The 70047-nt window shown below is 46.9% G+C and overlaps 2 protein-coding genes and 1 pseudogene across 5 annotated transcripts; 1 reads left to right on the top strand and 2 right to left on the bottom strand.

The window, feature by feature from the left end:
- Positions 1-10804: 10804 nt before the first annotated feature.
- On the top strand, positions 10805-19579 carry SHROOM1 (shroom family member 1). 4 transcript variants are annotated; one of them, XM_068979838.1, is made up of 9 exons: positions 10805-10837; positions 11291-11448; positions 15045-16037; positions 16129-16184; positions 16412-16621; positions 16832-17401; positions 17490-17631; positions 17739-18011; positions 18107-19579. In XM_068979838.1, the coding sequence occupies exons 3-9, from the start codon at positions 15087-15089 to the stop codon at positions 18434-18436; spliced, it is 2532 nt and encodes an 843-aa protein (XP_068835939.1). In that variant the 5' UTR covers positions 10805-10837; positions 11291-11448; positions 15045-15086; the 3' UTR covers positions 18437-19579. The 4 variants fall into 4 exon arrangements, with proteins under 4 accessions (XP_068835939.1, XP_068835938.1, XP_068835937.1 ...); XM_068979837.1 differs by lacking the exons at positions 10805-10837; positions 11291-11448 and having other exon boundaries at positions 14898-16037; positions 18122-19579; XM_068979836.1 differs by lacking the exons at positions 10805-10837; positions 11291-11448 and having other exon boundaries at positions 14898-16037.
- A 7183-nt stretch (positions 19580-26762) lies between these two features.
- Positions 26763-28454, bottom strand: SOWAHA (sosondowah ankyrin repeat domain family member A). Its single transcript, XM_068981528.1, has one exon. The coding sequence runs from the start codon at positions 28452-28454 to the stop codon at positions 26763-26765; it is 1692 nt and encodes a 563-aa protein (XP_068837629.1).
- A 3460-nt stretch (positions 28455-31914) lies between these two features.
- On the bottom strand, positions 31915-32994 carry LOC138086134 (pyruvate dehydrogenase E1 component subunit beta, mitochondrial pseudogene; annotated as a pseudogene).
- Positions 32995-70047: the final 37053 nt, after the last annotated feature.

Raw genomic sequence — 70047 nt, 5'->3', positions numbered from 1 at the left:
TGACTCATTGGAAAAGACTCTGATGCTGGGAGAGATTGGGGGCAGGAGGAGAAGGGGACGACCGAGGATGAGATGGCTGGATCGCATCACGGACTCGATGGACGTGAGTCTGAGTGAACTCCGGGAGTTGGTGATGGACAGGGAGGCCTGGCGTGCTGCGATTCATGGGGTCGCAGAGTCAGACACGACTGAGTGACTGAACTGAACTGAACTGAATGGACTGGGTTCTGCACCTGGATTCAACCAACCTCAGGGTGTGTAAACTGCAGGTAGGGAGGGCTGATTATACTACTCTGCTTGAATAAGGGACTTGAGCAATGTGGATTTTTATATCCACAGGGGATCCTGAAATCAGTCCCCTCAATACTGAAGGGCAATAATATATTTATCACTTAATCTGATACAGCTCCCTCCTGCCAGCTCTTCTGAATAATGACACTCGAATGTGCTTCTTTCCCACTATGGAACTGCCCAAGCCTTGTAGAATCACTCTTGGTAAAAATGAAGTCACAGCTCTCACTGGTGAGAACAGTGACGACAGTTTGAGGAAAGAGGCACACATTGCCTCTCTCTTCACATACGTGAAGCTTGCATTAATTTTCTGTAGCTGCCTTTGGAGTATAGTTCTCAGGGGCAGTCTAATTATCTGCCCCATCCAAATGAGAGGAACTGATAGAACTCTGTCCACCATAAAGACCTTGGACCTAATTCTGCCAAAGTTCTCTTTCTTTGATAAAACTGCACGTGTGAGACTGACAACTACCATACAGATACACATACAGTGTCAGGAATGGAGTATGCCTTCACTTAATAAGTCCTGACAATAAGTATTCTGATTATAATTCAAGTCAGACCACATTTGTTAACAGGTAGCACTAGGCTATATACTCTTGATCAGACTCCTTTTGTATTACTGCTAAAGACTTATTTTAATAATTAGTAGACACTTTCATGCATTGGAGAAGGAAATGGCAACCCACTCCAGTGTTCTTGCCCGGAGAATCCCAGAGACGGGGAAGCCTGGTGGGCTTCCGTCTATGGGGTCACACAGAGTCGGACACGACTGAAGTGACTTAGCAGCAACAGCAGCGGCAGACTTTAATTCATCCTCAACAGTTTAATTTTTAAAATATTTTATTATTGTTTACTCATTTACTTAACTGCATCAGTTCTTAGTTGCAGTATGAGGGATCTTTCATTGTGGCACAGAGTCTCAAGTTGTGGCACATAGACTCAGTTGCTCTGTGGCATGTGGAATCTTAGTTTCCTACCCAGGCATCAAACTGGCATCCCCTGCATTGCAAGGCAGATTCTTAACCACTGGACCACCAGGGAAGTCCCCTCAATAGTAACTTAAAAGTCATGTGACCTCCATGCATGTGAATATTGAGATTTGTGGCCCACAGATAAACCTGAGATCTCCTGGTATGCAGGCTTTTAGGTCTGAGGGCAGATGGTGCTCTGAGACAGTGGGTAAATTAGTGCAAGAATACATGAGTTTTCTTCTTGGGTTTAGACACACACTTAAAATATCAGAGTGATTATAGCCCTTAGAGACCATTTGTTGCTTACGTATGAACATATTGGGCAAGAATGGACCAATATCAGCAACTATTGTTAACTCTATGAATATATGTGTGCATCTGTAATACATACACATACAGAGAGAAAAGTTCACATACCATAAAATTCACTTCACATCATACACTTTAGTGATTTTTAGTATACTCACAAGGTGGCGCAACTATCACAGATCTCTAATTCCAGAACATGTCCATATAAACAGAAGTTCATAGCAAATAATACTCCCCATGCCCACACCTTCCAGCCTCTAGCAGTCACCAATCTATTTTCTGTCTCTATGGATTTGCCTCTTCTAGACATTTCATTTAAGTAGAATCATACAACGTGTGGTCTTTTGTATGGTTTCTTCTTCTTAGCAGAATTTTTCAAGGTTAATGATTGTTGTAACAAGCATCAGCACTTAATTTCTTTTTATGGCTAAATACTATGCCATGTTATAGATATACAGCATTTTGTTTATCCATTCCTCTATTGATGACCATTTGGATTGTTTCTAGCTACTGGCTATTGTGAATAATGCTGCTATAAACAGCTACATGTTCAGATATGTGTTTTTGCATGCAACATGTTTTAAATTCTCTTGGCAAAAGTCCGTCTAGTCAAGGCTATGGTTTTTCCAGTAGTCATGTATGGATGTGAGAGTTGGACTATAAAGAAAGCTGAGCACCGAAGAATTGATGCTTTTGAATTGTAGTGTTGGAGAAGACTCTTGAGAGTCCCTTGGACTGCAAGGAGATCCAACCAGTCAATCCTAAAGGAGATCAGTCCTGGGTGTTCATTGGAGGGACTGATTTTGAAGCTGAAACTGCAATACTTTGGCCACCTGATGCGGAGAGCTGACTCATTTGAAAAGACTCTGATGCTTGGAAAGATTGAGGGCTGTAGGAGAAGGGGACAACAGAGGATGAGATGGTTGGATGGCATCACCGACACAATGGACATGGTTTTGGGTGGACTCCGGGAGTTGGTGATGTACAGGGAGGCCTGGCGTGCTGCGGTTCATGGGGTCGCAGAGTCGGACAGGACTGAGCAACTGTCGGACAGGACTGAGCAACTGAACTGAACTGATATACTAAGAGTGGAATTTCTGGCTCATATGGTAACTATGTCTAATTGTTTGATGAACTAACAAATTGTTTCCAAAGCAGCTGTACCATTTTACATTCCCAACAGCAGTGTAGGAAGATTCTGACTTATCTACATCCTTGCCAATACTTAATGTCTGTGTTTTTTATTATAGCCATTCCTGTGGATGTAAAGTGGTACCTTGTGGTTTTGATTTGCATTTGATGTTGAGCATCTGTTCATGTGCTTATTGGCTATTTGCATATCTTCATGGGAGATATGTCTTTTTGAATCCTCTGCCCACTAAAATAATTGGATTCTTTGTCTTTTTATTGTTGAATTGTAAGCTGTTAAGCATGCTGCTGCTGCTAAGTCACTTCAGTCATGTCCAACTCTGTGTGACCCCATAGACGGCGGCCCACCAGGCTCCCCTGTCCCTGGGATTCTCCAGGCAAGAACACTGGAGTGGGTTGCCATTTCCTTCTCCAATGCATGAAAATGAAAAGTGAAAGGGAAGTCACTCAGTCATGTCCGACTCTTTGCGACCCCATGGACCGCAGCCTACCAGGCTCCTCTGTCCATGGGATTTTCCAGGCAAGAGTACTGGAGTGGGGTGCCATCACCTTCTCCGGTTAAGCATGCTAAGGTAAATCTAATTTAGATAAAGCACTCACTGTTCCAAGAAGACCAGCAGGTTGCAGTTTGGCTTTATTTTTAAAGCAAAGTGCCTTTTCAGGTACTTGCTGCATTTTTCAAAAAGAACCATTGTTTACAGACTGTATGTGAACTAGGACCTATTGCCATCACTAAAAAAGATATTAATCTACTTCTAAGAACCTTTGCAGAGGATTGGAAAACCCCAGTGAACTCAGAAATCCTTGGTTCCATCCATAGCAGCAGCTTCCAGACCTCTATCTGCTGGGCCCAAGTGAGTGACAGAAGCAGTATACTCTGAAAAGAACATAGCTCCTTATAGTATATTAAATGACATCTTTTTGTTGAAACCACCAACAGGAGAAAGTGAAACAAGAATTGTAGGTAAATTTTAAAGTGTGTACACACAGGCTAATTGCTGAGTCCCAGGGACCAAGTTCATTCTGAGGATGCTGCTACCAGCCGTGAATTCAGAAAATGGAGGAATGACCCAGCTGTTCACCTGGGTCTCTCACTTGCATTCATTCAATGATCACTGATGATAGTTCTGAGCCTAGTACATCCAGGCTCAGCCTGGTACTCCCTTCCTTCAAGAATTCACAATCTGTCTTATGGGACAGACATACAAGTAAATGAGAATGTGTGTATATTCTACAATGTAATGTTAGGTGCAGCAGGGAACAATGAACTCTCCCTAGAGATAGCAAGGATGTTTCCCCAAGGAGGCGGTTCTTGGCTCAGGGGCTGTATAACTCAACATCACGATGGGTCCTTCCTAAGGACATTTACTAGTAGGAGAGGGAAGAAAAAAAGAAACTTCAGCATGTGCCCAACCCTCTGTAGGGACGGGGGCAGCTATGGGATGGAAACCTATGCTTCTAGGTCTCCAGGCAAGCCCACCTTGGCCTGACATTTGCTTAGTCTTTTGGTCCATGCTAAAAATTAAAAAACAAACAAACAAAATACAGGTAGAATCTGGCCACCCTCTTTAGTGCAAGAATAGGAAAAAGGAACCAATCTCCAAACTTTCTTGTCTTTGATTTTATGTTTATCAAGGGAAATCTTGTTTTCATTTTCATAGCAAATGTTTATGACTTTGAACCAGGAACTTGCCTGCCTTGTATTTCTCCTGTGCTGCTTTATCCTGTTTCCTGAGTTGCTAGTTTTGAGCTTGTTTAAGCCTTGTTAGAGGATCTCCAGCCACATCAAAGGGCAGGGACCACATCCCCTTAGCCCCAGGGCAGCTGTGGGAGAGCTTTCTCGCTTCTTGCCTAGTGGTTGCTTCTTCCAGGGGTAGAATAACTCTGAACACCCAAATCTGGCCAGATTTTCCTCCAGCCTAACATTGGCATCCCAGTATTAAAAGGTGTCTTGGCTCTGTTTCTGAAAGTCATTAGATTCAGGCAGCAGCAGCCAGCTCCTACAACTCCAAAAAGGAATGCATCGGAAGGAGGACTTTGTGGCCCACAGAACTGACTAAAAGGCAGGAGGACCAGGCAATGAAAATAGACAGGAGCCAAAGGAGGCTGGGCAGCAAGAGCAGGAGACAGGTTAGGACCACCACCACATCACACCGTCCAACTCCTAGTGCTTTCTCACCTGTCCCTACATCTCCATGTCACCCACATGAGAGTCCCAGTCCCCGGCAGGAGCATCACACTGGTCAAGCCCAGGTCTCAAGGTTTGCACTGTGGCAAGCTGTCTTTCAAAATGGGAGAAGGGGCTCTCTCTCCCTAAGACCTACACAATATGAGTTCCCCTAGGAAGGAAGTGTGGCACCCCACTCCAGTACTCTTGCCTAGAAAATCCCATGGATGGAGGAGCCTGGTGGGCTGCAGTCCATGGGGTCGCTAAAAGTCGGACACAACTGAGTGACTTTACTTTCACTTTTCACTTTCATGCATTGGAGAAGGAAATGGCAACCCACTCCAGTGTTCTTGCCTGGAGAATCCCAGGGACGGGGGAGCCTGGTGGGCTGCTGTCTATGGGGTCGCACAGGGTCGGACACGACTGAAGCGACTTAGCAGCAGCAGTAGCAGCAGCAGGAAGGAAGTGTTCAGATGTCCACCACAGCCCTGTTTGAGGGAGTAGTAAGCAAAGCTTAGGAGGGGAGCAACACTCATGGGAGACCTCTGGTGTATAAACCAGTCCTCAGAGATCAAATTGAGGCTGGGATTTAGTCAGGATTGTCTTCCCTACAGGAGAAACTGAAGTGAGGAATAATAATGATAACTAACGCCACTTGCTGATGGCCTCCTGTGAGCCCGTGCTGAGTAGATTTGATGAAATCTCATTTAATCTTTACCTGGCAAACATGCAGTTGTATCCATTTTATAGATGAGCAAATGAATTGTTCAGGAAGGTTGGGATATCTCCAGGGTCAGACTGGCATTCACTTAGGTCTGCCAGGCTGTGGACTCACGCTCACTCTCTCACTGCTGGTTTTTGTATACACAGGATACAGTGAATTGGAGGATAGCTCTCTGTCCTCCTTATTTTTTTTTTTAAATTGTGGTATTTTATTTTTGTTTGTTGTAGCACAGCAGCAGACTAGAAGGCAGCGTGATCTTGTGGGAAGACCTTGTGGCTGGGGTGTCTGCAGAACTGATTTCTAGGCTGTCACCCACCCTGAAATATTTAAATATAAGTGTAGACACTTGCATCTCTACACAAACCAGGCAGGGCTTCAGAGAATGTTTCCCTTATTGGAGCTATGTTAGAGGATTTTGTTGTCCTCTTTTTTTAAACTTCTCTTGATCCTTCCCTTGGAGTACAAAAATCTGCCAACTAAACTGTGTGTGTGTATGTGTGTATGTGTGTGTGTGCGTGCTGTCACATTCACTCCTGGAAGGGTCCCCAAAACTCATGCACCATGATGGATGCCAGATATACACACCCTCAGGTTTTAGAACAAAGTCTCCTCCATGTGAGTACCTGACCAGACACATCAGTTAAGATCAGCAAGAGTTTCCTGATAAATGTTAAGGACATGCATTATCTACTTCCAGAGCTAATGACTAGAATCCATTCTACGTGCATATGGCATGCTATGACCCAATCCTGTACCCAGGCTTCCATGTAAAGCCTGAGGCCCAAAGCTCTAGGGTTGGAACATCCTCTCATTGAAAACGCTTGTCAGATGACTCCTGATGACGCCAGAGACTTGGCGGATTTAGCTCAATTAGAAGGTACTTTTAGGAGAGGGGCCTTTGTAGACCATTTCACCCCTTCATTTGGACCTGAACACAGGGCCACTTCTGGACCTGAGCCTACTTTTGCCCTCCCTAGGGATGCTATTGAGAGTCTGGTTCAGAGTCTTGAGTTAATTTCTATTCTTGGGGACCAAAATGACATGTAAGAGATATTTTTTCATCTAGATCCTGGGAGGCCAGCAAAACAAAGTGGAAAAGCTCATGTGACTACCACTTACCTGTCTTGGGTCCATTGGAGTTGGTAGAAGAGGAGAGAGGCCTGTATCCAGCTACCTCCTTTTCTCTCTTGGCCAGGGATGTGTGGGTAATGATGAGTGCAGATGAGGAGGATGGAATGGGCCCAGGTCTGGGGTTTGTAAACCAGGCTAGAGGAGTTAACAAAAGCTGAGTTATTATGGCCAAAGCAAACAGAGGCTGAGGAGTCACACAGCATCTGTAGGGAAAAGGTGATATACGTGTACTCAATAGGAATGTGACAGACCAGCATTCTTTCCCAGGAACTGCTGATCTGAAAGGAAACTTTGATTCAATCGCTGGGACAACCAGTCCGTACCCAGCCTCGCCCAAAGGCCTTCCTGCCAGACACCCTCATATGGGGGCCGGTGGGGGGGGACTCCATTCTCCCTGAATTTTTCTTGTGGCTGACTTCCTATAAAGCCCTATCTTTGGACAAGTGTGGTGAATTCAGTGCATAATTAAAAAGCAAACAAACTTCCTCTAAGGGAACACTTACAATTTAAGTAGACACTTGTGTAAAATCAGTGATTCATGCTTTGTTGGACTTCCAGAAATAGACAACATAATTCATTGAAGGATTTCTGGCCTTTAGTGAATTTGAACCAATATATGATGGTCTCTGAATTATTAAAATAGCTCTGTAGTTGCTATCTACAAGAATGAAACTTTTTTTTTTTACCTTAACCATGGGTTATAAATTCATTCCCACCACAAACAAAGTCAGAAGACACAAACTTGGGAAAATATTTGCCACACATAAAAAAAAAAAGTAAATTACCTTGATATATAAAGAGATCTTATAAGTCAGTAAGAAAAAGACCAATAATCCAATAGAAACATGGGCAAGGAAAATTGACAGATCACAGAAGTGAATACGAGTGGCCTTAAAATGTACAAAATGATATGCAATTTTATATATAAAAAAGCATTTTCACCTTTCAGATTTCAGAGATCAAAAGTCTGATAATGTACTATGTTAATGAGGATGTGGGAAAATGGGCACTCATTAACGGGGATACAAATTGGTACAAACCTCTTTGTAAGAAATTTGAGAAGATTAACCAAATTTGAAATTTTACATATCCTGTTATAGTTATCTATTACCGTTTAACAGAGTATCCCTAAACTTAGTGGCTTACCCATTTACAATTATTTTGCTTGGGTAACTGAGGAAGGGCTAGGTTGGGTGGTTCTTGGGTAACTCACACGGTGTCAGATGTACTCTCCCAGGCCTGGAAAAGTACTGAGATACCGAGGGGCACAAGCATGTCTTTCTATGTAGTAGAAAAACATGATAAATATGTGTCCATCTTCTCCATGGCCCTTGCTCCCTAACCACTGCCACTAAGAGAGACTCCAAGTTGGTTGCAGTTTCTTCCCCTTCTTCCCCTCTAAGACTTTTTGGGTTTTTGCATTAAAGAGATGCCCTCCAGTCAAAGATCATGAGGGACACACCTCTAGTTTAAAAAATGGAGTGCATTAATTGTTACAGTGAGGGGAACCATGAAGCATCTTGGTAAGAGGGCATTAGAAAGGACTTAAAGGATTTAGTGATTTTGGAGAGAGTTAAAGAAGTAGGACGTTTCTCAGTGTTTGATGCTTCAGGAAGCAAGAGTAATTCTATGATTGTGTACCTTAAAATCTTATTAGAAAGAGGAATGACTAAAGCAAAGCCAAAGCCACAGTTGGCAAGGAAGCAGCAGTCACACATATTATCCAGGACAGAAAGACGTTTGATCATTTTTTTGACTTGGACTATATTCATGGTTTGTCTGTGTTCAGATATGATTACAGAATGGTCTTGTTTTTATCTTGACCCATCATGGTTACAGAGGGTCTTGTCTGATGTTGATGTCCTATGAAATTGTTTATGTGCAACAGGAGAACTCCATGCCCTTGTCTGTGACTGTCAGATCAACTCCTATAACACCCAGGTCTAGCTGATAGTCCCAGGCCAACTTCCAGATGTCAGGGGCTGCTTTCTCTTTCGCAGAAGAGAAGAAGAGGCAAGCAAAGAAGTGAGTGGATGGGATTTCTTTTGGGGAATTTAGGCAGAGAGTTTCTATAGTCTATGCAAGAGAAATAAGGGGGAGGAGAAGAGGATTATCAAGAATGACTGTGGATGCTGTGTCCACTTCATAGTTGTCAAGAAATATACTTTCTTAAAAAAATATATAAATTAACAACTTCCCTGATGGCCCAGTGGTTAAGCCTCCATGCTCTCAATCCAGAGGGCCTGGGTTCAATCCCTGCTTAGGGAACTAGAGCTCACATGCTGCAGCTATTAATAAAAAGATCCTGCATGTCACAATGAAGATCAAAGGTCACAACTAAGACTTGGTGCAGCCAAATAAATAAAAATAAATTAAATATATATATATATATATATATATATATATATATATATATATATGCACATATACATGTATTTTAAAATATATAGACTGTAGCCCTCCAGGCTCCTCTGTCCATGGAATTTCTCAGGCAAGAATACTGGAGTGGGTTGCCATTTCCTCCTCCAGAGGATCTTCCTGACCCAGGGATCAAACCCATGTCACCTGCATCTCCTGCATTACAGGCAGATTCTTTACTGTCATATAGAAATTAAAATCTTGAACATTTTTGAACTGACTTTTGGTTGCTGGGTTTTGTTTCCTCTATTGTGATACTGCTCTGAGACCAACCATGTGGATCAGAGTTGGTGTTAAAAGGGCAGGTGTTCAAAACCAAGAAGTTCTGAGCCATTGTCTGAGTCCAGAGCTCCAGGTCCTGCTGATGCCTGGACCAGGATAGCATTTGAAGAAAAATCAGTGCCAGGAATGTCCCAATCAGAAGCCAGGCTCAGGTGCCTGCTGCCTCCATCCCCTAGAAGACCCAAGCAGACCAAGTCCCCCAGGCTCTTATTCCCCCTAGAAAGTGGTAGCCTTGACCCCTGGTCTGAGTTCTGGCTTCTGGTTATTGTCACCAACAAACCTTGTCAGTCAAGAACGCCAAGATAAGGGGATATGGTCTTTGTCCCCCAGGCATGCTGATTCTGTGGTATAGTGAGGGAAGCCACAACAATAACTGAAAGACCAAGCACTGACTGGGTTCAGCAAAAAGGCCCCAGCCCCTTCCAGGGATGGAGCATTTCTTCAGAGCCAGTATTCATAGGATACAGGATTGAAAAGTGGGGGTTAGGGAAGGCTGAGGACAGAGCAGTGACCAGTGTACAATGGCTGATGAATTCAGATCATTCTTTGGAGCCTTGAGATCCCCAAAGGTGAAAAGAGCCAGATTCTATGGCTGGAGTAAACCCTATCCAGGCCACAAGGGACATGCATAGTCTAGCACCTTAAAATGCTGAGCACCACCTAGAAGACCCAGAGTGAATACACAAGTCAGCAGCACCCCAGCTTCCCTTCCCCCTTTTCAGGTGGCCGGCGGAGGGCCCAGACTATGCGAGATATGACAGAAATGAAAAGAGGCAAAGAGGGGAGAAAAAGAGCCCATAGTGGGAATCAGAGAGCTGCAAGAGTTCTGGAAATGAAGTTCTGGAGGGAGAGTTGGTCAAGGGAGGATGCATTAGCATCCGCACTGTACTCAGAGCTGGACAGGGACAGTGGCGGGTCTGTTTACTTAGCCAAACTGGAATGAGGTTGCCTTCTGGAGCTCTTTGGACCTGGCCTGTGCTTCCCCACTGATGGGGTGGTTTGAATCCGTGGGACTCCGGCCGAGCGTTCTCGGCCTGTAGTGTAGTGAGAACACTACAGGCCGTGAGAACACACCAGGTGGAGGCGGGCGGGCGAGCGCCCTGGGAGCCCTACCCCTACTTTCTCGCTTGTCCAGCCGGAGCAAGAGGCCTGTGCCCGGCGGGGTAACGAGCGTCCAACCCCGACCCGGGTCTAAGCCTACAAGCGGACACTAGGAAAGGGCGGTCGGCTGCCTGGGCAGCGCGGCCGCTCCGCGCTCCCGCCCCCGGGAGTCGGATTTGGCGCCTCCCCCGCGGCGGCGGGAGCCTGGAGGTGGGGTCGGGAGCCAGAGCCCGGGGCTCTGATGTCACCGCGCGGCCGCAGTCCAGGAGCGCGTCTCGGGTTGGAGCTCAGGTACGCGGCGAGGCCGGGGGCTAGGCGGTGGAATCGCTGTTTCCCGGGGCGGTAGGGCGAGCCCCGCGGCTAGGTGCGGATGGGAGTGGCTGAGCCGCTGCGGAGCAGCCCGCGCGTCGTTGGTCTGGAGGTGTTGGGCTCCACACCACGTCTGGTCTGCGCGAGTCGGATCGGGCTCCTGCGCCCCTGTCCCCGCCTCCGGCAGAGGGGTGGTGGGCGCAGAATCGGTAGCGGCGGGAGCTGCTGGGGGAGCACGCTGGGGGCTGGCGAACACGCAGTGGGGTCTCACCGCACCCCCTAGCCACTCCTCGACCCCCGGCTCATGCCCTTCGGCAACGGAGCCGCTAGGGACCCAGCACCCCCCCGCCCCACCGTCCCCCTCTCCCGCGTCCAGGACCGCGTGGTCCCCTGCGCGCGTTTTGAGCCCTCCTTCCCCTACGGTGAATCCAACAGGAAAGGCCGAGAAATGCGCCGGCCGGGGGCCATCCACTCTGCCAGTGTCCGGGAGGCGTCGCTCTCCTGCTGCACCGCGTGACTTTGTCGCCCCCTGTGGCCACCAGGCCTGTGCTTCTTGCCTCCCTGACGAACCTCAACTCAGCGTGAAGCCTCAGGTATGTGGTCCGACCTCGACCGCCGCCTCCTTTCCCCATGTGCCTCAGCATCCCTCGTTTCCTGCCCTTGGCTCGGAGCTAGAGCCTATGGAGACTCTACGGGTGGGCGGCAGCAGTGGAGAGCAGATGCTTCGCAGGGTGCGTTGTGGGGCGGACAGGCTTGGAGCATGAGGAGCCATAGGGGGCTGGGAGAGCCGTGGAACTTCCCCCTAATGCCTGCTCTTCCAGACTGTGTCTGGAGAGCTGGGATTCAAGACAGGCCCAGGACCCAGAAACTCAGTCTGGGTGACATGGAGGCAACACCCTACAGTGAGCCTACCACTGAGGAAGACCATCCCAGATATGATTTAATTCCTGATCCTTATTGATCATTTGAGGTTGTCTGTCTTTCTGGTCACTTTACCTGGATCTGTTTCTGTTGCCTTTGTGTGACTTTAGTCACTGGAAGCAGTCTTCATCGGTTCCCAAAGAACCTCTAACTAAAAGCCTGGGTCTGTCTGCTTGCCTGGTCCAGCCTCTCTGCTGAGGTCCAGACCCACATCTCAACCTACCCAACTGTTCACCAGACTTGCCACAAACACCGCAAAGTCCACAGGCCCCAGACCCGGCCTGGAACCCTTGGCCAGCCCGCATCTCAGCTTCCTCATTCCTGACACGGGTACCTCCACCTCCTCAGCTCCTGGTTCTGAACACTGAAGTCATCCTTGTCTCCTTTTCCTCTCTTGCTCTTTGATTCAGGTGATGTTTATTGCAAACGATGCCAATACCATATGACCCTAATTAATATAGCAGTTTTCCAGCAGGGATTCCATGCTGCTCCCCCTAGGCTGACGGGGCTTGAGAAAGCTTTAGTTCTGACTTATATTCAGTGCAGGCATTGGCTCTGCAGCCCAGCCCACAGCTGACCATTAGTGCTGATGCTAGGGCTTCTGGGGTGTGGCCACTCCCAGCCACAGAGGCTGGTTGGACTGCAAGAGGCTCCCTGCAGCCAGACAAAAACTCTCTGCTCTTTGGGCTGAGGCCCCAAAACACACTAAAGGAGCTGGACTTTCCTACCCTATCTTGCATGGGTATTGGGTGCTCAGGTTACCACTGAAAAAGCATTCTCAATACAAGTTAAGGTCAATAAGAAAATATACAGACATTTTTATTATCCATTTGAGCTGTTTTTATTGGGTGAACTCAGAACCCTTTGTCATTCAGTAACTCACAAATAAAAATTTTCAAGACCTTTTTTAAGGAGACATCTTTGTATTTGAACAGTTACCCATGCCTATAGATGCAGTGAAAGTCAACATGGGTAGGCCTGAGTGGCATGAGCCAGGATAAAGAGTGCTCCCAAGTTGGGCTCAGAAGGATAGCAGAAGAGGGGGCCACTGTCTGGGTGGCTGGAGGGGTTCCCTAGAGGAGGTCAGTCTTCCCAGGGGCTGCTACTCAGAGTAGCTTCTTTTCTTTCTGAAATACAGAGTATAAACTACTTTGCAAAAGTGGTCCCCAAGGCTGAGTGTGAGGACCAGCCTTCAGGGCTGGCTTTAGTAGGCACAGTGATGCCTCCAGGTGGGTGATGTCAAGATGTTCTGGTACCAGATCAGCTGAGAGCCCCTCCTGGGAATGCTGGAAGTACTGCTTCTCCCTTTAAGGAAACACCATGTCCTCCCACTACTAACCTCTCTACTTGCCCTAGCCAGCAATCTGTAGAATCTGGGCTCTCAGGGAATGGGGTAGAGGATGATCCTGAGCTCCAAAATGTGTCTAGGAGGCTCACCAAAGTCTCTTTTTTCAGTTTCCACCCAGCTATGGGCCACCCTCCTCTGCAGTCCCAACCAAGCAGCTCAGGGAAGGCACACCTGCTTTCTCCCCACTATCCACACACACACACAAAATTCCCTATAGCCCACACTGAACCCTTAGTTCCCAAGACTCAAAGCTACTTTCACCCCTGATCCAGGTACACTCCCCCAGCTCCTCCCCTTGACCCCCCTCCTGGCACTGGGAAGGTATTGATTTCTGGCCATTCCTGTTCCAAGCTATGCTTGCCTGCTCTTTTGGTTCTTAGTAACCTGAAGGCAATGGCACCCCACTCCAGTATTCTTGCCTGGAAAATCCCATGGATGGAGGATCCTGGTAGGCTGTAGTCCATGGGGTTGCTAAGAGTCGGAGACGGCTGAGCGACTTCACTTTCACTTTTCACTTTCCTGCATTGGAGAAGGAAATGGCACCCCGCTCCAGTGTTCTTGCCTGGAGAATCCCAGGGACGGGGGAGCCTGGTGGGCTGCCGTCTATGGGGTCGCACAGTCAGACATGATTGAAGTGACTTAGCAGCAGCAGTAACCTGGGTAACCTGGTCAGTGTCCATGAGTGGCAACTGTTTCATCCATTCTGTCTCCTTCTTCAAAGAGACTAATAGGGAGAGAAGAGTAGGTGGAAGCAAAGAAGCCCTCAACCTTCTCCACCAAAGCCACCCACCCCCCATCTAGTTCCTGCAGTTCTGCTCCTTTCCTTGTCGTTCAACAAATACTTCACATCAACTGCATGCCAGACATTGAGAGTACAGAGATGAGTCAGTGCAGGGCCTGTCCTCAGGAAGTTCATGGGTGGGAATGGGGAGAAGGAATCACAGGCAAACCAACAATCACCATCCAGGGTGTTGAATGCTGTGATGGGGAAGCTAGGACACTAGAGGGATCCCAAAGGGCCAGGAAGCCTCTAAGCTGAGCCCTATAGGAGGAGCAAGAGTGGCACAAAGACTGGGTGAGCCTGTCACTCCTTGACAAAAGGCAGAGTCTCCCAAGCAGGGAACATATTATCCTGGGATCTGACAGTAATTTGAAGGGGGTAGGGGGCGGATTGTTTCCCACAGAGGAGTCTGAGCTTTGTTGGGGGGGACTGGGGTAAACTGGCTTTCAGCAGAGTTTGCTTCTAGGAAATTGATTCTGGCTTCAGTAAGCTTGGAGGCAAGCCCAGATTCCAGGCAGGGCTCTGCCTCTTACTAGCTGTGTGCCTTTGGGCAAATCATTCCCTGGTTCAGAACCTCACTGTCCTCATCTGTAAAACGCAGGCAACAGTTGTGAGGTTCAAGATAAATATTTATTCAGAGCACCTGGAACATAACTGGCCCAGAGGAAGGTTGTGAAGCTGCCCCTGCCACCTGACCTGGGTCTTTCCTCCCCTCCTTTCTTGGCTCCCCTCTGATCTCAGATCGTTGTTGACATTGTTTCTGAGGAAAAGATTACCAGGAGAAGTTAACAAAGCAGCCAGGAAGCGGCCAGGGTGGGACAGGGTTGGGGAGGGAAGGAGCATGGGTACGTTCTCAACGCTCCAGGAGGTGCCAGGCTAGAGGCTGGGCCAGAAGAGCCCCAGTAGGGAATGGACTAGGCGCCACTTCCTTCCACTGAGCTAAGGCCCTCAACCTCCAGAGGTGCTCCCCTGGTCTTCCTGCCTTTGCCATCCCAGACGAGGGAGGTGCCGGATGTTAGGGCCATGGGTCCCGTGGCCAGGGAGGCGATGTGTAAGCATGTCGGTGTTGGAGGGGCCAGCAGGCTGCCCTAACCCATACCCGGAGCGCCTCACCTCCCATGCCGCCTATGCTTTTCCAGGCCTCACAGAGCTGGCCAGCCTCCGCCCTCGTCCGAGCAGCCATGGAGGCCCTGGGTCCCGGAGGTGGCCGCACCTCCCCGGCCTCGTCCACTCGTAGCCTGGACTCGCGGCGATTGTCCGCGCCCACCGACTCGGCCTACAGCTCTCTCTCCGCCGCCTCAGGAGGTCCTGAGCCTCCTGAAACTCCTGAGCCGTCGCCTTCGCCGGGGACCCAGCAACTTCCCTACCTGGACTGGGACTACGTGCGCGTGGTGTGGGGCGGCCCGGCCCCCGCCGCCAGGCTTCGCACTTCCCCGCAGCCCCGGCCCGCGGCCGCCGCACGCAGTGGGCCTCCTGCCCCCGAAAAGGGGACCCCGGGACCGCTCAGCCGCCAGACCACCCCGCTGCTGTACGCGCTGGCGGCCGAGGCTGAGGCCGCGGCGCGGGCAGCCGAGCCGCCCAGCCCGCCCGCTTCGCGGGCCGCCTACCGCCAGCGGCTGCAGGGCGCTCAGCGGCGAGTGCTCCGGGAGACGTCCTTCCAGCGCAAGGAGCTCCGCATGAGCCTGCCCTCCCGCCTGCGGCCCGCGGCCCCCGCGCGGCCCTCTGCCGAGCACCCGCGCTCCGCCTCGCTCAGCCACCCGGGCGGGGAACTAGAGCCGGCGCGCTCAGGGGCTCCCACCCAGCAGCGGAAGTGGTGCTTCTCAGAGCCAGGGAAACTGGATCGCCTGGGTAGGGGCGCTGGGTTGGCGAGGCAATGCTCCGGAGAGGCCTGCTCCAGCTCTGGCTTCATTGGGCCGGAGCCTCGGGAATGGCAGCAGAGGACACTGGCTGAGTCTGAAGGTCACCAGATCAGATGGCTGCCTGCGACCCAGCCCCCAAGCATAGAGGACCCAAAACCCCGGTCCTTGAAGCTTGGCAATGCCTACGGGCCCACCACCAGTCGGAGTCGGAGTGCTTCCAGGGAAGTCTTGGCCCCCTGGGGAAGTCCAGAAGGTGTCATGCCCATTGCCCAGGTATGGAAGATAGGGGCTGCCATCCTGGGGTGGAGGAACCTAGAGGACTGAAAACTTGAGCAACATTTCACCCAACTGCTTGCCTTTCCAGGCTGTTCCCCAAGGAGCAGAAACCCCTAGACCACCGTTGCAGAACAAACTTAACAGGTGAGAGACATGGACCACTATGGGAACTGAAAGTTGGGGGAGGCAGTTTTCATGGCTCTTGCTCAAGAAAGAAGGCCTCCAACCACCCTCTGTTTGAGCTTTATGTCTCAAGGCAGAGTGCAAACCACACCCCCTAATCCCACTCCCAACACCCCACTGTGTCTCTGGTGCAGAACCAGAATCTTCCTTCCTGGTCACTGTGGTCAGTGTGGGGTCCTTGCCTCCAGGTTCCTGAATCAGAAGGAAGCTGCAGAAGTGTGTCTTGCAGAGGGACCCCACAGCAGTCCCTCTGACTATGAGCAGAGGGGCTCAGAGAACTGTGTTGTGTCTGTTCGGCTCCCATCCCTTCCTGATGATGAAGTTTTCCTGGAAGAAGCCCCACTGGTCAGAGCAAGATCACCTGCAGACTCCCAGACTCCCCTGGGGCTCCCAACCTGGTGAGTTCCCTCAGACTTTCAAGCAGAGTGAGATATACCTTTCCTACACCCATCTATAAAATGCTGGAGAGGCAGGGAACTCTCTCTTGACCGAAGGCTGGGGGGGTGCGGGGCGGGGTGGGTTGGGAGGGGGGAGTCGTTGCAGGGGGAGAGGAGAGGGGGGCCCCTTGGCCAGAGCTTTTTCTGATTTAGTGTCTCTTCCACTTTCAGTGTCCATGTCTCTGACCAGGAGTACGGAGCTGGCTTGAGTCAAAGGGCTGACCAAGCGATAATCCCCCCAGAGCAGCCCCTCCATGAGAACCCAGAAACTGCAGGGGTGGATGAGTGTTGGCAGGGGTTAAACAGCTCTGTGAATGTTCCCAGGCCTACATGCTGTAGCCCCGCTGAGGCTGCAAATGGTGACATCCTTACATTTGACCCCACTGGACTGCTGACCACTGTTCCCCCCACAGCTGCAGAGACTGACCTGAAACCTTTCCCAGGTGATACCCTGGGACCTCCAGACAATGATACCCCAGGGCCCCCTGACCACAGTGCTCTGGCTTGGGGCCCTGGGGAGCCTGGTCCTCACTCAACATGGGCCAGTCCACGCCTTGAGGAGCTGGTTCAGGAGCTGGCCAGATTGGATCCCTCTCAGAGTGACACTTTCACTTCCTATCCCAGCCCAGAGCCATCCCTGGGCCTGCTAGATGGACTGATTCCTTTAGCTGAGGTCTGGGCTGCAATGAGACCAGCCTGTAGGGAGGCTGGAGAGGAGGCTGCGGGTAATTCTGAGCCAGGGTGAGTGAGGGGCACCAGGGACTCAGAGGACTTTAAGCCCCTGATCTCTGGGGCAGGACAACCCAAGGAGCTCTGGTTTTGTCCCCAGGTCCTATCTACTTAACTCCACCCGGCACCTGCCAACTTCTCAGGAGGAGACAAGGCCTGAAAACCTTACCACCCACGTTGTGCCTGACCAACCATGTGACCAGGGTGCACTAAAGCCAAATAACAGCATCCAAGCCAAGAAAGTGAGTGTGGAAGGGGCCATTGGTGGCTGATGGGGCTAGAACCCAGAGTCTGGTCTGAGGAGTCAGGGGCCTGGCTCCAGACTTAAGTGCCTATGCACTCCTGGCAGGCAGAGCTGGCAGACCTCCTCCAAAAGATGCTAAGGGACCTTCAGGCCGAGCAGAAGCAGCTGCAGGGAGCGGCCCAGGCTTGGGCCAGGCGCGGAGCTGCTCTGGAGGCCGCTGTCGGCCAGGCCTGTGCACCCCACGAGCTGGAGAGGTTCAGCCGGTTCATGGCCGACCTAGAGCGCGTGCTTGGCCTCCTGCTGTTGCTGGGCAGTCGCCTGGCCCGCGTGCACCGCGCCCTGGCCCGGGCGGGTGCAGACAGCGACCCTGAAGAGCAGGTACTGGTTCGGGCTGAGGAGGGCGGGGAGACGGGAAGGGCGGTGAGGGGCCTGCATCGGGCCTGGCTCACAGCGCCCTCGCCCTACATCTCCAGGCCTCTCTGCTGCAGCGACTGGGGCTCCTGCAGCGGCAGGAGAAAGATGCTAAGGAGCTGAAGCAGCACGTGGCGCGGCGGGAGCGAGCCCTACGCGAGCTGCTGGCGCGCGCACTGCCCGCAGAGGAGCTGAGCGCCTACCGCACCCTGTTGGCCGGCAAGGCCGCCGTCCTGGCCCAGCAGCGCAGCTTGGACGAGCGGGTCCGCCTTATTCAGGACCAACTGGACGCAGTCAGGAACGACCTTGGCCGTCCCTCGCCTCCCAGGCCGGCCTTCCCCTCAGGGACCCATCCTCCGGATAAACCGCCCTTCCCCCCTCCCCTCATCTAGTTACAGGCGGTGAGGGTGGGGAGCATTGCCCTTGCCTCTCACCCACATGATTCCGGATGACGCTGGTTTATTCGGTGCTTTTCCCTTGGGGTGGGGAAGACCCAGGCCCGGCTTTGCCGGGGTACTTCTTCCAAGTGTTCTCATGTGGCCTTTCCCAAGTCTTGTGGATTATCTGGTGGTTAACTGAGAAATTTAAAATCTGCAGTATTCCCTCCTGTGATTGAGAAAGAGTTCCGGTAAGGCTTGGTTAGAAGGAGATCAGACAAGTCAGAGAAGCACTTCAATTTAAGATTCAAAATGGCCATTTCTTTTTCCTCTCAATAAAAAAATTGATGAGAAGTAATACCCGGAATCTGGCTTGGAGGCAGGGTCTTGTTTGCAAATTTCAGACACCTCCCTGACTAGAGCAGATTAGCCATTTGTCAGAGGACATCAGTCAGGTCTGGGGATTCCTAGGAAGACTGAAGAAACAGGCTTGAAAACAAGAGGGGCCAGGCAGATGCTGTCACCAGTAGTCCCTAACTCTTCTGGTGACTGCATTTTTACCACAAAACCTGATTGGCTGAGGTTAGGTCCCTTTTGCTGGTTTTTACCCAAGCCCCTAACCTCAGTGGTATAGTGGAAGTGGGTAGGGCTGCCTCCCTTCAAGATTCAAGGCACAGGGAGCTTCCCCAAATGGAAAATGGATTCAGATGCTTTGCCTAAAAACCCTGATGAGTGTCAAATACACTTGGACATTTGGAGAAATTCATTCTGAGGCCCACAGAGAACTGTCTTCCTCGTCTAGTTGTGTTATCAAAACTGAATTTGTCTACCTCTCCTTTGTAAGAACTTATGGGGTCAACCAGGCTTCAAGAGGGCAGTTGGGAGGATGGGAGCTGAATGGGGATGAGTCATGGGGCATCTGGAGACCTATTATGCTGGGTGGCTTATGTCCTGGAGATGCCCATTTGGGGTTGGGCTGGAGCTGAGAGTTGGGGGTTAAGGGCTAGAGTGAAATGAAACAAATGACACACACACTCTCTGTGTATCATCCCTGTGTACAGAGAATCAATGTTCTCCAATATACATATGAAAATCTGCCTTAGTATTTGGAGCTGCAAAGGCTGGGGACCAGAGCATTGTTCATGCAAATACTGAGTGTATTTTTGTAAGCGGGGCACCTTAATAATAATGGTATCTAAAGCCAACTGACCTCTAAGTGAGAAATCTCTGCTTCTGAGCTCATTTTCGGATGCATATTGTCACTAAGTGCAACTGGTTGGGAATTTTAAATGGTCGTATTCATACTAAAAGCATTAGTTATAACAGTCGCGCTGTTGAGCACAGAACAATGCTCACATTGTGCCTTTTTATAAAAAACATATGGGGCTCCTGCTGAGGCGTTTGCGGGTTCTAACATTCTGCTCTACTCCCCTTTGAACGCTGTGGGCGGGCCCTCCGCTCCAAGGTCCTCTGCCCCGTGGGGCACCTTGCTGCCAGATGCCTTCTGGAGGGATCTACTTATTTCTCCCTTTTGCCCTGTACAGTGCTCATTGCTTTCTCCTATTGTGATATTCTTCCCACTCCAGAAATCTTACCTGAAAAATCCTATGGACAGAGGAGCTTGGCGGCTACAGTCCATGGGGTCGCAGAGTGGACGCGACTCAGCGCACATTGTGATATTCTTAGAAATACATTCAACCTCGTCCATTTAGGCCAGTGGAAATTGTGTATTTCAGACAAAACACTTCCAGCCCTGAATGGGCATGGGAAGCAGCGTCTGCCCTTGTCCGGTTAAACTGCACTTTGGTTCTTGGCTGGTTTTGGCCATGGGGAAATATGAGGCTGCTGTACTTGTCTCTACCAGATCGAAAGCGCCACCAAAGTGGGGCGCCAACTGAGTAGGTCCTTCCATTTGTCTCCTTCTCCTTCCTGCCCCAGTTTATCTTTCTTCCACACCCCGTTGTTCTTTCAGAGGACAAGAACGATCTCAGCATAGGTGTTGGATATTGGCACCACAGGCTAAGACTTGGGAGTGGAGGGAGGCAGTGAATACGAGAAGCCGGGTGAATTCCACGCTCCTGGACGCTGCCAGCAGATGGCGCTGTTCTTTCTATAACCCTTCACCACCTCTCCAGCTACCAGGCCTTCCGGGCTCCCCCAGGGACGGCTGCCTTGTCGTGAGCAGTGTACTTGTTGGGCCTCGAAGGAGGGGGCTAGAGGGGGCTAAGCCTTTGCTTCTGTTGGAAAGAAATTCTAGCCAGCTGGCTGTGGGAAGGTTGGCTCGCTTTCCTTTGCCACCTCCTTCGACATTTGTTGGTTAATGAGGAGCGGGGAGGGGAAAGCTGGGGGTGGGGGTCGGGGGGTTGATCTTGAGGATCAATATCCAAAAGAGCCTTACTTAGCTTCCCACGGTGGAAAAGAGGGTTCCTTGGGTCTCTTCTGGGGTTTCTATCCGCACCTCCCCAAGCTTCTGCGCCCCAGCCTGCTGGTCCCACCACCCCCAGCCTGGCGGCCTGAGGCGCCGCGCCCCACACAGCTTAGCGGAGTGCCCTTGTTGCTGGGCAACAGGCAGCAGGAGGCCTCCTCTCCCACTTGCCTCATCCCGCCCCCGCGGTTCCTCCTAATATGGATTTAATTAGTGTACTTTTTACCTTCTGCCTGTAAATTGGAAACTGAGTAGGGAAGCAATGTTCCGCGGTGCCCTAAGCCGGCGCTCAATCTGGCTGGAACAGTCTGCTCCGCACACCGCCTACCTCGGCAAGCGGCTGGAGTGAACCTCAGAAATCCTCAGGGAACAAACTACCTCGCTGTTCAGTCACGAGTAATTCAGAAACTTTCAGACGACATTTAGGTCAAATGCGGTTGAGGACCACCGCAGAGAGAAGAGATAAAGGGGGAATGTGGGGGGCGGGACGCAGGCAAATGCTGTAAATCAATCCTCCCAACGAACCCATAACGTTACTTTCACTGCCTAGCTGCCGTTTAGAAAATCACCATGGGTGTTTACCTGCTGTCTTTGAAATTGAAGTCAGCGCTAAGTTCTCACTAGGAGAACTTTTTTCCCCCTTCTGGAGGAGAGGTCCAGAGATCTCTCTCTCGATCACTCCCTCCCCACCTCTCTTCCTCCCACTTCCTCTCTCACTCTCCGGTCCTTCTTTCCACTTCCCTGCAGTAATATCTGAGGCCACCTCTGCTCCACTGGTTCAAGTCCAGAGGTGGGACAGTTCTGTGAAGCCAGCCATAGAGGTTCAAGGCAACAAGCTACCTGGAGAGTGACAGTCTACTTATTAAACCATTTTAAAAGGTCAGATAATTTCTTCCAGGATAAAGCAAAGAAAAGGGGAAGAATATAGGTCCTGAGTAGGCCCAGCCTTAAAGCCGTGTGTGCAGAGGGGTGCTTTCAATCCAAAAGGCTGAATGACTGCTTGTTTAGGACTGGAAGGTGAGGCTGGGGATTCTAGAGGTATGTGCAGTAAGAAAGGCATTGTGGAGACTTCCCTGATGGTCCAGTAGTTAAGAATCTTGCCTGCCAACGAAGGGGACATTGGTTCAATCCCTGTGAGGGAAGATTCCACACACCTCAGAGCAATTAAGCCCCTGTGCCACGACTACTGAGCCCACATGAGCCCAGAGCCTGTGCTTTGTAGCAAGAGAAGCCATTGCAATGAGAAGCTCGAGCACTGCAACTAGAGAGTAGTCTCCACTCATCCCAACTAGAGAAAGCCCACTTACAGCAATGAAGACCCAGCAAGCCAAAAATAAATTAAAAAAAAAAAAAAGAATCCACCTGCCAATGCAGGAGACAAGGGTTAGATCCCTGACCAGAAAAGATTCCACATGCCACTGGGCAGCTAAGCCTGTGTGCCACAACTACTGAGCCAGCATGAGCCTAGAGCCTGTGCTTTGCAACAAGAGAAGCCATCACAATGAGAAGCCCGCTCACCACAACTAGAGAAAGCCCTGTGCAGCCAAAAATAAATAAATAAAAGGCATTGTGATATTTGAGGTAATGTGATATCACTTACAGAATGTAGGATAGTTTCCCTTTTGTGGGAATATATTTTTCCTAGTAGTGTCAATGTTGTTGTTTATATATACAGGTACTAACATGGTAAAAGAATGGTGATCAGGTAGAGTAACACCACAAATCAGAGTTATTTGGTTTTGGAATGCATCCAGATATCCCTTTGGGACCAACTTCACACTCCTAGTGATATTTCAGGATGGTGTTGCAGTTCACAGACAACTCTACCTACTCATTCCATGTGCTCCTCCCTCCCCACAGCCTGTAGGATAGGTACTGCCAATTCCACAGAGAGAGAGATGGAGCTTGGAGAACTGGGTGACTTGCTTAAGGTCACTAAATGAATAAAGAGCTGAAATGAGACCACCTTGCTTTTCTTTAACAGGATGCTTTACTGGAAAAGAGCACCAGGATGCCATCCTGACCGTGACAGTTACTAGCTTGAGGCCATACAGGTTACTTACAGTTTCTCTAGGCTTCCTAACTTTAAAAATCAAGATACTAACAGTACATACATTGTAAGGTGGTGGTGAATACCTACAAAGTGCTTAGAACCGTGCTTAGCACTTAGTAAACACAGGTTATATATGCATTACCCATAGCCTGGTCTGGGGAAGGCAATGGCACCCCACTCCAGTACTCTTGCCTGGAAAATCCCACGTATGGAGGAGCCTGGTGGGCCGAAGTCCATGGGGTCGCAAAGAGTTGGACACGACTCAGCGACTTCACTTTCACTCTTCACTTTCAGGCATTGGAGAAGGCAATGGCAACCCACTCCAGTGTTCTTGCCTGGAGAATCCTGGGGACAGGGGAACCTGGTGGGCTGCCGTCTATGGGGTCGCACAGAGTTGGACACGACTGAAGTGACTTAGCAGCAGCAGCATAGCCTGGTCAAAATTGGGAAAGGAGTACATCAAGGCTGTATACTGTTACCCTGTTTATTTAACTTATATGCAGAGTACATAAGGCAAAATGCTGGGCTGGATGAAGCACAAACTGGAATCAAGATTGCGGGGAGAAATATCAATAACCTCAGATATGCAGATGACACCTCCCTTATGGCAGAAAGTGAGGAGGAACCAAAAAGCTTCTTGATGAAGATGAAAAAGGAGAGTGAAAAAGCCGTCTTAAAACTCAACATTCAGAAAACTAACATCATGGCATCTGGTCCCATCGCTTCATGCCAAATAGATGGGGAAACAATGGAAACATGACAGACTTTATTTTCTTGGGCTCCAAAATCACTGTGGACGGTGACTGCAGCCATGAAATTAAAAGATGCTTGCTCCTTGGAAGAAAAACTGTGACAAACCTAGACAGCATATTAAAATGCTGTTAAATATGACAGCATATTTAAAAGCAGAGCCATTACTTTGTCTACAAAATCTGACTAGTCAAAGCTATGGTTTGTCCAGTAGTCATGTATAAATGTGACAGCTGGACCATAAAAAGGTTGAGTGCCAAAGAATTGATGCCTTTGAACTGTAGTGATGGAGAAGATTCTTGACAGTCCCTTTTATCACAAGGAGATCAAGCCAGTCATTCCTAAAGGAAATCAACCCTGAATATTTACTGGAAGGACTGATGCTGAAGCTGAAACTCCAATACTTTGGCCACCTGATGGGGTGAGCTGACTCACTCAAAAAGACCCTGATGCTGGGAAAGATTGAAGGCAGGAGGAGAAGGGGACAACAGAGGATAAGATGGTTGGATGGCATCACCAACTCAATATACATGAGCTTGAGTAAACTCTGGGAGATTGTGAAGAACAGGGAAGCCTGGCTTGCTGCAGTCCATGGGGTCACAAAGAGTCGGACACAACTGAGTAACTGAACAACAACAACATAGCCTGGTCTCCATTAGGTATGTAACACATACTCAAGAATAGCCTCCATCCTCCTGAGAGGAAATGTACAATTGTATTAAAAAGCTTGCTGTGGATATGAGTCATACACATCTACATCAGCAATTAACTCTTTCCCCATTAAGAGGAGTGATTCTGTTCCTGTGATAATTTTAACCAGATAAATTGCCTTAATCGATGAACAACTATTTTTTTGGGGGGGTCGTTTGTTGGAAATACCCTTCCACAGGTATGCCTCCCGTTAACCAGATATTCTTCTTGAAAACTTCCCATATGCATATCAAACCATAATTTCCTACTAACTTCCCTTATAGTTTCAGACAGTCTTAGCCTGCAAGGGAAAAGCAGTGGTTTCTTACACCTGCATGCTAAGCTTATTGACCCTAAACTCTTGCCAAATGTTTTTACTTCACTTGCAAGGTTTGCAGCACACCCTTGTGAAACACAAAGATTCTTCTGCTGTTTAAGAATCTTCCTCTGATTTAAATGTGCCATAAACATTAGTTATTGTTATCGCTACTATGCTGGTTTACATTTTGTCTTTCTCAAAGCCAGTCATACCTGTGTGTGTGACCTTTGTTACTCTCAGTCAAGTTTCTCTTTCATTATGAAAAATTTCTAATATTTTATTCTTAGACCTTCAGCTACTGATTGCTTTAATTATTGCCTCTTGTCATTTATTTTTTCACAGAGGCAGACGATTTGATGTGCATTTTGAAATAATTTCAGGCAAGGAAGATGGGAGAGGCCAGATCAGGGCCTACCTTTATGTACAGTTTTTGGCTATCATATCCATGTTTGGTTGATTCCTTTACTTTGCAGAGAAATCCAAATTCTTTCAATAGAATGCTTGAAAGAAGCAAAAGGATGGGAATAAAAGTAATGAAAAGAAAGGCAAATACAGTAGCAAGTGCTATAGAATGTTTAAGGGAAGTACAGCATTACACAGCAGGAACAAAATGGGAAAATGTTTATTTCATTGGTTAAATCAAAACATTCCAGGAAGGACTGCCTTAAATAATTTTCAGAGGCCTCACTGGTACATATATGGGAGGGGAGCCCCACTACCCTGGTCACAAAAACTATTTGGTATAACTAATCACATGCAAACCCAATTTGCAAAAGCAGAGCATTATTACAATATGATATTTAAAAAAAAAGATTGGTTGAGCAAATAGACTCCATATCTTTAAAATGGGGAAAGAGCCATTTTAATCACGCTGGGTTGAACCTGAGAAATCCTGGCAATACTTAAAACCTTCTCAATTACAAATAGGAGCAAAGATACAGGTGAATTAAGCTACCCCTCTCTAAGGTCGCTGAGCAAGGAGACTTTGCATTTGGTATTTTGAAATAAGTTGTTTGCTTTCAGATGGCCTTTTAAAATGGCTACCACATAAGTTTTGCTTGTATAGAACTTTCTTATAAAATAGTTGCTCCTTAATTGTATCTGTTACTATTTAACCAGTTATTTTTCTGGTGTTAGGCTAAGACATTTTTTTTTTCTTTGAATATTCACCTACTGCAGTGAAAGCCTCAGCCAGATTTGAAAGCCATAGATTCAGAAACATGGCACCATGGTGCAATTCACAAATCAAATTTTAAAAAGTTAAATATTCATGCCATATCAAAGTAGCCAGCGACCAGTGACAAAGATACATTTCACCATAAAGACAACCACAAATTAAAAGTATTTGCCAAAAATGTCTCTTTTCTCTCATTGTTAAATCACTTTTACTCCCAAGATGCACTTGTTTTCTAATATTTAGCATTCACAGTATAACTGAAATTAATTACATTCACAATGGTCACTTTCTGTGTTCAAGATTGGCATCTTGATTGCTTAAAATGAGGTAGATAACCATTCAAGGGTTTTGTTGGTTGGGACTAAATTTCTTTATATTTTGATCGTTTTTTTCTTTTTAAATAGAATTGCAAAATATTTAGCAAAAGATTGAACATGTCTGAGCATTTTGGAAAAATATAATTTCAAGAGGTTATTTTATGAAAGTTGTTTTACCTCATTTCAACTTAAAAACAGAATAAAAGCATCAAATTACAAATGCACTGCATATCTTAAAGCTGACAAATAATCTATCATCACACAAAGCTGTAATTCTGCTTTGGAAGTATATAGATGCAGAGGCATTGGGTTAAATCATTCAGGGGCCAGACCAGCTGCTGCCCCTGAACCTTTGATCCTAATTGCAAATCTCCTCCAAGGTTGAAGCCTGATTTCCAGAGTTCTTCATAGGAGGCTCTCACTGAGATCTTGAATCCCATCTCTGGAGAAAGATTAAGCTGGAGGCAAGGGCCCACTTGGGTAAAACAGGCTGCAGTGAACAAAGCTGAAGACACGATGGAGCCAAAAGTGTTGGACCATGGTCTTGGGCAGGCTTTGACTGTGAGAGGGAGGGGCGATTAGAGCCACCAAGTCGTAACCTTGGGAACCGTCAGGTTGCTGGGGGTAGGCTGGGCACTAGACCAGCCAAGGGCCCCGGAGTGGGTCGACGAGAGATTTCTGAAAAGGCTGGCAGACTGCCGCGGATCTTTGTCTTTTTACGAGGAGCCATGGGCGAGGCTCCCAAGAATTTGCTTAAGGAGCTTGACTTCCTCATGCCTCGAGCCAGATCCTGGAGCATCAGGTCATCAGCCAGGACGCCCAGAAACGCGCTGGTGGTGGAACTGAGGATGGTGGCCGCCACCTGCACGGGGCGCCGGGCCGCAAAACTGCCACTACCACCAGCAGCCCCGTCGGGTTCAGTCGAACCTCGCAGGCCAGGGTCGCCAAGTAGGCGACGCAGAGCATACGAGGCGCCCGACTGCAGGTACTGGTAAGCGCGCCGTCCGCTGTGGTCGCGCACGTGCACCTGCGCGCCCAGGCGGACTACCAAGAGCACGGCCGCATCCTCGTGGCCGTGCAGCGCCGCCAAGTGCAGCGGCGTATAGCCGCCGTGCGAGCGCGCGTTGACGTCGACCCGTGCGCCCCCACGCCGCGCGACCTCCACCAGCTGCTGCACCATCTCGAGGTCGCCGCTCTTAGCGGCCCAGTGCAGGGCCGTGAAACCAGACATGAAGTCGCGTTTGGCTGCCAGGCCGAGGTCGCGCAGCAGCAGCCCGTGCAGCTGGTGGGTCCAGCGGCCCCCAGCCGTCCGCACTAGCCACTCGTGTTCGGCCGGCTCCAGGGGCACGGCGGACGGCGGCGGGGCAGCCGGAGCCTCCTCGGTGTCGGGGCTCAGCAGGCGCGGGCCGGCGCGCGACAGACGCCTCAGGTGAGGGGAGCGGCCGGAGCCCAGACCGAGGCCCAGGCCGGACTCCTCAACCGAGAGCCGCCGCAGCAGCATCGGGGAGCTCCGCGGGCTGGGCTCCTCCGACAGCTGCCTGCGCAGGCCCTGCTCCTCAGCCCGGATCCGCAGCGCCGAGGGGCCGGGGACGCAGCGCACAGGCAGCATGCAGGGCTTCTGTGGCGGAGGGCGCGGAGTGGGTGGTGGTGGCTCCCGAGGCGCAGCTTCCGGGTCTGGCGGTTCTACATGGGGCAAGGGTGCCTCCGACGGCGCCGTGGACGGTGGGGCCACGTCTTCAGAGAGACCCTCAGGGGGCTGGGCCAGCTCGAAGGCTGGAATCTGGGGGTCCGAGGGCACCCCTGACTGCCAGGCCGGGCCTAACAACAGCCCCTGAGTGGTCTCTGAGGCCGGAGCCCCGGCGCTGTCCTGCTGCTCTGATGGCGGGGCCGGGTCCTCAGCCGGTTCCGCCGCCCTCGGTGCCGAGGACGAGGACGGAGCCCCCGAGGCCACGGTTTCCTCCTGTGAGAGAGAAGTGACCTTCGACGGCGGGGCTGGTGCCTCCGGGGCGCTCTGGAAGCAGCAGGGCGGGGGCTCGGGTCCGTCGCGGGACCGCGACTTCTTCCTCAGCACCACGAATTTGACGCCGTCGAGCTCTTTCACCACGGCCACGTTGTTGACGAACTGCTTGAAGCGGTCCCTGCGGGCGGCGCGGCCGCGTGGGTCGCCGGCCTCCAGCAGCGGTTTGAAGCGGCTCAGCAGCTCCGAGTTGCGCACCTTCCCGCCGTTCTCCTGCAGGAAGCCCAGCACCGCCGCCTGGCTCACTCCGGCGGCCGCAGCAGCCGCGGCCGCGGCCAGCGCCATGGTCACTTACCGCCCCGCAAGGGGGGAGCCAGGCCGCCCGCTCCCACCAACTCTGCGGTTCCCGGTTGCTGGGCAAGGTGGACGTCGCGGCGCCGCCGGAGGAGGGAGCCGGGGTTCCGGGAGTCAGGTCCGCCTCGGCCAGTCTCACCTGATCTTGTTCACCGAGGCGTGACGGGCGTGTCCCCGAAGCTGGACCTCGGTCATGCCAGCGCAGCAGGGCCCGGCAGTCTCCTGGAGAAAGGAGCCGGGGGCCGCGGCGCGCGACCCCCTCCGCCGCCCCGCGGGGTCCCCAGTCTTCGGGGTAGGTGTCTGCCTTTACAGTCTGTCCAATGGGCGCCGGACTCCATCCCCCATGCGCGGTGCTCGCCTTACAGGTGACAGCTGCCGCCAGGGCCGCGGTGGGAGTACGGGAGCGGAAATTCTCCACCGCCCCTCCCAACCCGGGAATTAAAGGCACAGTGCCAGGCTTCAGCTCCGCTCCCGGTTGCTAGGTGGGTGTGTTCCCCAAAGATAACGCGGTCGCCCGCCGAAGCAAGGTTTTTTATTCCTTTAAGAAATGTTTAACCACCACAAAATACCGGGCAATTGCTTAAACCAGTAATTTATTCAAAGACCATCAATGCCTTTTGAATTGTTGATTACAGAAAAATGGCTTCGTGCAACTTGCAGGAGACACAATTCGCTGTGCGTGGCAATGTATGCCACCCGAGATTTAGAAGAGACGTTTTAAAAAGCAGTTTTCTTATGATGCGATAGTACATTTTCACATCGAGTTTGGGGAATAAAACCACAGGAAAACATAAAGAAGGAAAAATATCACAAGATCACCATTAACATTTTTGACTGTTTTTCTTCTCCCTCCCCCTACACATGTGTATACATGTTTATGCTTTAAAATAAGGTAAAATTGGAATCATGCTATGTTTTTAAAAATTCACTTCCTCCACAAATATTTGCTGCGCACCTAGTTTGGGCCAGTACCTTTTCAGATTGTGATACATGGTTTAGAAAGACAGATTAAAAACCCCTGATTTAGTGGAGCTCTTGTGGTAGAATGGGGGAAGGTTTTTCTTGTTCAGTTGCTAAGTCGTGTGGGGCTCTTTGTGACCCTTTGGACTGAAGCATGCCAGGCTTCCCTGTTAGGGAATAGTGGGGAGCAACAAAGAGAAGTGATATGGTGAATCGGCAAATTGTATAATATATTAGAGAAATACTATGGATATTTAAAGTAAAATAAAATACTATGAGTATTTAGAGTAAAATAGAGGGGCAGGTTTGGAGAAGGCAATGGCACCCCACTCCAGCACTCTTGCCTGGAAAATCCCATGGACAGAGGAGCCTGGTGGGCTGCAGTCCATGGGGTCACTAAGAGTCTGACAGGACTCAGCGACTTCACTTTCACTTTTCACTTTCATGCATTGGATAAGGAAATGGCAACCCACTCCAGTGTTCTTGCCTGGAGAATCCCAGAGACAGGGGAGCCTGGTGGGCTGCCGTCTATGGGGTTGCACAGAGTTGGACACGACTAAAGTGACTTAGCAGCAGCAGCAGCAGAGGGGCAGGTTGAAAGTTTGAACCCTTTATTGAAGGCCCTTTAAGGGATTAGAGATTTATGTAGGTAAGTAGAAGAAACTTTCAGCAGAAGAAACAGGGCAGAGGTGTGACCAGTTTTTTAATTTACAAACACAATACTACAAATACATAAACAAAGACACTCTGGTAGTTAAAGAGAGCAAGACTCTCGAATCAAAATTCCACATTTGAGTCCTGTCTCTTCCTTGAGTACTTGCTTGACCTCTCTGTGCCTCAATTTTCTTATCTGTGAAGGGAGAAATGGACAGTAATTACACTTATCAAATTGTTGTGAGGATTCTGTGAGAAAGTAAACATAAAGCACTTAGAACAGGCTTGGCCCACAGTAAATATTCAAATTCTTAGTAGTATGTTGTTGTTCAGTCGCTCAGTCATATACCACTGTTTGCGACCCCGTGGACTGCAGCATGCCAGGCTTCCCTCTCCTTCACCATCTCCCAGAGCTTGTTCATTGAGTCATTGATGCCATCCAACTACCTCATCCTCTTTGGATGAGATTTGGGCTCCATTTCCTCATTTGAGCTCCAAAATCACTGCAGATGGTGACTGCAGCCATGAAATTAAATGACACTCCGTGGAAGAAAAGTTATGACCAACCTAGACAGCATATTAAAAAGCAGAGGATCTTTTTTAAAGATCTTCCAAATTGTTCTTTCTAGTGGATGAACCAATGGAGATTTTTAGTAATCCCATCCAAATTAATTTCTTGATGGGAGTTTCTATTCCTCAACTTTTCCCATTTTTATTTTGTGAAATTTCATTCTTGAGTATTACTTCTTGTGTTTGTAGCCATCCATCCACTCTTTCAGTTGAGGTGCAGTTGATTTACATTACTCTATTTGCTTTGGGATACAACAGAGTGATTCAATATTTTCATGAAATATATACCATTTAAAGATATTGCAAAATCATGGCTATATTTCTCTCTGCTATATGGTATCCTATTATTTTTCTTACATTATACATAGTGATTTTTATTTCTTAATTACTACTTCACTCTGGCAATACCCAAAACCAAATCTCCACAGACATCTGTATTCTGAGTTTGTGAATCTTTTTCTGTTTCATCGATAAGTTCATTTGTGTCTTATTTTAGATGGAAATTAAACTGATTTCCTATGGCAGTTTTCTCTCTGTTTCTGACAACCTTGCCTCAAATGAGAATATGTAAATAAATTATCCTGAAAGGAGTGTAATTTTCAGGAATAGTATAACATCAAACGGACTTTTGCACACCTTTAAGCCTGCAGAGTTTCCAGCCTGAAAATGGAACTTTTCCCTATTTCGGTCTGGGCACTTGGGGCGTAGAATTTCCAGCCTGCAATAGGATTTTCCCTGTATTTCAGCCCAGCTGCAAAAGTCCTGGCCCCAATACAAACTGGGGGACCAAAAAAACAACAACAACAAAACCACACCAGCATTTGTGAATGGCACACTAGCTTTTGCCAAAAGCAGGGAAAGGGCTCAGAATTTTTTTTTTCCCCATAGTTTGGAATTCCTTTATTCCTTATCAAAACAATCTTAACAGTAAATGTAGATTAAATGCTTTTAATTTTTACATATAAGTTATCCTTTTTTGGATATATCTTTCATCAGGACTCTGCCACATTTCCACCATGTTCTTCCAGTGAGAGGGTAAAATTGCACATGAATCTTATTCAAAGAACATGGTACTGTAACAGACCAAAAAAATATGGAGCAGAGTGGAAAGTTTTACCACAAACACATTTAAACTTCTTCCCAGTAAAAAAAATCTGTTGTTGCTTCAGAGATAACTTTATGAATTAAAAGGTCTTATGGGACAAGCCAGATGAAGAGTCAGCAAGTATTTTAAGTAAATTCCAATGACCTGAACTTCAACTCCAAACTAGATATTTAGTGTTTTCTTTATTGCAAATATGATGTCTTTAACCTGAGGTACAGAGTTGTCTTCTAGAATCTTTGCATAAGGCATAGGCGCATCGGCACCAGTGACATGAACTGCAGGAGCAACCAGGAAATTGAACGCAGGGCCTTCCATGATCCTGGCACAGATTTCAGCTCCTATTCCGAACTGTGGCCAGCCTCCTTCCACGTTATAAGGTGGTTGGTCTTCATGACACTGGCTTCTATTGTTTCAATGTCCATTGGCCTCATGGTTTGCAAATTTGTCTCCTCACATTCAATTCCCTCTTTAGACAGCACTGTTGCAGCTTCTAAGCAGTGGCCCACAGGTCTTGAATGAGCAACTATAATTACGTGTGTTCCTTGCCTTTCTATTTTGGCTTTTCCAATAGGGATCAGAAAATCTTTTGACTGAGCTTCTGAAGGAAGTTCAAAAGGTACTCCGTACATCAGTTCATTCTCCAACACCACCACTGGGTTGTTATCCCTAATGGCTGATTTAATAAACCCTTTTGCATCCTCTGAACTCCAGGGGCTGACCACCTTTAAGCCTGGGCAATCCCCATACCAGGCAGCAAAACTGTGAGTGCTGGGCAGCTACACCTGCTGAGGCGCCATTGGGCTCCCTGAAGACTACGGGCGCAGACTGAAGGCCCTCTGACATGTAGTACGTCTTGGCAGCTGAGTTTATGACCTGGTCGATGGCTTGCATAGAGAAATTGAAGGTCATGAATTCACAAATGGGCCATAACCCAGCCATAGCTGCACCTACAGCAATTCCAGCAAAACCCATCTCAGATATGGGAGTATCTATGATCCTCTTATCTCCATATTTCTTCCACAGGCCTCGACTAACCTTATATGCCCCATCGTACTGGGCAACTTCTTCCCTAAGGAGAAATACCTTCTCATCTCTTTCCAGCTCCTCATCCATGCCTTGATTTATAGCCTCACGAACTGTCACCTGCAGTGCAGCCGGCGCGGTCTGATGGAACCGCCTCCTCAGCAGGCCGGAGACCTGCTCAAGAGGTCTCTGCACCAACACAGCAACCACCGCCATCTTGACCGTGTCCTCTAGCCGCTGCCAAATGCCAGAATTTTCTTACGGTCAGTCCTTCATGGCCCTTAGGCAGAATCCGGATTTGAGAGACTCATGCCACATGTGTCTTTCTGTTGCTTCCCTATCTCCTGTCGCCCTCTATCTCTCTCCATCAGATTTCCTAGATGACCCCTACTTGACCTTTCATATCCACATGACCTCTAGGAAAGAATTCTGGGGTTCCCTTTGGTTCAGGGCTTTCTCCTATTTTCAAAAGCCTGAGGGATCAAAAACTCTCCTAACATTCTAAAGAATTCCCTTCTAAATACTCCAGTTTCTCAGGGTGGGGAAGGACCAAGCTTCTCCCACTCCTTCAGAGTCTTCTGATGGGACTGAGACCTCACTTCCCACCAGAGGGACAAATAAAATTTTTATCAGATGATCTGCCCCTGATATCAGAGTCAGTTTGAGCACTATTTGATCTATATTTTAGCTATAAAACTATGACTACAGAAAGGAAAGATGACTTTTTGACACTGGATGGCCATGATATTCTTTAGACTCTGGAGAAAACTGGTTAAAATCAAATTTTTTTTTCTTGGAAACTGCAAAACCAGTTCTTTTTGCATATGTAATTAAAAACAACTAGCTTGTTAAAGGAGAAGGCAATGGCAACCCACTCCAGTACCCTTGCCTGGCAAATCCCATGGACGGAGAAGTCTGGTAAGCTGCAGACTGAAGCGACTTAGCAGCAACAGCAGCAGCAGCTTGTTAAAAGGCCTGCCTAGGGAAAAGCTTGAAGTTAACCCTTTCCATGTTCTTGAAATACACAGCCCACTTTGCCTGAGACCTCAGCCTTGGGCAAATTAGAACTTCAAGCAAAAAAAGGAGGAGGGGAGGGGTCAAAGAAACGTTTTAAATCTCAAGTGGAAAATTATGAGATCTCTGTCTGTCTGGATTTATGTATGTCTCCGTGTGTGTCTTTTGACTTTTTTTTTTAATATTGCTGAAGTTGTAAATGAGTTCTAATTGGCCTAAAGAAAAGTAAGTGCTTACAAATCAGACAATTCTTAATACAAGAGAAATTAACCTAAATGAATTTCAGATTCACATGAACTGGGAAATAATATTAAATATCTAGTATTAATGTTTGTTTGCTAATGTGATATAGACAGGTCTGAGTTGTTAACATTAAGCATAATATTTTCATTGTGTCTAGGTTTATTATAAATTAAATATTTTAATATTGTTATATATGTTACAAGTTTGTCAGCAAGGAAAGTACTTCGAGTGAAGAAACTTCAAAAAAATACATAAATGAGATATTATGTTTTAGATAAACTATTAAGAATACTTTAGAAATGTCTGTCTAAAACAGTCTGTCTAGATTTTGGTAACCTGAATTTCTAGAGTTGTGCTAAACTAAGTGATAGAAGTTTATTGAATAGCTATGTCATTTCCAAATAAAATAAGATTTTGAAACATTAATTCAGTTCAGTTCAGTCACTAAGTCATGTCCAACTCTTTGCAGCACACCAGGCCTCCTTGGTGTCCATCACCAACTTCTGGAGTTTACTCAAACTCATGTCCATTGAGTTGGTGATGCCATCCAACCTCTGTCATCTTTCTCTCCTGCCTTCAATCTTTCCCAGCATTAGGATCTTTTCAGAAGAGTCACTTCTTCACATCAGGTGGCCAAAGTATTGGAGTTTCAGCTTCAGCATCAGTACTTCCAATGAATATTCAGGACTGATCTCCTTTAGGATGGGCTGCTTAGATCTCCTTGCAGTCCGAGGGACTCTCAAGAGTCTTTTCCAACACCACAGTTCAAAAGCATCAGTTCTTCAGCGCTCAGCTTTCTTTATAGTTCAACTCTCACATCCATGCATGACTACTGGTAAAACCATAGCTTTGACTAGACGGACCTTAGTCGGCAAAGTAATGTCTCTGCTTTTTAATATGCTGTCTAGGTTGCTCATAACTTTTCTTCAAAGGAGCAAGTGTCTTTTAATTTCATGGCTGCAATCACCATCTGCAGTGATTTTGGAGCCCCAAAAATAAAGTCTGTCACTGTTTTCACTGTTTCCCCATCTATTTGCCATGAAGTGATGGGACCGGATGCCATGATCTTCGTTTTCTGAATGTTGAGCTTTAAGCCAACTTTTTTACTCTCTTCTTTCACTTTCATCAAGAGGTTCTTTAGTTCTTCACTTTCTGCCATAAGGGTGATATCAGCTGCATATCTGAGGTTATTGATATTTCTCCCCTTAGTTTTAATTCCAGCTTGTTCTTCGTTCAGCCCAGCGTTTCTCATAATGTACTCTGCATATAAGTTAAATAAGTAGGGTGACAATTACAGCCTTGACGTACTCCTCTTCCTATCTGGAACCAGTCTGTTGTTCCATGTCCAGTTCTAACTGTTGCTTCCTGACCTGCATACAGATTTCTCAAGAGGCAGATCAGGTGGTCTAGTATTCCCATCTCTTTCAGAATTTTTCAGTTTGTTGTGATCCACACAATCAAAGGCTTTGGCATAGTCAATGAAGCAGAAGTAGATGTTTTTCTGGAACTCTCTTGTTTTTTCTATGATACAGTGGATGTTGGCAATTTGATCTTTGGTTCCTCTGCCTTTTCTAAATCCAGCTTGAACATCTGGAAGTTCACAGTTCACATACTGTTGAAGCCTGGCTTGGAGAATTTTGAGCATTACTTTGCTATCATGTGAGATGAGTGCAATTGTGCAGTAGTTTGAGCATTCTTTGGCATTGTCTTTCATTGGGATTGGAAAGAAAACTGACTTTTTCCAGTGCTGTGGCCACTGCTGAGGTTTCCAAATTTGCTGGCATGTTGAGTACAGCACTTTCACAGCATCATCTTTCAGGATTTGAAATAGCTCAACTGGAATTTTGTCACCTCCACTAGCTTTGTTTATAGTTATGCTCCCTAAGGCCCACTTGACTTCGCATTCAAGGATGTCTGGCTCTAGGTGAGTGATCATACCATCGTGATTATCTGGGTCATGAAGATCTTTTTTGTATAGTTCTTCTGTGTATTCTTGCCACCTCTTCTTTTTTTTTTTTTTTTTGCCACCTCTTCTTAATATCTTCTGCTTCTGTTAGGTCCATACCATTTCTGTCCTTTATCGAGCCCATCTTTGCATGAAATGTTCCCTTGGTATCTCTAATTTTCTTGATGACCATTATATCTATTACTGTGGGCAAGAATCCCTTAGAAGAAATGGAGTAGTCATCATAGTCAACAAAAGAGTCCAAAATGCAGTACTTGGATGCAGTCTTAAAAACGACAAAATGATCTCTGTTCATTTCCAAGGCAAACCATTCAATATCAAGGTAATCCAAGTCTATGCCCCAACCAGTAATGCTGAAGAAGCTGAAGTTGAACGGTTCTATGAAGACCTACAAGACCTTCTAGGATAAACACCAAAAAAAGATGTCCTTTTCATTATAGGGAACTGGAATGCAAAAGTAGGAAGTCAAGAAACACCTGGAGTAACAGACAAATTTGGTCTTGGAGTACAGAATGAAGCAGGGCAAAGGCTAATAGAGTTCTACCAAGAGAATGCACTGGTCATATCAAACACCCTTAAAGATTTTGGACTATTAATGAATAGTGTTTGGTGCCATCCTGAGATATTCTCTATAAGAAAGCAATTTTTTTTTTTGGAAATTATCACTGGTATTTATGTTTACCAATCCATAGAATGCTAATACAAAGGTCAGTTCTTGATTGCTAAAGGAAAGTAGGAAGTGTGTTTTCAGTAAAGAATGTATGAGGAATGAAATTACATTTTATGAAGGGAAATAGAAGTAGGTCTGACTTACAGGGGGCTGTTTCAGGATGGGAGAACAAAGTAATGGGTATAAAGAGTGATAAGAAGGTTTTATAGAAAGTGGACCCCAAGGGAAGAGTTTTGTGCATAAATACAAGTTTTCTTGAGATATTGAAATGCCCTTGGTAATGGATTTTAAGTTTCTTTACCTCTGAAGTGATCTGTTCTATGTTTACCTTTGAAATCTTCTTTGTTACTTTGGCTAAGTGAATATATTTCACAGTGATCTATATGATTCTATCTGACTGAGTGTTACAAACCCCTTTGATATTTATTGACAAAACTTCCTAAATAACTTGACTTCTAGCTAACTTCAGGATGCTTCAGAGGGCCCCTGAGACATACCAAAGAGGTATTAAACTACCTAGGTTCAGTGGACATGTTAAATTACATGGGAAGTACTGTTGAAGGGTGATAAATCTCAGGTTATACTGTTATGGTTGATGTTACTAATATAGATATCCTAAAATTATGTGGAATTCATGAAAATCTGATATGTCCTGGTATAATGTTGTCAGTTATAATTCTAGTTATCATGTTAAAGTGTTACAAGTCACAGCAATGACCAGGTTACTTTGTCAACTGCAAATTAATCAGATTTTAAACATGCCTTCTATGGTTTCACTCTGATCCCTAGATTGCAGGAATACTACTACCTTCAAGGTTTATGGAAAAGGCTTTTCTAAGAGTAACCAATAACCAAATTTTGTTTGTTTGTTATCTGGTAAACTGGTAACAGACGAGAATTTAGTCTACTCTCTCTGTTAAGAGAACAAAGTTTTCTTGGAGTGAAGCTTTTGATAACAGATTATGAATTTCTTTGCCTTTAAGTGATTTATATTTGTTTTTAAAGTCTTTTGTTACTTTGGTAAAGCAAATAAACATTATTTAAGATTATAGTACATGTAGACAAAGCTTATTCTGCTTCTACAAAAAATAAGCCCTCACGGTTAGACTTTTGATATTGTGATGTTCTTAAAACATGGCAACAGTCTACTCCTAAATCAGGGAATTAAAAATGGGTGAACAATAGCTGTAAATCAAAGAGTCAGGACTATGGGAAATCCAAGATGGCTACTTGGATTTTCCTGGCTCCCTGACAAACCTCATTTTTATTTGATGGGTTAAAGCCTTCCCTGGCTACAGGGTTAATGCCCTCATAGTGAGAAAATCATGTTTCACTGAATATTAAGTTTTGTTAATTTTTAAACCAAGTTTCTAGTTTTGTTAATTAAGGTCTAGTGTTTACTAAGACTCACTTCTGAGATAGTTCCTTGTTATTATGTTATATTGCTAGAAGATTAAGTTATTTTAAAAGACACTCTAAGTTTGTTTCTAAAGCTTATCTCAGTAACCAACCTTCAGATAAAGATCAGATACTCCATGGTGTACAACCAAGAGATTAACAACTGGCTATAATCATTTAACTAAGTCAGATGACCTGGAGTATACTGGGTTATATCTAACAAAAGTACTTGACTTAAATTCTTTTTTTTTCTCTTAAATTTAATCAGAGTATGGTTGATTTACAGTGTTGTGTTAGTTTCAGGTATACAACAAAGTGATTCAGTTATACATATATTCATTCTTTTTCAGATTCTTTTCTCATAGAGGTTATTACATAATATTGAGTAGAGTTCCTTGTGTGGTATGGTAGGTCCTTGTTGGTTATCTATTTTAAATATAGTAATGTGTGCATGTTCAGCCTAAGCTGATTTATCCTTCTCACCACATTTCCCATTTTGTAACCAAACTTGTTTTGTAATTGACTTAAATTCTTGCTTGTGACCTTACTAATGACTGCTAGCTATATTATTTTCTATGTCACTTGTTTCAGAAGATTGTTTCTTATGTTACTAAATGTGTGACTGAGCCTGTGATAAAATGCTGATATGCAGTTCCATATGAGATCAATGATTGTAATAATGCAACTCTAGATATGGGAAGAAGCAACGAAGAGGGAATATTTCCCTGGACCAAGAGGCTAGTAAGACAGGAATGGTCCAGAGACTTTTGTCTCTTGCCAAGGCCTGGTCTAGTAATAGCATATTGAGTGGACTGTCAATGGAATCTTCGGTAGACCTGGGAATGAATCTTCCCAGCACCGTGGGACACAAATGGCCACGAAATGCCCCAAAGCATGGTCAGATATGGGGCTATGAAGGGACCCTGCTGACTGGACGTTGGCACTGGCCACTGCCTCTACAAAGATTAAATCATGACCACTGCAAGCTGTTGACCTTCAATACCCCCTGAAAGGAGTTCAGGGTGGAGATTAGAAATAAGGCACTCTGTGCTCTGGGAAAAACCCAGAAGAACCAGCCTTCAGATAGTCAGGTGGTTTTCAGGTACATATTTTATGAGCCCAAATTCTTGCCTCTTCTTGCACCCAGAGAAACACTAACGTCATGAACCAATGTCTGGCCCTGGTTCTCCTGGCTAGCCCCTGAGCAGCTTTTCTATTTCTATTAATCTTTGGGCCATGTACCTTTGACTTTCTTGATAAGTTTGTTTCTTCTAGAATACAACAAATCTAAAGCGGTATTATGACAGGAATATTCCCTGACCAACACCTAGACAATGCTGAAACAAGTCACCTTATCATTCCATGGACTCTCATCTCCCTCTGTAAATGCACCCTGACAGAGAGCCGGCAAAGGGAACCCAGAGCCCCACAATGCCCCTGTGCAGCCTGAAGTCAGAGCAGTCATTGCCCCTTTTCCTTTGAGACTGGGTTCCCAAATGCCTGAAAAGGGAAATAGGTAGATAGTTAGACATGAGCAGGGTATCAACAGGGGCCAAAGAATTGACCCTAAAAATAAAGAGAGGGAGGAATATGGTGACCCAAGGACAATAGACCAGAGAAAACCCAGGAGGGTCTTGGAATGCAGAAATGGAAAAACCAGACCCTTATCATCCTTCCCTCCCTCATGTTGTAACTATTAATAGTTACAACCTGTCTCCCCTCCTACCCTATAGGCAGAAGGTATTTGCCCTACTCTTCCCCCACCCAGTATACGTGCCTCATCCAATCAGCAAATGACCTGCAAGACCCCTATCCCACTCCTTGTACCCTGGCTATGAAAGTGAACTAAGGACCCCTGTTCAACTCCGGTTCTCCCTTGAGCTGGCCCATTATTCTAACAGCGTCTCACACTCTAATAAACTTCATTTCCCTCTGATTCTGTCTCATGTCTGGAAATTCTTTTCTAACCTATGCCTGGACCATGACAGGGCACAGAGTTTCTGGCCTGCGGATACAACCCTTATGGCAGAAAGTGAAGAGGAACTAAAGAGCCTCTTGATGAAAGTGAAAGAGGAGTGTAAAAAAGCTGGCTTGAAACTCAACATTCAGAAAACTAAAATCATGGCATCCGGTCCCATCACTTCATGGCAAACAGATGGGGGAACAATGGAAGCAGTGACAAAACGGCTGCAGATGATGACTGCAACCATGAAATTAAAAGACGCTTGCTCCTTGGGAAAAAAGCAATGACAAACCTAGACAGTATATTAAAAAGCGGAGATATTATTTTACCAGCAAAGGTCTGTACAGTCAAAGTTATGGTTTTTCCAGTAGTCATGTATGGATGTGAGAGTTGGACCATAAAAAGAGCTGAGTGCAGAAGAATTGATGCTTTTGAATTGCAATATTGGAGAAGACTCTAGAGAATCCTTTGGACTGCAAGGAGATCAAACCAGTCAATCCTAAAGGAAATCAGTCTTGAATATTCATTGGAAGGACTGGTGCTGAAGCTGAAGCTGCAATACTTTGGCCACCTGATTCAAAAGGCTGAGTCACTAGAAAGACCCAGATGCTGGGAAAGATTGAAGGCAGGAGGAGAAGGGAAAAACAGAGGATGAGATGGTTGGATGACATGACTGACTCGATGGACATGAGTTTGAGCAAGCTCTGGAGTTGGTTATAGACAGGGAAGCCTGATTTGCTGCAGTCCATGGGATCCCAAAGAGTGGGACAGGACTGAGCAACTGAACCAAACTGACTGATAAAGCAAAAGTCTAATTAACTTGAGAAGGAGAGATACTGGTTTGTGAAAGAGAAAGTGCTAGTCACTCAGTTGTGTCCTACTGTTTGTGACCCCATGTATAGTCCATGGAATTCTCCAGGCCAGAATACTGGAGTGGGTAGCCCTTCCCTTCTCCAGGGGATCTTCCCAACCCAGGGGTCAAACCCAGGTCTGCCCACATTGCAGGCATCTTCTTTACCAGCTGAGCCACAAAGGAAGCCCAAGAATACTGGAGTGGGTAGCCTATCCCTTCTCCAGGGGATCTTCCTGACCCAGGAATCAAACCAGGGTCTCCTGTCAGACTGGGGTCTCCTGCATTGCAGGTGGATTCTTTACCAACAGAGCTATCAGGGAAACCCAAGAAACTTGTTTAGATAGTGTCATTGAGAAGTTCCCCTCAATGTCTCTTACAGATGCTAATAAGAACAATTAAGAATATCAACAGGAAGAATTTGGAAGGAAAATCTAGCTATTATTTACTTTACAAGGAGGTAAAGTAAAAAAAAAGAAAAAAGATTCTCCACAAATTAAAAAAAAATTTTTTTATGTTTATTTGGTATGGGATAAATAGAATGGACATTTATGCAATTAAAACAAAATTTGACATTATTATACTACCTAAAGTTAATGAGCCAAGAGAGGCTCCCTACTGGTCCCCAACAGTAAAATCCAAACAAGTGTGTTCTATTTACCCTAGTTTTAAGTTATATATTTAAGAGGCTAAAAAAATTTACACTGAGATATCTGTCCAGCAATAATTTTGGAACAGTTAGGCAAAAAGGGCCTGACTTCCTCAGCTCTACCTGACTCTGGGGATCCAAGAACCTTTTATATAAAAATAGGAATTTTGCTTTGGCTCAATTTATAAATTCAGAAAGGTCTGTGCTGAATACCTTATACAAACTTTGAAGGCATAATAATTTAACTCTGAAGTTATGGAACATAGAACTTCCTGAATCAGTTTGATTAAAAATCTTGTCCCTGATTTTAGTAGCTTTAGGCAACAGAACTGTTTGAAAAAGCAAGTAGTGTCTTTGTCTTGCAAATATCTAAACCAGAATATAAATACAGGACTCAAGGACCTGCAACCAAGGGAAAAAACGACACTTTTAAATGTAAATGACTAGAATGTTCCTCAGCCAAACTTACAGATAGCTGACCTCAGTCATGCAACTGTCAGGTAGTTAGAATAGGAAATAGGAGTCCAGAATGGCAGTGGCTAAAAGACAAGGAAGGGAAAAGCCCGAGAAAATAGAACAAAGGAAGGTCAAAGGAAGATCGGAGGACCTGAGTGAGGACCTCAGGTAGGACAGACAGCACTCCTGGCTAGCCCAATTTACATAGGGCAGTCTCTCGCGTCAGGGCATTCTTCTCTTTGCGTCTTTGGGTCAACATGCCCTCATGCCTCGAGGATGGATTTTCCTGCTATTATCTAAATAAATAGAGCTGTAACATGGAGCTGTAACAGTGATTTGTCTAAGAGCTATCACACGGTCCATTTGAGACCTGAGAGCTATAACACGATCTGTCCAAGACCCGAGAGCTGTGACACGCGGAGGGCTTTAATGTCCATCACTCCAAATCTTTGTTGTGACGAGACAGAACTGAGGAGCATACTCTCGCCTGACACAACCTTAGTGTATACCAACTGCCTATAAACTAGTAAGTTTATATGATAATCCCTGATTCATAACTAAGCTTTTAAATGAAGCCATGAGATCTCTCAAAGGAGGGAGGGAAGGTGAAATGCCAGACCACCTTACCTGCTTCCTGGGAAACCTTTGTGCAGGTCAAGAAGCAACAGTTAGAACCAGACATGGAACAATGGACTGGTTCAAAACTGGGAAAGGAGTACATCAAGGTGCTGCAGAGAAGAAACCAATTCTGACTCCATGTTGGAAACTGTTTCTTTGACTTGCTTTTAATATTATAGTCATACTCAGTGGCTTGCCTAGAGGATCCTGCTCCTCTTCTAGACTGTAACTTAAAGTGCCTTTGTTCAGCTCTTGGAGAGAGAGTTTGTCCCTGCCCACCTGTGAAGAGAAGAGATTTATTAACACTTCTTCGGAAGGCTGGACATTCCCTTGGAAATGTTTTACAAGACTGACGACCCTTTCACTGTACTTCCCTACTGCATCTCCCTCTCTCTTCTGCCTTTTGACTTTAGCGCCTTGTTACTTCTTTCTCTCTGACCTATAAAAGAACCTGGCATCCAGGCCCCAATAAGATGGTTATTTTGAGGTGCTAGCCTGCCATCTTCTCAGTCTTCGAGTCCCGGGTTAAAGCATCTTCCTTGCCTCAACAGTTTGTCTCTCGGATTCATTGGCCTGTTGTGCAGAAAGCAGAGTGAGATTTGACTCAGTAACAATGGGTATATATTGTCACCTTACTTATTTAACTTTTATGCAGAGTACATCATGAGAAATGCAGGGCTGGTTGAAGCACAAGCTGGAATTAAGTTTGCTGGGAGAAATATCAATAACCTCAGATCTGCAGATGACAATACCCTCATGGCAGAAAGCAAAGAGGAATAAAAAAGAGCCCCTTGATGAAAGTGAAAAAGGAGAGTGAAAAAGCTGGCTTAAAACTCAACATTCAAAAAAAGAAGATTATGGCATCTGGTCTCATCACTTCATGGCATATAGATAGAGAAACAATGGAAGCAGAGACAGACTTTATTTTCTTGGGCTCCAAAATCACTCCAGGTGGTGGTGGTGACTGCAGCTATGAAATTAAAAGACTCTTCTCCTTGGACGAAAACCTATGATAAACCTAGACAGCATATTAAAAAAGCAGAGACATTACTTTGCCAACAAAAGTCTGTCTAGTCAATGCTATGGTTTTTCCAGTAGTCATGTATGGATGTGAGAGTTGGACCATAAAGAAGGCTGAGCACCGAAGAATTGATGCTTTTGAACTGTGGTGTTGGAGGGGACTCTTGAGAGTCCCTTGGACTGCAAGGAGATCCAACCAGTCCGTCCTAAAGGAAATCAGCTCTGGGTGTTCTTTGGAGGGACTGATGCTGAAGCTGAAGCTCCCATACTTTGGCCACCTGACGCAAACAGCAGACTCACTTAAAAAGACCCTGAGGCTGGGAAAGAGTGAAGGCGAGAGGTGAAGGGGAATACAGAGGATGAGATGGTTGGATGACATCACTGACCTAATGGTCGTGAGTTTGAGTAAGCTCCACGAGATGGTGAAGGACAGGGAAGCCTGTGTGCTGTAGTTCCTGGGGTCACAAAGAGTTGGACATGACTGAGTGACTGAAAACCAACAGTGAGAACTCTAGTCTGCCTCTTTATCTCTGTGTACATATTATATATGAAGTACCTCTACTTCTAAAAGGCAATATCAATATTAAGAACGCTGAAAGAGAAAAGACAGTGTTGAAGAATCCAGAGTCACAAAACACACCTGGGAGGACACTCAAGACAGGGGAACTGGTTCCCAGCAAGGACCCTGATGATTTTGGAGGACTTGGTTCTATGCCCTCCGCTACATGACTGGTCATGTTAGTGATTATTTTTACAACATGCAGGTGCAGAAGAATTAACAATTACAATATGGTGGTGCAGGCGCTATCGTATATCTAACTGAGACTATCTGACCTTTACTTCCAATCTTTATTTGCCATCTGGGAGGGGGTTTCCTGGTTTTTCTTTAAGGATGGTTAGCAAGGTTCAGGAGAAGGCAATGGCACCCCACTCTAGTACTCTTGCCTGGAAAATCCCATGGATGGAGGAGTATGGTAGGCTGCAGTCTATGGGGTCGCAAAGAGTCAGACACGACTGAACGACTTCACTTTCACTTTTCACTTTCATGCATTGGAAAAGGAAATGGCAACCCACTCCAGTGTTCTTGCCTGGAGAATCCCAGGGATGGGGGAGCCTCGTGGGCTGCCGTCTCTGAGGTTGCACAGAGTTGGACACGACTGAAGCGACTTAGCAGCAGCAGAAAGGTTCAAGCCCAGTTCACCTCCTGCCTTAAAATGGCTGACAATCTTCAAGATGGAATCCCTCTTGCCCTCCTCCCAGCGGCCCCAACAACAATGTGGCCACAATATTCTTTAGATTCTGGAGAAAACTGGCTAAGAGAAAATTTCTTTTGAAATTATAAAAACAGTTATTTCTGCATATGCAAGTCAAACCCTCTAGCATGTTAAAAACTTGCCTAAAAAAAAAAAAAAAAAGCTTGAAGTTAACTCATCATGTCCTTGAGATACAGTCCTCATTGCCTTAGATTTAAAGCCAAAAAAAAAAAAAAGTAATAATAATGGGGGAAGGGAGGGGTGGGGGAAGGAAGTCTGGCTTACAGGCGACTGTTTCTGAATGGAGAAAGATACAGAAAGTAAAATGAAGTTTCATGGAAAGTGGAATCTATGAAAAGAATTTCGTCCATGGTACAAGTTTTATTAAGATGTTGTACTACCTTTGAAGTCTTCCATGGTTATGTTGCAGGAAGAGGGACTGACCGTTTCCAGTGTCCAAATGGGGTTCTTGTCTAACATTCAGAAATGAATTGTCCAAGGAGACACATGTGCTGACAAAGCAAGAGACTTTATTGGGAAGGGGCGCCTGGGTGGAGAGCAGCAGGCTAAGGGAACCCAGGAGGACTGCTCTGCCACGTGGCTCACAGTCTCAGATTTTATGGTGATGGGCTTAGTTTCTGGGTTGTCTTTGGCCAATCATTCTGACTCAGAGTCTTTCCTGGTGGCACACACATTGCTCAGCCAAGATGGACGTCAGGGAGAAGGATTCTGGGAGTTGGTTAGACACATGGTGTCACCTTCTGACCTTTCCTGTTCTCTTCCAGTTGGTGGTGGCTTATTAGTTCCATGTTCCTTACGGACCTCTTGTCGTAAAACAGCTCATGCAAATGGTTACATGGTTAGACAGTGCCTGGCCAGGGTGGGTGGTTTCCGTCAATGCACTTCCCCTAACAGTTACTTTGGCTAAGCGAATAATAACTGTTAGGTGGTTAGAATAGGGAAAAGGAGTCCAGAATGACGGTGGCTAAAAGATAAGGAAGGGAAAAGCCTGCAAAAATAGAACAAAGGAAGGTCGGAGGACCTGAGTGAGGACCTCAGGTAGAACAGACAGGACTCCTGGCTAGCCCAATTTGCATAGGGCAGGCCCAGGGGGAGGGAACATACAAAGAGGAGCTCTCTCCCCCGCACTCTCTCCCGCGCGCTGGGGCGCTCTTCTCTTCGCATCTTTGGGTCGACATGCCCTCAGCCTCGAGGATGGATTTTCCTATTTTCTAAATAAAATAGAGCTGTAACACGGAGCTGTAACACTGATTTGCCTAAGAGCTATAACACGGTCCATTTGAGACCTGAGAGCTATAACACAGTCTGTCCAAGACCCGAGAGCTGTGACACGCGGAGGGCTTTAATGTCCATCACTCCAAATCTTTGTTGTGACGAGACAGAACCGAGGAGTATACACTCGCCTGACATAACTATTGTTGTCAAACAGTCAGGGACACTTGGGTTTTCTTGGCCCCCTGATGAAAATCACTTTTATTTCATGGACTAAAGCCTTCTCAGGCTGAGAGACTAATGTCCTCACAATGAAAAAAAGATTTTTTTTGTTTCACTAAATGTTAAATTCCAGTCTTGTTAATTAAGGTTTGTGTTTGGCAAAGCTCACTTCCCCGTTAGTTCCTTGCTGTTGTGTTATATTGTTTAAAAATTTTCTTCAGCTATTATAGACCTAAGTTTGTTCCTAAAGCTTATCTCACTAATCTATCTTTGGATAGAGATCAGATGCCTTGTGACCTGCAACTGGAGAATTATACATTGTGAAAAAGACATAATTCAAAGGGCTATCATCAACCTGGACAGACTGTCATGGAGAAGGGTTAATTTGAAATTTACACTGCATCTGCTTCTGTGACTTTAATCCTTTTCTGTTATTATAAACATACATAATGCCCTGCCTGAGGGAGATAACCTGAGCAGCCCACCAGTGAAGGACTGTTAGAAGTGAAACTAACACATCCCCCTGCTTAAAGGCTTGCCCCATTCTAGGGGACTTTTGCAAGGATTGAATAATTTTACTTCATTTCCTCACCTCCCCCCCCTCCTATCTCGGATCCATAAAAGAACTGGCAACCAGGCCTTGACAAGACGGTTATTTTGAGACACCAGTCTGCTATCATTTTGGTCAGGTGGCTTTGAATAAAAAAGCTTCTTCCTTACCTCATCCCCTCATCTCTCAGATTCATTGGCCTGTTGTGTGGCAAGCAGAGCGAGCTTGGACTCAGTAACATTTTGGCTTAACCAGCCAGGATCCTTGCTGCTGGTGGCTAGCTGGCCCTGATCAGGGAGTATTGGGACCATTTGTCCTGAGGGTCTTTTCTTTAAGATTCTCTGTAGTGGCACCGGCTGCCCCCAGTGCTTGGCAGTTGAGACCAGGAACCAACAAACTTCCAAGAGTAGACTGTAGGGTAAGGGAGTTAGAGAAGGCCCTTTACAGGAACAGATCACCTTTAATGAGGCGAGAAGGGGCAGCAGTCAGATTAGTGAGCTGCTGCACTAACCCAAGAAAAGAGTCAGTATATAGAGGCATATATATGGAAAGCTACCGTCTTAAGGGGGCCTGTTCTCCAAGGTTGTTCGGAGTAGTTCTCTCTTAAACGGCTGGGGCAAGAAATTCTGGAGATAGGCCAAAGGCTGGACCGGCTGGGCGTAGGCTTGCCGTAGTCAACCTTAATGTCCTTTTTTTTTTCTTCTGGTGAGAGAGTTCTTTGTTTTGCATAAAATGGTGGGGAGGACCTGGAGGGGAGTTTTAACTCCAGGCTATTTTGAGCCATATAACTTTCCTTCATTGACGGACTCGATTTCATTTGTAGAGTAAGTCTACCCAATCCAATAGCCTATTCAGCCAGTTTGCTTGTTTCGATTGCCTGTTCGTGTTAAGAGCCTGCGGGCTCAATTTTGGAGGGTAAGTCACTCCAATGTGCACACGGGGAACATTCCCCACCCCCCATTTGTGTTTTTACTTTATGGGACAAAAATGGGAAATATTTCATCTATCCAGAAGGAAAGATCTTTGGGTTGCATATTAGATATGTTAAGATCAGAAGAGCAATTGCTCACAATAAAACAATCTGGCAGTCAGAAGAGCTGTACAAAGGTGAGGAACACTCTGATAGTGAACAGGCCCGCAGGCTTCCTTGAATGTGAGGCATCCAATTCTAACTTCCTCTACAGGAGCCCCGGATAACTTTGACAGTGGGGAACAAGTTGACTGACTCTGTGATAGACACTACTCTCCTTTGTGAATTAAAAGCTCAAATAACCTTTCCCCCAGAATAGCTTGACATCAGGGTCCCATTGGGGCCTTTTTTGACCTTGCCCACTCTGGGGAGCTTTGGCTTCCGTCTGGGGGCTTCGACTCCAGTTAGGCGTGTTCTCCCTGTGATGGGAAACTCCGTTTATAAGGCACTTTGGAGAAAGGTCACTGGTTTAATGGGACTGGAAAGTCATGTTAATGTGACTTTCCGGCTGGCTAGGTTTTGGTTTATTCTGGTTACTTTGGTAATGTGCAGACATCTGGTACCAACTGCTTACTCTAAGGCTTCCTCTAAGATTTTCTCATTTCTTCTCAAACCCTCTGCAAACAGGCGAGTGGCTGTGGAAACAAGTGAGGAACTCTGGCCAGAGTTACTCTCTGGTGTGTCCTAAAGGCCCACAGCCCACTGTGCCCCAGTAACTGCCACCCAAGTGGAGGATGTCCTGGCATGCTGCAGTCCATGGGGTCGCGAAGAGTCAAGAGACGACTGAGCGACTAAACAGAATTGCAGTAAGTGGTGGTCAAGTTGTAGTTACAGGAAATGTCCACAAGTCGGCAGCAGTTCTTCATACCCAGCTTTGGTTACTGGGGCAACCAGAGCCTTAGGGAAAGTCGGCTTCCTGGCTGCGAAATAGAGTGAAATGTGCCTGGGCTTGTGTCTCAGTATTTCTGCCCCCTAAAGTTTCACACCTTGTTTGCAGGCCCATTCCAACCGGGGCCACAGCACCCAATTGAGGGTTCTCAGGTGCCTAGAAGGATGCACTGGCAGGAAGGAGGCTTGAGCTGGGAACCTTCTCCCAAAGGTCCTTGAGGCCAGAGGCCCCAGATCCATCGTTTGTGTGCATCGGGTACTCTGGTCCCAGAGAGGTAACCAGACAGTACAGGTTTAAGAGGGAGCTCAACTAAGTGCGCCTGGTATGTCGACACCACCCCAGTGCAGCCATGGGACCCAAGCCTGCCCAGACTCCAGGGATGGGAGAGCAGCCCAAGTCAGGGAGGTCAGAGATAGTGCAATAGGGACTGCTTTTCTGTCCTTAACATTATGCCAACGTTACACTGGAGTATAGCTGATCTGCAGTGTTGTGCTCAGTGTACAGCCACCCAATTCAGGTATTATTTATCCATGGAATATCCTTTTTTTTTTTTTGCCATAGAAGGTTGAACAGCGTGCTGAGCATCAGGTCTTTGTGAATTATTTATCTCAGATACATTTTTCTGTATATACAACGGAGAAAGGAACAAAATAATTGCGGTAGATTATCTCTTAGAGATACAGATGTCTGTGTATAGGTAGTGATACAGATTTTTGTGTATATGTGGAAGGAAGGAAGACAGGAAGAGGACAATCCTTGGGGGTTATCTATTACAGATACAGGTTTCTATGTTTATGTTAGTCTGGAGATCCTAATTCAGTCTAGGCCCTTCACTTTTTTTTTTCCCCCTGGAACCCTTTGTTTGACTTTTAATTCTCTGAATCTCTTTTTGGATTGTAAATTTGTTGCCTTATTGGTCTATTTTTACTTTGCCTGGAAGGTGCCGCGCATACTATGGTCTCCATCTGCCTGCCTGACTACCCTTAGTGTGTGATCCTTCAAGGTCCATCCCTGTGGCTACCCGTGTCATAACCCCTAATTTCAGTGGCTGCTTTTTGTGGGTGAGAAATAGTCTTGTTGGAGCACTAAGCCCTCAGTGGAGATTCTGCCGGTTGTGTGTCTTGGCTATTGGATGTGGTGCCGTAGCATTGGTGTGTATGTGCCTTTGTCTCAGCGGTTTTCTTGGGATTTAGGCCCTGGTGTGGGAATTCAAATCCTAGGCTTTGTTCCCCCTGATAGTTTTTTTTTCCCCCCCAGGCATTCGGAGACTGTCCATTATACTGACTGCTCCTACAGATAGAGTAGGAGGTTCTTTTGCCTCTAGGCCCTCTCCCGCCTGTATTGTTTGTTAACTTGTGAAGATGTCTATTGTGACCGGTGGGTTTTGATATTTCATTGTCATTTGTTGACATTCCTACAGCAATTAGGGATGCTGAGCATCTTGTCCTGTGGCGGAGGTATGAGGTTTTTTTTTTCCTTAAAGGGTTTGAGGAAAATTTACCTTTGGCAATTGACTTCCTGAAAGTCAGTTGTATTTGGGATATATTTCTGCAATTCCCATCCCAGGACATTAATTACCTGAGGGTAGCTGTCATTACGGAGAAGGTGATGGCACCCCACTCCAGTACTCTTGCCTGGGAAACCCCATGGACGAAAGAGCCTGGTAGGCTGCAGTCCATGGGGTCGCGAAGAGTCGGACACGACTGAGCGACTTGACTTTGACTTTTCACTTTCATACATTGGAGAAGGAAATGGCAACCCACTCCAGTGTTCTCGCCTGGAGAATCTCGGGGACGGGGGAGCCTGGTGGGCTGCCGTCTATGGGGTCGCACAGAGTCGGACACGACTGACGCGACTTAGCAGCAGCAGCTGTCATTAACAGAACCTCAGGCCTTGTGAATCAGAGGCGGCAGTGAGTACTGGCGGTCGTATTGTAGTTATAGAGAATGTCCACAAGGTGGCAGCACTTTTTCATGCCCACCTCTGTTCCCTGGTAGCTCAGTTGGTAAAGAATCCATCTGCAATGCAAGAGACCCCGGTTCGATTCCTGGGTCGGGAAGACCCGCTGGAAAAGGGATAGGCTACCCACTCCAGTATCTTGGGGCTTCCCTTATGGCTCAGCTGGTAAAGAATCCACCTGCTATGTGGGAGACCTGGGTCCAATCCCTGGGTTGGGAAGATCCCCTGGAGAAGGGAAAGGCTACCCACTCCAGTATTCTGGCCTAGAGAATTCCATGGACTGCATAGCACGACTGAGCAACTTTAAAATCTTAAAAAAGGAATCTGTTTCCTGGGGCAACCAAAGCCTTAGGGAAAGCATGCTTCCTACCACTGTGAAATAGAGTGGAGTGTGCCTGAGCAAACACTTAACGGCTTGAGTCTCACTACTTTTTCCCCCTAAAGCATCACACAAACACCCTGTCCAGACTAATCCCTTCCAGATCCACTGCACCCTGCTGAGTGTGCTGAGGTGCTAGGAGGCTGCACTCTCAGGTAAGAGGCTTGAGCTGGGAACCCCAGCACCAGAAGAGGTTGGAGCTAGCTGACTCTTGCCTTCAAATTCCTCCAGGCTTTGACACCACATGGGACTCTCGTAACAACCAGAACATAGCAGACAGTGGATGTTTAAAAAGGGTCAGTGAATGGAGAAGGAAATGGCAACCCACTCCAGTATTCTTGCCTGGAAAAGTCCGTGGACGGAGGAGCCTGGTGGGCTGCAGTCCACGGGGTTACATGACTGAGCATGCAAGCATGAGGGTGGAGGGAGATGGGTTGGTAGAAAAAAAAGGGTCAGTGAAGGGCATCGTGTGGGGTGGGGTTACCACCCCAGCCCAGCAGTAGGACCGAAGCCTGCTCAGTTTCCAGCATGGGATAGTATCCAAGTCAGATTTCAGAGATAATAAAATGGGCATTGATTTTCTTTCCTTTTATTTAACATCATACAGTATAGACAAAATACAGTGTAGTGATTGTTGTCTGTGTATAGCCGCCTAATAGGGGTATTACATATCTATGGAGTATCTCGATTCTTTTTTTTATTTTTGCCATAGATTTTCTATCAGAGTGTTGAACATCAGCTTTCTGTGTATATGAGGAAGTTCAGTTCAGTTGCTCAGTTATGTCTGACTCTTTGCGACCCCATGGACTGCAGCACGCCAGGCATCCCTGTCCATCACCAACTCCCGGAGCTTGCTCAAACTCATGTCCATTGAGTCACTGATGCCATCCAACCATCCCATTCCCTGTCATTCGCTTCTCCTCTTGCCTTCAATCTTTCCCAGCATCAGAGTCTTTTCCAATGAGTCAGTTTTTCTCATCAGGTGGCCAAAGTATTGGAGCCTCAGTATGAGGAAGGAAGGAGATAAACGTTGCAGATTCTCTTTCAGAGATACAGATATCTATACGTGCATGACAGGCAGGCAGGAAGGTTGAACAGCGTGCTGAGCATCAGGTCTTTGTGAATTATTTATCTCAGATACAGAAGGAAGGAAGCAGATAATCCTTTGTTGTTGTTGTTAGTGGCTCAGGGACATCTGACTCTTTGGACCCCATGGACTGCACCATGCCAGCCTTCCCTGTCCTTCACTATACCAGAAACACTGATTTTTTTCAAACAAAAGATTTTTTTTTTTTTAAAAAGAGTTTATTATCTTGGAAAAATAGAACAAGTCTCTTTGGCAAACAATAGGCCAAACAAGAACAAGATGGTGGGGTAGGACATGCGCTCATCTTCTCCTGTGAGAACTCCAAAACTGCAACTCTCTGCTGAACAGCCATCAACAGGAGGATGTTGGATCCCACCAAAAAAAGATACCCCGCGTCCAAGGGCAAAGGAGAACCCCCAACAAAACGCAGGAGAGGTGAAATTGCGTGTAGAATCAAACCGCATACCCACCAGAGACGCTCATCAGAGGACTATGTGTTCATGCTCATCAAGTAGTTAACTTCTTCCATTCGGTGGGAGTTTCAGCATCTGTATAACAACTCAGGGAGTGCGCATCAGATACCATTAGCTCCGTACTTCAGAGAGGAGCTACCGCAGAGGATACGGGATGCGGTCTGTCCTGGGAAGGCCCTATAGGCTCCTGCTCTATTACACCAGGTGTCTGGGCTCAGCAGCTGGGGAAGGTGGGGCTCCCTCCTTGGTGTGGGGAGCAGCAGGATCACAGTCCTCTGAGGGGCCTCTTAGCCCCCAAGGTGAAATGGTGAGGCAGTGGATAGACAGATGCATCTGGTCTGGGAGAGGGATCCGGGCTGGAAATGTCACTGGAATCATCATCGGAAGGAAGAGGAAAGGCCGGGGTCAGGGTCGGGGGGCAGGTGGGTCACAGCCAACCCTGTGCAGGTGGTGGTGGTCCTGTTGGAAGCAACTCAGAGCCGGAAGGACTGGCCCCCAGAGGCACAGTCTCATTCTCTTATTCCTTTGTAAAACACTGTGTCAGAGTTTGAGACACCCTCAGAAGACTTCTGAGCCCAGTGCTGCTGTGGCTTCATCAAAGGGCCTCGGGCCACGCCCATATTCCCCCTGCAGATGAAGCCCATCAGGGCACGGGGCCCACAGACGTCAGGGAACCCCTGCCTTCTTCCAGCCAGCTGCTGCTCAGAGGCCCACACCCTCCCATTCTGGTTCCACCCCCAGAGCCTGAGAAGTCCCGTGTATAGACAGACCGCTCAGTCTTCGCGCTCCTGTTGCTGGACATTTCGGTGGACTCTATGCTTCCCTGAAAACAGGGGTGCACGTGTCATTTCAAATTCTGGTGTTCTCCAGATCTGAGCCCAGAAGGGGGGTTGCAGGATCCCATGGCTCCTCTGTGCATACTTTTTTCAGGAATCTCCATGCTGTTTTCCGATGTGGCTGCACCCTTGTGCATCCCCAGAGTGTACGGAGGATTCCATTTTCTCTACGTCTTCTGCAGCATTTATTCTTTGGAGATCTTTCTGATCATGGCCATTCTGACTGGTGTGTGTTGGGGGGGGAGGGGTGATTCCTCAGTGTAGATTTTATTTGCATTGATTCAGTAATGAGTGGGTCTTCCCTGGTGTGGCTCAGCAGTAAAGAATCTGCCTGCAATGCAAGAGATGCTAGAGATGTAGATTTGATCCCTGAGACAGGACGATCCCCTGGAGAAGGAAAAGCAACCCACTCCAGTATCCTTCCTGGAAAATTCCAAGGATAGAGGAGACTGGTAGGCTACAGTCCATGGGTTGCAAAGAGTCAGACATGACTGAGCAACTGAGCACAGTAATGAGTGAGGGGGTGTCTTTCCAGGTGGTTAACTCGTGTATAGCTAGACATACACATGTTCTTTTTCAGGTTCTCTTCGAATATAAATTATTACGGAGTGTTGAGGAGGGTTCCTTGTGCTATGCAGTGGGTTCTTGCGGGTGATTTTATGAAGAGTAGTGTGTTAATCTTGAAGAAGGAAATGGCAACCCACTTCAGTATTCTTGCCTGGAGAATCCCAGGGGCAGGGGAGCCTGGTGGGCTGCCATCTATGGGGTCGCACAGAGTCGGACACGACTGAAGCAACGTAGCAGCAGCAGCAGCAGCAGTGTGTTAATCTACTGTGGGGAAACAGTGGAAACAGTGTCAGACTTTATTTTTTGGGGCTCCAAAATCACTGCAGAAGGTGATTGCAGCCCTGAAATTAGAAGATGCTTACTCCTTGGAAGGAAAGTTATGACCAACCTAGACAGCATATTCAAAAGCAGAGACATTACTTTGCCAACAAAGGTCCGTCTAGTCAAGGCTGTGGTTTTTCCAGTGGTCATGTATGGATGTGTAAGTTGGACTGTGAAGAAAGCTGAGTGCTGAAGAATTGATGCTTTTGAACTGTGGTGTTGGAGAAGACTCTTAAGAGGCCCTTGGACTGCAAGGAGATCCAACCAGTCCATTCTAAAGGAAATCAGTCCTGGGTGTTCTTTGGAAGGAATGATTCCAAAGCTGAAACTCCAGTACTTTGGCCACCTCATGCGAAGAGTTGACTCATTGGAAAAGACTCTGATGCTGGGAGGGATTGGGGGCAGGAGGAGAAGGGGATGACAGAGGATGAGATGGCTGGATGGCATCACCGACTCAATGGATGTGAGTTTGTGTGAACTCTGGGAGTTGGTGATGGACAGGGAGGCCTGGCGTGCTGCATTTCATGGGGTCTCAAAGAGTCGGACACGACAGAGCGACGGAACTGACTGAGTGTGTTAATCTGAACCAGCTCATTTCTCACTGCCCTCCTCTTTTCCTCCTTGGGAACCATAAGTTTCTTCTTGAGAACCATAAGTCTGTGAGGTCATTTCTCTTTGGTAAAGAAGTTCATCTGTCTCCATTTTTATGGCATCACCTAGAAGTGATACCATATGATTCTTGTCTTTCCCTGTCTCCCCTGCTTCACTTGGAATGATCACCTCTACTTTCCTCCTTGTGGATGGAAGTGTCATTATTTGATCCTTTTTAATGACTGAGCAATATTGTGTTGTGTCTAGGTACCCCATCCTCTTCATCCGCTCATCTGTGTTCTGCGCTTGCTTTGCTTCCCTGTCTTGTTTGTGGTACCTAGTGCAGCTGTGATCATAAGGCTGCCGGTGTCTTCAAATTTTGGTTTTCTCCATATGTACACCCAGGTGTGGGATTGTTGGATCCTATGGTACTTCTATGCTTAGTTTTTTTTGTGTTTTTTTTTTTAAGAAACTTCATACTCTTTGGGCTTCCTTTGTGGCTCAGCTGATAAAGAATCCGCCTGCAATGTGGGAGGCCTCGGTTCAACCCGCTGGTTGGAAAGATCCCCTGGAGAAGGGAAAGGCTACCCACTCTAGTATTCTGGCCTGGAGAATTCCATGGACTGTATAGTCCATGAAGTTGAAAAGAGTCAGACACGACTGAATGACTTTCATTTTGACTTTCATACTCTGCCTAATGGATGTACCGATTTATATCCCCACCAAGAGTGCAGGGAAGTTCTCTTCCCTTCGCATCCTCTGCAACATGTTTGTTGGAGATTCTCTGAGATGGCCATTCTGGCAGGTGTGAGGTGATAGCTCATTGGGCTTTTGATTTGCCTTCCTCTAATAATTAGTGATGCTGAGCATCTTTTTAAGTGCTTAATGATCATGCATATGCCTTCTTCATGAAATGTCCATTGAGATCTTTGGTTCATTTCCTAGTTTTGGTTCATTTTATTTTTGATATTGAGCTGTTTGTATTTTTGATATTGAGCTGATTCTTTACGGGGATCTTTGTTTTGAAATATTTTTTTTCCCTATTCTGAGTGTGTTTTTCTTTCATCTAGGGTTTCCTTTGCTGTGAAAATGCTGCTAAGGTTAATTAGCTTTTGGCTTATTTTTTTTCTTTTTCAAACTTTCTCATTATGGTTTATTATAAGGTATTGAGTATAGTTCCCTGTGCTATACAGTAGGTCCTTGTTTATCCATTTCATATATAGTCATGTGTGTGTGTGTCAATCTCAAACTCTGTATTCCTCCCCCCACTCTTTCCCTTTTGGTAACCACAAAGTTTGTTCTTCATGCTTATGAGCCTATTTCTGTAATAAGTTCATCTGTATCATCTCTTAAAGACTCCACACATAAGAAATACCATATGATATTTGTATTTCTCTGTCTTGTTTATTTTACTTAGTATGAAAATCGCTAGGCCCATCCATGTTGCTGCAAATGGCAATGCTTCATCCTTTTTATGGCTGAGTAATATTCTACTGGGTATATATACCACATTACCCATTCATCTGTTGATGGGCATGTAGGTTGCCTTCAACTGGAGAAGGAAATGGCAACCCACTCCAGTGATCTGGCCTGGAGAATCCCAGGGACGGGGGAGCCTGGTGGGCTGCCGTCTATGGGGTTGCACAGAGTCAGACATGACTGAAGCGACTTAGCAGCAGCAGCAGCAGGTTGCTTTCATGTCTTGGCTATTGTGAATAGTACTGCTATGAACATTGGGATCCATGTATCTTCTCAAATGAGTGTTTTCATCTTTTCCAGATATATGCCCAGGAGTGGGACTGCAGGATCCCATGGTAGTTCCACTTTCGGTTTCTTAAGGAGCCTCCGTAACGATTCTCCACCATGGCTGAACCAGTCAGTGTGGGAGGGTTGCGTTTTCTCCACACCTCTCCAGCAGTTATTATCTGTAGACTTTTTAATGATGAAGCTGGGTTCCTTCTGAAGCGCCCTGGCCTCCAGGAAATAAACAGTAGGTGAAAAAGGCTGGTGCACAAAAGTACGTAGCACACGCCACTCCTTGTGTTAAAATGTGTGAAGCTGCTGTGGACTCAAAGTATGTGTCAGTATGTCTCCCTGAAATGTGTGTGTATATTGACACCCCAGCCCCCCAGTGTGGCTGCATCTGCAGACGGGCCCCCAAGAACGCCGTCAAGGTTAAATGAGGTCAAAAGGGAACTGATCCCCTAGAAGAAGCGTGTCCGAAGAGTCCCCAGAGAGCTCCCCTGCTCTCAGATCAAGGAAAGGCCACGTGAGGACGTGGTGAGGAGGCGGCTGAACCAAGCCTCCAGAAGTGAGCTCAGGCTGCAGCCTCCAGAACCAGGAGAGGTTCACTGCAGCCTCGGCGGCTGGGCCTCTGTTCTGTGGTGGCAGCGCAGGCAGAGTCATGAGATGGCTGTTTTCACAGAGAGGATGTTTCTAGCCTCCTCCGGGACTTGGCAGGTGTTACACAGTCCATCCTCCTGCACCTACTCGTGTTTGTATCTGTGCCTATGCAGATAGGTTCTCAGATGCCTCCCTTCAAGACACAGAGTCTCCCCTGAACGAGATGTGGAGGGGATGGCCTGAGACTTTTGAGTGGCTTGTAAAAGGCAACTCCCCAACCTCGCCTGCCATGTAGTAAGGAGGCTCAAGTCACACCTGAGAGGCCCACATGGGGAGCAGCCATGTGAGGGGGCCTCGCGGAAGCCCCAACACCTGCCCACCCCCACCCCCACCATGAAGCTGATGCCTCTGTTGCAACTTCGTGAGGGCCCCTCAGCCAGCACCCCTCAGACAGATCACTCTCAAACTCTCAACTGTGAGGTAATGTTTGTCCTAAGCCACCAAGTCAGAAGTAATGTTTAGGCAGCAAGAGATAAAAACACCATGCAAGTATCACCCACCACACATCTGAAATGATCAAACCATGTCTGCCAGCCCCTGGGAACCCCAGACCTGTGCAGTTCTGGCACTGAAGGGGTCCCCAGGTCACTGCACCCCAGCATGAGCACGTGCAGGCGGGCAGGTTTCAGAGCGAGGTTTAATGCCGTGTGCGTCTGAAAGGTTGCTGCTGAGCCATGAAAGACACTGGGATTCTTGGCCTCCAGAAGAGAAGAATTCAATCCGGGGCCAGAGACAAGACTTGATTGCTCACAGCTTTTGTGTAATAAAGTTTTATTAAACTATAAAAGAGAGAAAGCTTCTGAGATAGACATCACAAGGGGGCAGAAAGAGTGCCTCGTCACTAGTATTCAGTTCAGTCACTCAGTCATGTCTGACTCTTTGCGACCCCATGAATTGCAGCACACCAGGCCTCCCTGTCCATCACCAACTCCCAGAGTTCACGCAAACTCACATCCATTGAGTCGGTGATGCCATCCAGCCATCTCATCCTCTGTCATCCCCTTCTCCTCCTGCCCCCAATCCCTCCCAGCATCAGAGTCTTTTCCAATGAGTCAGCTCTTCGCATGATATGGCCAAAGTACTGGAGTTTCAGCTTTAGCATCAGGCCTTCCAAAGAACACTCAGGGATGATCTCCTTTAGAATGGACTGGTTGGATCTCCTTGCAGTCCAAGGGACTCTCAAGAGTCTTCTCCAACACCACACTTCAAAAGCATCAATTTTTTGGCACTCAGCTTTCTTCACAGTCCAACTCTCACATCCATACATGACCACTGGAAAAACCATAGCCTTGACTATATGGACCTTTGTTGGCAAAGTAATGTCTCTGCTTTTCAATATGCTATCTAGGTTGGTCATAACTTTCCTCCCAAGGAGTAAGCGTCTTTTAATTTCATGGCTGCAATCACCATCTGCAGTGATTTTGGAGCCCCCAAAAATAAAGTCTGACACTCTTTCCACTGTTTCCTCATCTATTTCCCATGAAGTGATGGGACCGGATGCCATGATCTTCATTTTCTGAATGTTGAGCTTTAAGCCAACTTTTTCATTCTCCTCTTTCACTTTCATCAAGAGGCTTTTTAGCTCCTCTTCACTTTCTGCCATAAGGGTGGTGTCATCTGCATACCTGAGGTTATTGATATTTCTCCCAGCAATCTTGATTCCAGCTTGTGTTTCTTCCAGTCCAGCTTTCTCATGATGTATTCTGCATATAAGTTAAATAAGCAGGGTGACAATATACAGCCTTGACGTACTCCTTTTCCTATTTGGAACCAGTCTGTTGTTGCATGTCCACTTCTAACTGTTGCTTCCTGACCTGCATATAAGTTTCCCAAGAGGCAGGTCAGGTGGTTTGGTATTCCCATCTCTTGAAGAATCTTCCACAGTTTATTGTGATCCACACAGTCAAAGGCTTTGGCTTAGTCAATAAAGCAGAAATAGATGTTTTTCTGGAACTCTCTTGCTTTTTCCATGATCCAGCAGATGTTGGCAATTTGATCTCTGGTTCCTCTGTCTTTTCTAACTCCAGCTTGAACATCTGAAAGTTCATGGTTCACGTATTGCTGAAGCCTGGCTTGGAGAATTTTGAGCATTACTTTACTAGCACGTGAGATGAGTGCAATTGTGCGGTAGTTTGAGCATTCTTTGGCATTGCCTCTCTTTGGGATTGGAATGAAAACTGACCTTTTCCAGTCCTGTGGCCATTGCTGAGTTTTCCAAATTTGCTGGCATATTGAGTGCAGCACTTTCACAGCATCATCTTTCAGGATTTGAAACAGCTCAACTGGAATTCCATCACCTCCACTAGCTTTGTTCATAGTGATGCTTTCTAAGGCCCACTTGACTTCACATTCCAGGATGTCTGGCTATAGATGAATAATCACACCATTGTGATTATCTGGGTCATGAAGATCTTTTGTGTACAATTCTAACAGTGGAGTTATATACTTTTAATTAGTTATTACAGTGAATCGAAAGAATGTCTGGAGGTTGTAAAGACCTTACTCCCATAATTTACATTTTAAGATAACAGGATTAGCCAGAAGGCTTTTTCTAGAATCTGTCCTCAAGCAGGATACATTATTATTATATAATCCTAAGGAATGGCTTAAAGCTCAACATTCAGAAAACGAAGATCATGGCATCCGGTCCCATCACTTCATGGGAAATAGATGAGGAAACAGTGTCAGACTATTTTGGGGGGAGCTCCAAAATCACTGCAGATGGTGACTGCAGCCATGAAATTAAAAGACGCTTACTCCTTGGAAGAAAAGTTATGACCAACCTAGACAGTATATTCAAAAGCAGAGACATTACTTTGCCGACTAAGGTCCGTCTACTCAAGGCTATGGTTTTTCCTGTGGTCATGTATGGATGTGAGAGTTGGACTGTGAAGAAGGCTGAGCGCCGAAGAATTGATGCTTTTGAAGTCTGGTGTTGGAGAAGACTCTTGAGAGTCCCTTGGACTGCAAGGAGATCCAACCAGTCCATTCTGAAGGAGATCAACCCTGGGATTTCTTTGGAGGGAATGATGCTAAAGCTGAAACTCCAGTACTTTGGCCACCTCATGCAAAGTGTTGACTCATTAGAAAAGACTCTGATGCTGGGAGGGATTGGGGGCAGGAGGAGAAGGGAACGACCGAGGATGAGATGGCTGGATGGCATCACGGACTCAATGGACGTGAGTCTGAGTGAACTCCGGGAGCTGGTGATGGACAGGGAGGCCTGGCGTGCTGTGATTCATGGGGTCCCAAAGAGTCGGACACGACTGAGTGACTGAACTGAACTGAAGGAATGTAGAGGGAAAAAAAACATTTGTCCTTTCCTCCTCCTTGAGAATTCCAGACCCCTCTCTCCTTGGGGACCCCCAGACTTCTTATCAACCTGCCTAGGAATTGACTCTCTCATGTCCACACACCAAAGCTATTCCCACCAACAGAGGAAATGAACTCGTGCCAGATCCTTCCTAGAGTCCATCCAGAGAGCCTGGGCTGTTCCAGATGCAGACGGCAGGAGGCAGCACCAGCAGACAGCGCAGGGGCCTGAAGGGGTGAATTAATCAGTCATCCCTCTTGAACTTGCCATTGACATAGGGCACCCAGTCCAAAATCAGCTGCCAGTCAGTGGCCCACACCAGCCCCACGGTGCCCATGGCTCCCCTCGTGCTCGCTGGGGGGGACCCGGTCTCTGGCCAGCCAGTGGTAGCGTGGGCCCAAGAACCTAGTCAGCATCGCGGTGCCATCCCAGCTCAGGGTGTCTGTTTGGCTTATTTTTGTTTTATTTTTTGTTACTCCAAGATGTGGATCCAAAATGAACTTGCTGTGGTTTACAACAGCGTTTTCTGCCTATATTTGCCTCAAGGGTTTTAGAGTGTCCGTCCTCATACTAAGATCTGTAAATTATTTGAGTTTATATGGTATTAGAGAGTGAGAAATGGACTATTTCCTGCTATATCAGTAAAAAAGGATGTCAACAGTTCAGTTCAGTCGCTAAGTCATGTCTAACTCAGCACATCAACAGTTCAGTCGCTCAACATGTGTCCAATGTGCAGCCCAGAGGACTGCAGCACACCTTCCCTGTCCATCACCAGCTCCCGGAGCTTGCTCAAACTCATGTCCGTTGAGTTGGTGATGCCGTCCAACCGTCTCATCCTCTGTTGGCCCCTTGATTGAAAGATGCATTCAATCTTTCCCAGCATTAGGGTCTTTTCAAATGAGTCAGTTCTTCCCATCAGGTGGCCAAAGTACTGGAGCTTCAGCTTCAGCATCAGTCTTTCCAATGAATATTCAGGACTGATTTCCTTTAGGATGGACTGGTTTGATCTCCTTGCAGTCCAAGGGACTCTCAAGAGTCTTCTCCAGCACCACAGTTCAAAAGCATCAGTTCTTCGGTGTTCAGCTTTCTTTATGGTCCAACTCTCACATCCATACATGACTATTGGAAAAACCATAGCTTTGACTAGACAGACCTTTGTTGGCAAAGTAAAGTTTCTGCTTTTTAATATGCTGTCTAGGTTGGTCACAGCTTTTCTTCCAAGGAGCATTGTCTTTTGATTTCATGGCTGCAGTCACCATCCACAGTGATTTTGGAGCCAAGAAAATAACGTTTGTCATGTTTCCATTGTTTCCCCATCTATTTCCCATGAAGTGATGGGACCAGATGCCATGATCTTAGGTTTTTGAATGTTGAGTTTTAAGCCAGCTTTTTCACTCTCCTCTTTTACTTTCACCACGAGGCTCTTTAGTTCTTCTTCTCTTTCTGCCATAAGGGTGATATCATCTCCATAAGTAAGGTTATTGATATTTCTCCCAGCTTCTGCTTCATCCAGCCTGGCATTTCGCATGATGTACTCAGCATAAAGTTAAATAAGCAGGGTGACAATACACAGCCTTGACGTAGTCCTTTCCCAATTTGGAACCAGGCCATTGTTCCATGGTTCCACTGAACTATTCTAGCCATTGCTTCTTGACCTGCATACAGATTTCTCAAGAGGCAGACCAGGTGGTCTGGTATTCCCATCCCTTTAAGAATTTTCCACAGCTTGTTGTGATCCACAGTCAAAGGCTTTGGTGTAGTCAATGAAGCAGAAGTAGACATTTTTCTGGAACTCTTTTGCTTTTTTCTATGATACAATGAATGTTGGCAATTTGATCTCTGGTTCCTCTGTCTTTTCTAAATCCAGTTTGAACATCTGAAAGTTTTCGGTTCACATACTATTGAAGCCTTGCTTGGAGAATTTTGAGCATTACTTTGCTAGCGTGAGAGATGAGTGCAATTGTGTAGTAGTTTGAACATTCTTTGGCATTGCCTTTCACTGGGATTGAAGTGAAGATTGACCTTTTCCAGTCCTGTGGCCACCACTGAATTTTCCAAATTTGCTGGCACACTGAGTGCAGCAGTTTCACAGCATCATCTTTTAGGCAAATGCCAACCGATATCATAGTCATCAGCAATTGCAGCCCTCCAGTGTGAGCTGGTGAGCCCTCAGGGAACTCAGGAAGGAGAAGAATATCTGCTTTCTAGCAGCCATCAGACTGCAGACACTCCCTAAGGTGAGCCCGGAAGAAAGGAAGCTCAGGATGTGAAAAAAGGATGCTGGCCCCAGATAAGTGAGGTGCATATAAAAGGAATGATTTCAGTGAGTCTAACTCTTGCATCTTCCCATACACAGGAAAACACTAAATTCCTTGACTCAGGATATCTGGTTTTCTTTAACAATAATCTCTTGCTATTCAGACTACCTGCCCTTTGTTACAAAGTTCTGGGTAACCTGGCTCCTTCCCTCACCTCCTGAGAGCAGTTCTCTCAGGGTTAGCTGAGATGGTGTCTCCTGGGCTTGAAGACCTAAAAATTCCCACCGAGTAAAACATAACTCTCAAATTTTAGGTTGTGAATATTTTTTAAGTCGACAGGAATACTGTAATTTCATTCCCATTTTCATTGTTTAAGGAACCTTCACACTGTCTCCATGGGCTTCCCAGGCAGCGCTACTGGTAAAGAACCCACCTGCCAAAGCAGGAAACATGAGATGCAGGTCTGATCCCAGGGTGGCCAAGATTCCCTGCAGGAGGGCATGGCAACCCACTCCACCATTCTTGCCTGGAGAATCCCATGGACAGAGGAGCCTGGCAAGCTACACTCCACAGGGTCAAAAAGAGTCGAACGTAACTGAAGTGACTTAGCACACAGACATACTGTCTCCATAGTGGCTGTTCCCAACTGACATTCCAGCATTGATGGAGGAGGGTTCTCATTTCTCCACAACCACTCCAGCCTTGATTCTTTGTAGAGTGCTTGACAATTGCCATTCTGGACCGGTGGGAGGTGATACCTCATTGTAGTTTTGATTTGGATTTCTCTAATATTTAGCAAAGTTGACAGCATTTCCTGTGATTTTTTTTAAGAGTATGAGTGAAACATCCTGCAATTGACTCCTGAACGTCTGCCCTATGTTTTGATGAACACTGCTAGAACATTGTTTGAAGGCTGGTGTTGTTTACTCACAACCCCATGGGCCTTCTGAATATTAAGCGTCCATCAGCACAGCTTTCAACGCTGTTGTTATGGAAAACGGCCACAAGGAGGCAGCATTTCTTCATGCCCCTTTTTTCCTTTTTCTTTCTGTGCAATTTCATTTTGATCTTATATTGGAATAGAGCTGCTTTCTAATGTTGTGTACAGGAGCTTAATTAAGTTATGCATAAATGCATACATATTTTTTTCAGGTTCTTTTCCCATATACAGAAGATCCTAAAAAGTACCAAGAAACTAGAATCAGAGAAGAGAATAAAAATGCAGCAAGAGGTGGTGGAAAAGCAAAAGTGAAGTCGCTCAGTCGTGTCCGACTCTTCGGGGCCCCATGGACTGCAGCCTACCAGGGTCCTCTGTCTATGGGATTTTCCAGGCAGGAATACTGGAGTGGGTTGCCATTTCCTTCTCCACAGGATCTTCCTGACCAAGGGATCGAACCTGGGTCTCCCTCATTGTAGGCAGACGCTTTGAGGGCAGAAGCTTTTACCATCTGAGCCACTAGCGAAGTCACCCTGAGCCACCAGGGAAACTAATGTAAAATCCAAGAAATGTAATCCTGTAGAAGCAGCGCTCTACAAATTTAAAGCACGAAAACTGGATTCCAGAATTCCTTACAGTGGGCACATTTTCCCTAATAAGCTGCCAGAGAAGCCACCCACTGTGCCTATTGGCTTTGATTTTGAAATGGAGAACAGAACCAAACAGAGAAAAGCAGAGAGGGTATTAGAAGATAAACACTTTAAATTTATGCGAAGCCTTGCCCTTATCTATCTTGTTAGGTGTTGTGGGTGTTCCTAAAAAGAAAGCAATTCCACTCACTGTCCCAGGACTCCTGCCTTTATTCGGAGGAAGAGAACCCAAAACCCACCCAAGAAGACGAGGATGAGGAGAAGCCAGGAGTGATAAGAGCTCAATAATTACCCCATGACAGAGTACCTTTTAAGCCCAAAATCCCAGTGAGGAGAACTGTGGAAGCATGCCCTTTCTCTTTTGATTCAAAAAAGTCACTTACAGAAGGAGCAGAAAATAAAACAACTGCAGAAAGAGGAGTTGCCTACGTTCTAGGTGCTTCCTTCACCTCATTCTCCTACCATTAACCTGCAGGAGACGATAAAGGAAACAACTCAGATGGAGCCTTCTGCTTGGAGCCTGGCAGAAGAGGCACCTGAAGGCACAGACCTGGGTTCTCTCCTTGCCCCAGTGACAAGAAGCCTCCTCCTGATGTGATGGAAAGAGTGACTCTGGTTCCTGGATGGTGTCTGTAGCCAAATCTAGCAGTGGAGTCGCCTGGAGAACTTGGGTAGTATCCACATAGTCAAGGGCCACTCACTTACAGTAATTTGTGTTGCTTCCATCCTCCTCCTCTTTTTTACATATGTCAGAATATATAGTTGATTTAGTTTGTAATTTAGTCACTTAAAGTATAATTTTTGCTGCTTTTATCCTTCACTTTTTATATTTAAATTTAAAAATAAAAATACTGGCTTTAGTTTGTAGTTTATGTCTGATTCTTTCCTCTTCTCTGTGCAAAATGGATTTAGAGTTAAGGAGCCCTTTGCTCTGAGGAGGGAGTCTCGTTATCCGCCTGATGAGGAAGAGACTTGACTGATGTGTCCCTCACCGAGGCTGTCTGCCAACTTCAAGCGGAACTGCTGTTCAGGCGCCTTCTTCCCTTGTTGGGAATGCTGAGCAGGATATGCTTTAAGTCCTCCTGTGACCTGGGCTGGAATCAATATGTTCGTCTTACTGAAAATTTAAAAAGGCAGTTCCGTACTCCTCTCAACAGTGATTCTTAGCGCTTACATCTCATCAGCTCTGTACGTGTTCACAAGGAGACGTGATTTCTACATGACCTACTCCTGTTGGCTAGAATAACCAGAGCCTTAGGGTTACTCCTAGTACATGGTTTCTTCTGGCACATGCCAGAAGCCTGTCTCATCAGTCCCTGTTTTTTGTTTTTTTTTTTTTTTAAGAAACTTAATGTTTACTTCTTTTGGAGGATAGCTGACTTACAATGTTGTGTTTGTAAGTGTAGAGATTCTGCATCTGAAGGAGTCTTTTGGGCCTAGAAAAGAAAACAACAGTTTCAAAGGCCCTTGCTGAATCATCTAACTTCGGAGAAAACAAAACAGAACTTTAGGTCACACTCTGATGCTCCAGGCCAGTTACATCTATCTGGGACTTATCACCCCCTGTCCAGAAACCTTCCACCCCCTACACCTGCCCAGAAGACTTATCACCCCCTCTCCAACTACAAATGCCATCTCAACTAAAGAATACCCAAAACATCCCGCCTGATTAATGTTTCCCTTATCGCTTCCACAAACCTCCCTATAAATATGGAGCCTCCCTGATCCCTCTCGGCGCTCAGCCTGGCCGTTAGGCCGACTGTCACCCCTCCTTGCCTGAAAAAGGTAACCTACTTCTGTTGAGGTCGTCTTTCCTCTTTCTGCCTCGCCCGAACTATACCTTACAGCATCAGTTATCCCCATAAACATATTGATTCCCTTTTGTTTTCTTCCACATACACGTTATTATAGAGTGTGTAGTACACTACCCTTTCTAAAGGAGGTCCGTGTTGGTTCTATATTCTATATGTATTTGTGACTGTAAATTAATCCCAACCTCCTAATTTATCCCTTCCACCCACTACTCCCCTTCAGTAACCATGTTTGTTTCCTAAGACTGTGCCTGTTTTTTGCTTTTATAAAATAGCTCATTGATATCAGTTTCATCTTCTGAAGCACTTCACTTACTACGATTGTTCTAGATTAATATATGGTTGTTTTAGATTATTCCTGTAAATGGCATTATTTTTTTCCTGGCTGAATCATATTCCATTCTATGCATACATGACTTTTTAATTCATTCATCTGTCCATTTTGGTTACTTTCATGTCTCAGCTGTTGTAAACGCTGCTGCAGTGCATTCTTGTTACATCTATCTTGAAAAACCGAGACAGTCCCCATGAGACACTCAGTCCCCATTCCCCTCCCTCAGCCTGGCACCTACCATCCTGTTTTCCATGTCTAGGGAGCCGACTGCTCTAGGGACCTTCTATGAGTGGACTCAAACGTCATTTGTTCTCCTGTATCTAGCTTATGTCACCGAGCATAATGGCCTCAGGCTTCATCCAGGCTGTAGCCTGTGTTGGAACTGCCTTCCTTTCATGCGGGACGTTCACGGTCTGCTTGTCCATTTTTCTGTGGAGGAAACATGGAATATCTACATTCATCTCTCATGTCTTATAATGTTTGTGGAACAATTCAGAAAGTCCCATGACCCAAAAGTCATTCATCATTAACTACTTTATAGGCTCTTTTATTTTGAAATCCACCAAAGCTCAGAAGAAGGGAAGAATGTATATGAGCTTCACCTGTGTTTCAGTTCAGTCGCTCAGTCGTGTCTGACTCTTTGCCACCCCATGAATCGCAGCACGCCAGGCCTCCCTGTCCATCATCACCTGTGTTTAGGGTATCCATTCTATTCCTGGTGTGTGCTTTGCGTGTGCGCGCGCCTGTTTGCGGACATGTGCTGTACGTGTGCATGGTGCTGTGTAGGTGCGCAGTGGCATATGTGTGCGGGGCGGGCGGGGAGCTGGGAGTGGGTCATGGGCTGTGGGCTGGGGGCCCGAGGTGGACAGGCGGGCGCAGCTGGGAGCTCCCCGTGGGTTCGCTGCTCTGATGGAGTCTCTGCCCCACCTCTTTCCGCATTCCTGCTTCGATGCAGCGCGGTGCCCTGTGGGCGTCAGCCCCAGCACGAAGTCACCTGAGTGGGAGCCTGGGAGGTGTCAGCCCCCCTTGCCCCCACCCTGCGGGGAAGCAGGACCTGAGCGCGCTGCATCCCTAACTGACCATCAGGATAGTCGGACCCGCTCTTCTGGCCCGACCCTGCAAGACTGTCCTTCCTGGGCGCACGGGGCAGCGCCTCCTGCCGGAAGCCTGGGACGCTGCAGCCGGGCCACTTCCGGTCCGTCCTTGCAGGACACTGGGCTGCGCTCCACGAAGTTCCTGGCTGTCCCCTGGGCCCTGACCACCGCGTGACTGCAGAACCTGGTCACAATTTTGTTTTGCCCGTTGAAATGTTTAGTGACAAAGCTTTTGTTCCTTTTCCTGATGTGGGTGAAGTGTGGAGCCCAGTGATGATTTCTTCAAGAAAGGCACATCCTAGTTCCCACACGCGGGTGAGCCCCCTGTCCAAAGATGAGAGACCCCAGGTGTGCCTCCTGGGAGCGCAGCCCTAAGCTGCTTTGAACCTGACCAAGTTCTGTCTACGTGGTAGATTCTCCAAGTCCAGTCTACACTGATTACGTTTAGATGAGACCGTGTTCTTCTACAATGAGGACATTTACACCTGACTGGGTTCTCTATGCAGTAGGACGTGGAGACCTGGGGAGAGACCCGGCCTGGCCTCTGTCCTGGAAAACTTCGTGCCTGCGTCTGAATGTCAGTGCTCAGATGTCTGGGGTCTGGAGCTGAGGTGGGTTTCTCTGGGTAACCGTGGGGTTCCATGGGCGCTCCCAGGGGTCAGTGCTGAGGCAGGGGTCTTAGTCTTTCCCTCTGACGAGTTCACCTTCCCTGGGGCTCGTTGAGACACCTCAGGCAGGCCACCTGGTTGTTGCTGTTCAGTCTCTGAGTCGTGTCCAACTCTTTGTGACCCGATGGACTGCAGCACGCCAGGCTTCCCTGTCCTCCTCTATCTCCTGGTGTTTGCTCAAACTCAGGTCTGTTGAGTCGGTGATGCCATCCAACCATCTCTTCCTCTGTTGTCCCCTTCTCCTCCTTCCTTCAATCTTTCCCAGCATCCAGGTCTTTTCCAGTGAGTCAGCTTTTCCCATCAGGTGGCCAAAATATTGGAGCTTCAGCTTCAGCATCATTCCTTCCAATGAACACCCAAGACTGATTTCCTTTAGGATGGACTGGTTGGATCTCCTTGCAGTCCAAGGGACTCTCAAGAGTCTTCTCCAACACCACAGTTCAAAAGCATCAATTCTTCAGCGCTCAGCTTTCTTTATGGTCCAACTCTCCCATCCATACATGACTACTGGAAAAACCATAGCTTTGACTAGATGGACCTGGCTTGTTTACACACTGGGGGCCCGCCGACCGCAGCCATGGTGTCCTGACTAAGGGGACGTGTGACCCCAGGTGGGGGTGTCTGGGGACTGTGTGAGTCTCACCCCATCCCTGTGGGTCAGAATCATGTGCAGAGGGAGACCATACACACAAAACTAAAAAAAAGGGAAGAATACATGTGAGCTTCACTAATGTTAGGAATTAATGCTTTACAATATCATTTTATACAGACCTGTGCCTATTCCCTCTTTACCCCTGCAAGATTCCCCATCCCTGGGACTCCTGGAGACTCCTCAGGTGAGCTACCTGGTAATTATTCCAGTTCACCAGCACGAGCATGACAAGAAGAGAGCAGGTTTACCTGGGCAGTTGATTGCAGGGCACATGGATCAGGTAAAAAGCCAGTGGGCAGCAGGTGAGGTGCTGCTGTTATCTCCTTCCAGTAGACTGTCCATACTCAGCAGAGACCAGACCTGTCCCTTGTCTTCCAGCCCAGCATCTGGTGTGTTTTCACAGCACCTCAGCCAGACAAGAAAAGACTGAGACTGCCAGAACCAAGGTAGTGTGTTCAACATTATCATGACAGCTGTAAAAACAGCTAATATCACATAGAACCAGAGAGAAGAGAGGAGGACTTCTCTGGGGGAAGGAGACTGACCCGACACTCCTATCTACCAAGCCACGAGGTTACAGGAGCTCACTTGTTTCCACCATAGGGGCTCAACCAGCAGAGACCTGGTGTCCTAACCAAGGGTCTTGCCACCCCAGGTGCAGGGTCTGGGAGGGGGGTCACCCTAGAGACTGTGGACATGTGACCCCAGGTTCAGGGTCTGGGGAGGTGGGGTCACCCTGGAGACTGTGGACATGTGACCCCAGGTGGGAGACCTGCAAAGGTGGGGTCACCCGGAGACTGTGGACATGTGACCCTAGGTACAGGGTCTGGGGAAGGGGGTCACCCTGGAGACTGTGGACGTGTGACCCCAGGTGGGAGACCTGCAAAGGTGGGGTCACATTGGAGACTGTGGACCTGTGACCCCAGGTACAGGGTCTGGGGAGGGGGTCACCCTGGAGACTGTGGACGTGTGACC

The sequence above is a fragment of the Capricornis sumatraensis genome, chromosome 9 (assembly GCF_032405125.1).
Source record: "Capricornis sumatraensis isolate serow.1 chromosome 9, serow.2, whole genome shotgun sequence".
Classification (NCBI taxonomy): Eukaryota; Metazoa; Chordata; class Mammalia; order Artiodactyla; family Bovidae; genus Capricornis; species Capricornis sumatraensis.
Note: the sequence above shows the minus strand (reverse complement) of the source record. Positions and strands in the feature narration are given on the sequence as shown.

Excerpts from the sequence above, each read along its gene's own strand:
- SHROOM1 (XM_068979836.1), top strand. The coding sequence starts at position 15,024 with ATGCCGCCTATGCTTTTCCAGGCCTCACAGAGCTGGCCAGCCTCCGCC. Across the intron at positions 16,038-16,128 it reads GTGTCATGCCCATTGCCCAG|GCTGTTCCCCAAGGAGCAGA; the intron begins GTATGGAAGATA and ends TTGCCTTTCCAG. Across the intron at positions 16,185-16,411 it reads TTGCAGAACAAACTTAACAG|GTTCCTGAATCAGAAGGAAG; the intron begins GTGAGAGACATG and ends CCTTGCCTCCAG.
- SOWAHA (XM_068981528.1), bottom strand. The coding sequence starts at position 28,454 with ATGGCGCTGGCCGCGGCCGCGGCTGCTGCGGCCGCCGGAGTGAGCCAG.